The sequence below is a fragment of the Mesoplodon densirostris genome, chromosome 2 (assembly GCF_025265405.1).
Source record: "Mesoplodon densirostris isolate mMesDen1 chromosome 2, mMesDen1 primary haplotype, whole genome shotgun sequence".
NCBI classification, from domain to species: Eukaryota; Metazoa; Chordata; class Mammalia; order Artiodactyla; family Ziphiidae; genus Mesoplodon; species Mesoplodon densirostris.
The window spans coordinates 119527032-119591379 of record NC_082662.1 but is presented as its reverse complement, the minus strand read 5'-3'; the positions used below and the strand labels follow the sequence as shown (position 1 = coordinate 119591379).

General features: G+C 39.5%; 1 protein-coding gene across 1 annotated transcript; it reads left to right on the top strand.

Moving 5' to 3' along the window:
* The first annotated feature begins 6828 nt into the window (after positions 1 to 6828).
* Positions 6829 to 35170, top strand: SLAMF6 (SLAM family member 6). Its single transcript, XM_060088334.1, has 8 exons — positions 6829 to 6931; positions 26720 to 27043; positions 29810 to 30073; positions 30545 to 30661; positions 31007 to 31045; positions 32098 to 32177; positions 34693 to 34767; positions 35117 to 35170. The coding sequence occupies exons 1-8, from the start codon at positions 6829 to 6831 to the stop codon at positions 35168 to 35170; spliced, it is 1056 nt and encodes a 351-aa protein (XP_059944317.1).
* The last annotated feature ends 29178 nt before the right edge of the window (positions 35171 to 64348 follow it).

Below are 64348 nucleotides of genomic sequence, written 5' to 3'. Positions count from 1 at the left end.
TCCCTAATATGGGAAAGGAAATAGTCACTCAAGTCCAGGAAGCACAGAGAGTCCCATACAGGATAAATCCAAGGAGAAATACACCAAGAAACATATTAATCAAACTGTCCAAAATTAAATACAAAGAAAGCATATTAAAAGCAGCAAGGGAAAAACAACAAATAACACACAAGGAATCCCCATAAGGTTAACAGCTGATCTTTCAGCTGAAACTCTGCAAGCCAGAAGGGACTGACAGGACATATTTAAAGTGATGAAGGAGAAAAACCCACAGCCAAGATTACTCTACCCAGCAAAGATCTCATTCAGATTTGATGGAGAAATTAAAACCTTTACAGACAAGCAAAAGCTGAGAGAGTTCAGCACCACCAAACCAGCTTTACAACAAATGCTAAAGGAACTTCTCTAGGCAATAAACACAAGAGAAGGAAAAGACCTACAATAACGAACCCAAAACAATTAAGAAAATGGCATTAGGAACATACATATCGATAATTACCTTAAATGTAAATGGATTCAATGCTCCAACCAAAAGACACAGATGGGCTGAATGGATACAAAACAGGACCAGTATATATGCTGTCTACAAGACACTCACTTCAGACCTAGAGACACATACAGACTGAAGGTAAGGGGATAGTAAAATATATTCCATACAAATGGAAACCAAAAGAAAGCTGGAGTAGCAATTCTCATATCAGACAAAATAGACTTTAAAATAAAGACTATTAGAAGAGACAAAGAAGGACACTACATAATGATCAAGGGATTGATCCAAGAAGAAGATATAACAATTGTAAATATTTATGCACCCAACATAGGAGCACCTCAAAACATAAGGCAAATACTAACACCCATGAAAGGGGAAATCGACAATAACACATTCATAGTAGGAGACTTTAACACCCCACTTTCACCAATGGACAGATCATCCAAAATGAAAGTAAATAAGGAAACACAAGCTTTAAATGATACATTAAACAAGATGGACTTAATTGATATTTATAGGACATTCCATCCAAAAACAACAGAATACACATTTTTTTCAAGTGCTCATGGAACATTCTACAGAATAGATCATATCCTGGGTCACAAATCAAGCCTTGGTAAATCTAAGAAAATTGAAATTCTATCAAGTATCTTTTCCCACTACAGTGCTATGAGACCTGATATCACTTACAGGAAAAGATCTGTAAAAAATACAAACACATGCAGGCTAAACAATACACTACTAAATAGCGAAGTGATCACTGAAGAAATCAAAGAGGAAATTAAAAAATACCTAGAAACAAATGACAATGGAGACACGATGACCCAAAACCTATGGGACACAGCAAAAACAGTTCTAAGAGGGAATTTTATAGCAATACCATCCTACCTTAAGAAACAGGAAACATCTCGAATAAACAACCTAACCTTGCACCTATATCAATTAGAAAGAAGAAGAACACAAAAAAAAAACCCCAAAGTTAGCAGAAGGAAAGAAATCATAAAAATCAGATCAGAAATAAATGAAAAAGAAATGAAGGAAATGATAGCAAAGATCAATAAAGCTAAAAGCTGGTTCTTTGAGAAGATAAACAAAATTGATAAACCATTAGCCAAACTCATCAAGAAAAAAAGGGAGAAGACTCAAATCAATAGAATTAGAAATGAAAAAGGAGAAATAACAACTGACACTGCAGAAATACAAAAGATCATGAGAGATTACTACAAGCAACTCTATACCAATAAAAAGGATAACCTGGAAGAAATGGTCAAATTCTTAGAAATGCACAACCTGCCAAGACTAAAGCAGGAAGAAATAGAAAATATGAACAGACCAATCACAAGCACTGAAATTGAAACTGTGATTAAAAATCTTCCAACAGGGGCTTCCCTGCTGGTGCAGTGGTTGAGAGTCCGCCTGCCGATGCAGGGGACACGGGTTCGTGCCCCGGTCGGGAGGATCCCACATGCCGCAGAGCGGCTGGGCCCGTAAGCCATGGCCGCTGGGCCTGCACGTCCGGAGCCTGTGCTCCGCAACGGGAGAGGCCACAGCAGTGAGAGGCCCGCATACCACAAAAAAAAAAAAAAAAAAAATCTTCCAATGAACAAAAGCCCAGGACCAGATGGCTTCACAGGAGAATTCTATCAAACATTTAGAGAAGAGCTAACACCTATCCTTCTCAAACTCTTCCAAAATATAACAGAGGGAGGAACACTCTCAAACTCATTTTATGAAGCTACCATCACCCTGATAACAAAACCACACCAGGATGTCACAAAGAAAGAAAACTACAGGCCAATATCACTGATGAACATAGATGCAAAAATCCTTAACAAAATACTAGCAAACAGAATCCAACAGCACATTAAAAGGATCATACACCATCATCAAGTGGGGTTTATTCCAGGAATGCAAGGATTCTTCAATGTATGCAAATCAATCAATGTGATACACCATATTAACAAACTGAAAGAGAAAAACCACATGATCATCTCAATAGATTCAGAGAATGCTTTCGACAAAATTCAACACCCATTTATGATAAAAATCCTGCAGAAAATAGGCATAGAGGGAACTTTCCTTAATATAATAAAGGCCATATATGACAAACCCAGAGCCAACACTGTCCTCAATGGTGAAAAACTGAAAGCACTTCCACTAACATCAGGAACCAGACAAGGTTACCCACTATCACCACTCTTATTCAACATAGTTTTGGAAGTTTTAGCCACAGCAATCAGAGAAGAAAAGGAAATAAAAGGAATGCAAATCGGAAAAGAACAAGTAAAGCTGTCACTGTTTGCAAATGACATGATACTATACATAGAGTATCCTAAAGATGCTACCAGAAAACTACTAGAGCTAATCAATGAATTTGGTAAAGTAGCAGGATACAAAATTAATGCATCGAAGTCTCTGGCATTCATATACAATAATGATGAAAAATCTGAAAGTGAAATCAAGAAAACACTCTCATTTACCATTGCAACAAAAAGGATAAAATATCTAGGAATAAACCTATCTAAGGAGACAAAAGACCTGTATGCAGAAAATTATAAGACACTGAAGAAAGAAATTAAGGATGATACAAATAGATGGAGAGATATACCATGTTCTTGGGTTGGAAAAATCAACATTGTGAAAATGACTCTACTACCCAAAGCAATCTACTTATTCAATGCAATCCCTATCAAACTACCACTGGCATTTTTCACAGAACTAGAGCAAAACCTTTCACAATTTGTATGGAAACACAAAAGACCCCGAATAGCCAAAGCAATCTTGAGAATGAAAAACGGAGCTGGAGGAATAAGGCTCTGTGACTTCAGACTATACCACAAAGCTACAGTAATCAAGATAGTATGGTACTGGCACAAAAACAGAAAGATAGATCAATGGAACAGGATAGAAAGCCCAGAGATAAACCCACGCACATATGGCCACCTTATTTTTGATAAAGGAAGCAGGAATGTACAGTGGAGAAAGGACAGCCTCTTCAACAAGTGGTGTTGAGAAAACTAGACAGGTACATGTAAAAGTATGAGATTAGATCACTCCCTAACACCATACACAAAAATAAGCTCGAAATGGATTAAAGACCTAAATGTAAGGTGAGAAACTATTAAACTCTTAGAGGAAAACATAGGCAGAACACCTATGACATAAATCACAGCAAGATCCTTTTTGACCCACCTCCTAGAGAAATGGAAATAAAAACAAAATAAACAAATGGGACCTAATGAAACTTCAAAGCTTTTGCACAGCAAAGGAAACCATAAACAAGACAAAAAGACAACCCTCAGAATGGAAGAAAATATTTGCAAATGAAGCAAATGACAGAGGATTAATGTCCAAAATTTATTAGCAGCTCATGCAGCTCAATAACAAAAAAACAAACAACCCAATCCAAAAATGGGCAGAAGACCTAAATAGACATTTCTCCAAATAAGATATACAGACTGCCAACAAACACATGAAAGAATGCTCAACATCATTAATCATTAGAGAAATGCAAATCAAAACCACAGTGAGAAATCATCTCACACCAGTCAGAATGGCCATCATCAAAAATCTAGGAACAATAAATGCTGGAGAGGGTGTGGAGAAAAGGGAACACTCTTGCACTGTTTGTGGGAATGTGAATTGGTACAGCCACTATGGAGAACAGTATGGAGGTTCCTTAGAAAACTACAAACAGAACTACGATATGACCCAGCAATCCCACTACTGGGCATATACCCTGACAAAACCATAATTCAAAAAGAATCATGTACCAAAATGTTCATTGCAGCTCTATTTACAATAGCCAGGAGATGGAAACAACCTAAGTGTCCATCATCGGATGAATGGATAAAGAAGATGTGGCACATATATACAATGGAATATTACTCAAAAAAGAAATGAAATTGAGGTATTTGTAGTGAGGTGGATGGACCTAGAGTTTGTTATACAGAGTGAAGTAAGTCAGAAAGAGAAAGACAAATACCGTATGCTAACACATGTATATGGAATCAAAGAAAAAGAATGTCATGAAGAACCCAGGGGTAAGACGGGAATAAAGACACAGACCTACTAGAGAATGGACTTGAGGATATGGGGAGGGGGAAGGGTAAGCTGTGACAGAGTGAGAGAGTGGCATGGACATATATACACTACCAAACGTAAAATAGATAGCTAGTGGGAAGCAGCCACATAGCACAGGGAGATCAGCTCGGTGCTTTGTGACCACCTGGATGGATGGGATAGGAAGGGTGGGAGGGAGGGAGACGCAAGTGAGAGGAGATATGGGAACATATCTATATGTATAACTGATTCACTTTGTTATAAAGCAGAAACTAACACACCATTGTAAAGCAATTATACTCCAATAAAGATGTAAAAAGAAATCTTCATTACATTGGATTTGGCAACGATTTCTTGAATATGACACCAAAAGCATAGGCAACAAAAGAAAAAACAAATAAACCAGCCTTCATTAAAACGAAAAACTTTTGTGCATCAAATGATACTATCAGGGACTTCCCTGGTGGCACAGTGGTTAAGAATCTGCCTGCTGCATATGGTCACTTTATCTTTGATAAATGAGGCAAGAATATACAATGGAGAAAAGAGAGCCTCTTCAATAAGTGGTGCTGGGAAAACCAGACAGTTACATGTAAAAGAATGAAATTAGAACACTCCCTAACACCATACACAAAAATAAACTCAAAATGGATTAAAGACCTAAATGTCAGGCCAGACACTGTCAAAGGTTTAGAGGAAAACATAGGCAGAACACTCTGACATAAATCACAGCAAGATCCTTTTTGACCCACCGCCTAGAGAAATGGAAATAAAAACAAAAATAAACAAACGGGACCTAATGAAACTTAAGCTTTTGCACAGCAAAGGAAACCATGAACAAGACGAAAAGACAACCCTCAGAATTGGAAAAAAATATATGCAAATGAAACAACTGACAAGGGATTAATCTCCAAAATATACAAGCAGCTCATGCAGCTCAATATCAAAATAACAAACAACCCAATCCAAAAATGGGCAGAAGACCTGAATGGCCATTTCTCCAAAGAAGGTATACAGATTGCCAACAAACACATGAAAGGATGCTCAACATCATTAATCATTAGAGAAATGCAAATCAAAGCTATAATGTGCGGGCTTCCCTGGTGGCTCAGTGGTTAAGAGTCCGCCTGCCGATGCAGGGGACACGGGTTCATGCCCCAGTCTGGGAAGATCCCACATGCTGCGGAGCGGCTGGGCCCGTGAGCCATGGCCACTGAGCCTGCGTGTCCGGAGCCTGTGCTCCACAATGGGAGAGGCCACATCAGTGAGAGGCCCGCATACCCGAAAAAAAAAAAAAAAGCTATAATGTGGTATCACCTCACACCGGTCAGAATGGCCATCATCATTCAAAAATCTAGAAACAATATATGCCAGAGAGGGTGTGGAGAAAAGGGAATCCTCTTACGGTCTTGGTGGGAATGTAAATTGATACAGCCACTATGGAGAACAGTATGGAAGTTCCTTAAAAAACTAAAAATAGAATTACCATATGACCCAGCAATCCCACTACTGGGCATATACCCAGAGAAAACCATAATTCAAAAAGACACATGCACCCCAATGTTCATTGCAGCTTTATTTACAATAGCCAGGTCATGGAAGCAACCTAAATGTCCATTGATGGATGAATGGATAATGAAGATGTGATACATATATATAATGGAATATTAATCAGGCATAAAAAGGAACGAAATTTGGTCATTTGTAGAGACGTGTATGGATCTAGAGACTGTCATACAGAGTGAAGTAAGTCAGAAAGAGAAGAACAAATATTGTATATTAATGCATATATGTGGAACCTAGAAAAATGGTACAGATGAACCGGTTTACAGGGCAGAAATAGAGGCACAGTTGTAGGGAACAAATATATGGACACCAAGGGGAGAAAGTGGCAGGGGGTTGGGGGTGGGAGTGTGATGAATTGGGAGAGTGGGATTAACATATATACACTGATATGTGTAAAATGGATAACTAATAAGAACCTGCTATATATAAAAATAAAATAAAATTCAAAAAAAAAACCAGTAAATTTTAGGTTGCCTAACCACAATATGTAATTTAGGTTGTTTTACTACCATAAAAAAGAAAGAAAAAAGGGTATAGATAGTGAAAATTCCAATTCACATCACACACAAGATTTTTGCACTTTGCTCAGAAAAGAAGTAAAAAGAGTAATAAAATAAAACTGGGACTCTTTGTATGTGGGAAGAAGGCCTTGCCACGCCTCTGAGAGGAAGAAGGCAGTTTCAGTAGAAGCACTTTCAGTTTATGAGAGAATGTCAAGAACATTGCCTGCCTTGAGGTCTCCAGCACCATTCTCCACTGCTAAGAGCATGATCTGGCTGTTCCAGTCCACGCTTGTCTTCTGCCTTGGCCCAGGTAAATGCTGAAGCGGACCCATGTAGTCATGAGTCACTCCTGGTTTTGTGCAGCTTGCTCAATCTAAATCACCTATTTATAGGTGTCTGTCTGTCTTTCTGCCAAGGGATCTGGTGGGGCTCACAGTGGTGCCTGATAAATTGCCTCTCAACCTAAAAGCTTATGGCCTGAGATGGTTCAGAGTTAACAGCTTCAACTGTGTTTTCATTTAAGTGAATTATCTGCTGGGGCATGGGAAATGTGATTTTATGAGACAAGCATGATTTTATGACCAGCATGTTGTGGTATAAGGAGACCTAAAGTTAAGAAAAGAAGCCTTCTTACTTACTGTGGTATCACAGGTAGGTTACACGTTCCTCCTGAGCCTCACGATCTTCATTGGAAATATTGAAACTCTATGGTTCAGCTTAGCTGAAATTTCTGAACCCAACTAAAACACCAGAAATAGTCCTCTCAGTTTTTGCTTACTGTGATAAAAAGCGTTCTCCAGCTTTCTTTTCCTTTGAGGCAAATCAGGGGCTATCTAATCCAGCAGTACCTAATTTGGCAGACAGAAAGGAATTCTCTGATCCTGCCTGCTTCTCATTCCCTGCTGTCCATTCCATGGAAAGCATGAAGGTTCATGTCAGGTTTGGAGAATCACAAGTGGTCAACTGGCGCCAAAGTATAAGATGGGGCAGAAGACAAAACAGGAAAGCTAGCCCAGAACTAGCCCAGGGTAGCAGATAAAAATAGTTAATATTCATTGAGGGCTCATACTGTTCCAGGAACTGGGTCATATGCTGTACATACATCATATACATAAGGCTTATGACAGTTCTATGAGTCTATACTATTATTATCCCCTTTTTAAATAATTTGCCCAAATTTCATTAGCCAGTAGGTGGCAAGCTCTTGCAATATTTTTGAGGAACAGTGACAGTTGAATAAACATGGTAGCTGCACAAGAGAAAGAAGGACAGAAGCAAAAATCATCATAGATGTAGAATTAACTAGATTAACTGGCAATGGGAATTAGGGGGGAAGAGAATTCACTGTCGTCCAATAAATATTCATTGAGCACCTACTGGATGCCTGGCACTGTTCTAGTTCCTGGGGATACACCATGAACAAAGGAGGCAAAAATTCCTGCTCTCATGGAGTTAAATTTTTAGCAGGGGAGACAAACTATAAACAAGATAAATAAGTGAAATATTATATTTGATAGTGATAAATGATAAGAATGAAATAAATCAAGCAGGGAAAGGAAATATGAAATACTGGGGAGGGGGATGAAATTTCAGAGTAGCCAAAGAAGGTTACAAAGTTGTGGGGATGAGGGAGCAGCCATGAAGAGAAGGTGATTTCTATTTTGGAGCTATTAATTTTAAGATGTTAGTGTGATATCCATGAGAAGATTTCCTGAAAGCAGCTGGAAATTTAGGACTGGAGGTAGAGCTGAGGCTGGAAGCTTAGAAGTCACAGCATAGAAGTAATAAATGAAGTTAAGGAGAAAAGTGTAAGGAGGACAGAAACTTGGGAAATATGTATAAGATGTAGAAAGAGGGAAAATTCACTTACACATTCAAGAGCCACTCCCCAGCGTGGGAGCAGAGACCCATGTCTTTGCCTACTTGCAAAATTGAACCCATCTCTAGAATTAAATATTCTGAATGTCCTCAGGTTAAAATTCCCCTGCTTCTCCTCATTCCCATCAATACTTCTCATAGGGCCCTATGAAATATACACTATCCTCACTTTAAGGAAGAGGAAAGAAGGCATACAACACTTAAGTAACTTGCTTAATGTCACACTGTTATGGGGGAAGTGGGGATGGTGCAGAAAAGAAACATACTTGAATGTGTTTTGCAGGTGTTCTGAGGCCCAGGAGGAAAGCAGTGATCGCCAGGGTTAGAAATCAGGGAGCCTGGCTCCAGAGTCTGTGTTCATAACCACTTTACTCTGCTAGTTAGTTTATACACAGTTATGTATTCACATAAATGTATATACAATTATAAACTGTGATGCTAGGAAGAAAATAAGCAGGGTACTGATGCCGAAAACTTGGCTTCTGTACACTGGTGCTGAATTGAATCTCAGAGACAGAGTTTTGGGTGAAATAGAAAAGTGTAGCTTTATTGCTTTGCCAGACAAGGGAGACACAGCAGGCTCCTGTCCTCAAAAACTGTGTGTCCCAACCTGGGACAATTTGGTGAGGAGGTTTTTGGGGTTTTTTGTTTGTTTGCTTTTGTTTTTTTTGCAGTATGTGGGCCTCTCACTGCTGTGGCCTCTCCCGCCGCAGAGCACAAGCTCCGGATGTGCAGACTCAGCGGCCATGGCTCACGGGCCCAGCCGCTCCGCGGCATGTGGGATCTTCCCGGACTGGGGCACGAACCCGTGTCCCCTGCATTGGCAGGCGGACTCCCAACCACTGTGTCACCAGGGAAGCCCTGGTGAGGAGTTTTATAGCAATGGTTCAAGGTTGGGATTGCTGATAAGTTTAGGGTGTGTGCAGAACCTGCACTCCTTTAATTTGGTCTCAGGTAATCTGATGAGTTTCTATGGTTCCTTTAATCTGGCCTCGGGTGGACTTCTTGAAGAACTTCTCTGGTCCCTTAAATCTGGAATGAAGAATGCTGATATCTTCCATTTGGGGGGTTTTAGTTCTGTAGAAGAGCTCAAAGATATTGTTGTTTAACCCTTGAGGCAGAACCAGGACCCTGTCCCAAGGCTGTACTATTGTTTCTTGGCTGCTCCTCTCTCATCTCTGTATCCCCTCTCTTCCTTGATTAGCAACTGTTACAATCTGCCCTTTGGAACTCAGGGAAGGTCATGGAGGCTGGAGTCTATTCCCTACAAACAAGAAATGGGGGACATAAAGCCTTCCATGCCCAGGAGTCCCCACAGTGTCCTTCTTGGTTTCAGTACCACTGGAGAGAAAAACAAGAGGATCTGCGTTGGATGAGGTGATGTGGAATGGATTTTCTGGAAAGGTAGCATCTCCTCTGATATTTAAAGAGTATGAGAAGTCAAACAGGGGAGGAGTCTAATGAAGAAGCATTCAAAGCAGTGGGATTTACATATGCGAAGGCCCTGGTACAGGGAAGAGTTTGGAGTGATTAAGGAAGGGAAAGAAAACTACTGTGACAAGAGTATGGCACAAATAAAATCAATCTTGAAAACAAGCATGAAGGAAGATCACTCATGCCAGCCTACATTCTTTCAAGGGGCTGGATACCATAACTTGCTCCTTTTAAGAAATGTATCTGAAAAGATAAACCATGTTAAGAAATAATCCCAATTGGTATAACTGAAATCAGACATTATCATGCCCTGGAGAAAATGAATCTCATTTGCTTCTCTGTTTTATTCTTTATAGGTGGGAACTTACTTATCAAATGTCAATGTGCATACAAATTATTAGGGAATCTTATTATAATGCTGATTCTGGAATGGAGACTAAGATTCTGCATTTATAACAAGCTCCCAGGCAACCTCAATGCTGCTTCATGAACCACACTCATGAGACTTTAGTCACAGTGGGGTTGGAGGGATGGAGAAATAAGAACAAATTCTTCAAGTGTGTTTGCAAGAAGCAGATACAGGTATTCTGATGCTGAAGAGAGAACAGTGGTAGTAAATATATGTACAGCCAATACACATGGGCCAACCAAATGATTCTGATGTTTTGAGTCAAAAACTTACAGGCTCTTCTTCTAAGAGATTGTAATCCAATGACTCCCTTTCCCCTGAGCAGCATTATCTACTTCTTACTAACCATCCACAACTTCAAATGTTTATTGTTGCTCACCACAGGCAGAGAGTTGTTTATATTTTGTCACTATCCTCAAGGACAACTGTGTCTTTCCACCTCTCAGAATCTGTGGTCTGTGCCCACTGGACTGCCAGCCTTTCACACCTCCCAGTTTTCAGCCTCCCACTACAGATCTAGCCTTAGTTGTGTCTCCATGTGCACACAAAATTTTTGTCTTTCTTTTTTTCATTAAGGTGAAATTCACAAAACAAAATAATAATATTAAAATGTACAATTTAGTGACATTTAGTAAATTCACAATGTTGGGCTACCACCACTTCTATTGCGGCAAAACATTTAGTCACCCCAAAAGAAAACCTTGTACCCATTAAGCAATCACTTCTCATTTCTCCTTCCCCCTATCCCTCTTCAAACACCAATCTGATTTCTGGCTCAATGGATTTACCTATTTTGAATATTTCATATAAATGAAGTCATGCAACATGTGACTTTTTATGTCTGACTTCTTTCACTTAGTACAATGTTTTCAATGTTTATTCATATTGTATCACGTATCAGTACTTCATTCCTCTTCATTGCTGAATAATATTCCATTGTATGTGTGTACCATATTTATTTATCCACTCATCTACTGATGGACATTTGTGTTGTTTCCACCTTTTGGCTTTTGCAAATAGTGCTATTATGAAGACTTTTGTACAAGTATTGTTTTCAATTCTTCTGAGTATATACCCAGGAATGAAATTGCTGGATCATATGGTAATGTTGTACTTAATTTTTTGAGGGATCACTAAATAGTTTTTCCACAGTGGCTATACCAGTTTACAATCCCACCAGCAATGTATAAGGGTTCTAATTTCTCCAAATCCTTACCAAAACTTATTTTCCAATTATTTACTATTATTATTGTTGTTATTATTATTAATCACCATCTTAGTACATGTAAAGTGTCTTGTGGTTTTGATTTGCATTTCCCTAACAAAAAATGATATTGAGCACCTTTTCATGTGCTTATAGGCCGTTTGTATATTTTCTCTGGAGAAATGTCTATTCAAGTCCTTTGTCCCTTTTTGATTGGATTATTTGTCTTTTTTTTTTGAGCTATAAGAGCTCTTTAACTACATTGAATATTAGACCCTTATCAGATATATGATTAATAAATATTTTCTCCTATTCTGTAAGTTTTCTTTTCATTACTTGATAATGTTCTTTGATGCACAAAAGTTTTTAATTTTGATGAAGTCTAATTTAACTATTTTTTCTTCTCCTGCTCACACTTTTGTTGTCATATCTAAGAATTCATTGCCAAGTCCAAGATCATGTAAATTTACCCCTATGTTTTCTTCTAAGAGTTTCATAATGTTTTGCTTTCATATTTAGGTCATTGAAACATTTTGAGTTGATTTTTGTATAGGTGTGAGGTAGGTGTTCAACTTCATTCTTTTGTTTATAGACATCCGGTTTTCCCAGCACTATTTGTTGAAGCAACCATTCTTTCCCCATTGAACGATCTTGGCATTCTTGTCAAAAATTAATTGTCCATAAATGTATGGGTTTATTTATGGACTCTCAATTCAATTCCATATAGACATCTATATGTCTATCCTGATAGCAGCAATGCACTGGCATGTGATTAATGTAGCTGTGAAAATTTTTAAAGTGGGAAGCGCGAGTTCTCCAATTTGTTTTTATTTTTCAATATAGTTTTGGCTAGTTGGGGTCCCTTACAATTCCATATGAATTTGAAGAATGGCTTTTCTATTTATGAAAAAAAAGTCACAAAAGTCATTGGAATTTTGATACAGATTGAACTGAATCTGTAACTTGCTTTGGGTAGTATTGCCAAATACTTAATCTTAAATCCTACAATCCATGAACATAGGATGTCTTTCCATTTATTTAGGTATTCTTTAATTTCTTTCAAAATGTTTCATAGTTTTCAGTGTATAAGTCTTGAATCTCCTTGGCTAAATTATTCATAGATATTTAATTATTTTGGATGTTATTATATATGGAATTGTTCTCCTAATTTCCTTTTCAGATTGTTCTTTTCAGATTTGTGTACAAATACACAAAATACAATGTGTATTTGTAAAATACAAATTAAAAATATACAATTGTAAATTTACAATTTTAAAAATATGTGTTGTAATTGTAAAGTTTTGTAAATTGATCTTCTATGCTACAACTTTGCTTAATTCATGTATTAGCTCTGATAGTTTTTTGTGGATTTTTTTTTTACTTTTTATTTTATATTGGAGTGTAGCTGATTAACAGTGTTGTGATAGGTTCAGGTGCACAGCAAATGGACTCAGTCATCCATACATATACATGTAACCATTCTCAACCAAACTCCCCTCCCATCCAGGCTGCCACATAACATTGAGCAGAGTTCCCTGTGTAATACAGTAGGTCCTTGTTGGTTATCCATTTTAAATATAGCAGTGTGAACATGTCAATCCCAAACTCCCTGACTATCCCTTTCCCCAATCCTTCCCCCCAGTAACCATAAGTTCATTCTCTAAGTCTGTGAGTCTGTTTCTGTTTTGTAAATAAGTTCATTTGTATCATTTCTTTTTAGATTCTGCATATAAGGGATATCATACAATATTTTTCTTCCTCTGTCTGTCTTACTTCACTCTGTATGACAATCTCTAGGTCCATCCATTTTGCTGCAAATGGCATTATTTCATTCTTTTTAATGGCTGAGTAATATTCCATCATATATACATATACCACATCTTCTTTATCCATTGCTCTGTTGATGGATATTTAGGTTTCTTCCATGTCTTAGCTATTGTAAGCAGTGCCTCAATGAACATTGGGGTGCATGTATCCTTTCAGACCATGTTTTTCTCTGGATATATGCCCAGGAGTGGGATTGCAGTGTCATATGGTAGCTGTATTTTTAGTTTTTAAAGGAACTTCCATACTGTTCTTTATAGTGGCTGTATCAATTTACATTCCCAGCAACAGTGTAAGAGGGTTCCCTTCTCTACAAACCCTCTCCAGCATTTATTGTTCGTGGATTTTTTGATGATAGCCATTTTGACTGGTATGAGGTGATATCTCATTGTAGTTTTGATTTGCATTTCTCTAATAATTAGTGATGTTGAGCATCTTTTCAGGTGCCTGTTGGCCATCTGTCTGTCTTCTTTGGAGAAATGTCTGTTTAGGTCTTCTGCCCATTTTTTTAATTGGGTTGTTTGTTTTGATGATATTAAGCCTCATGAGCTGTTTGTAAATTTTGGAGGCTAATCCCTTGTTGGTCACATCATTTGTGAATATTTTCTCCCAATCTGTGGGTTGTCTTTTCATTTTGTTTATGGTTCCCTTTGCTGTGCAAAATCTTTTAAGTTTAATTAGGTCCCATTCATTTATTTTTGTTTTTATTTCCATTATTCTGAGAGATGGATCAAAAAAGATATTGCTGCGATTTATGTCAGAGAGTGTTCTGCCTATGTTTTCCTCTAGGAGTTTTATAGGTTAGGTCTTTAATCTATTTTGAGTTTATTTTTGTGTATAGTGTTAAAGAATGATCTGATTTCATTTTTTCACATGTAGCTGTCCAGTTTTCCCAACACCATTTGTTGAAGAGACTGTCTTTCCACCATTGTGTAGTCTTGCCTCCTTTGTCATAGACTAATTGACCATAGGCGTGTGGGTTTATTTCTGGGCTTTCCATCCTGTTCCATTGATCTGTATTTCTATTTTTGTGCCAGCAGCATACTCTTTTGATGACTGTAGCTTTGTAGTATAGTCTGAAGTCAAAGAGCCTGATTCTTCCAGCTCCATTTTTCTTTCTCAAGATTGTTTTGGATATTTGGGGTCTTTTGTGTTTCCATACAAATTAAGATTTTCTTTGTTCCAGTTCTGTGAAACTTGCCATTGGTAATTTGATAGGAATTCCATTGAATCTGTAGATTGCCTTGGGTAGTATTTTCATTTTAACAGTACTGATTCTTCCAATTCAAGAACATGGTATATCTTTCCATCTGTTTGTGTCATCTTCGATTTCTTTCATCAGTATCTTACAGTTTTCATAGTACAGGTCTTTTCTCTCCTTAAGTAGGTATATTCCCAGGTATTTTATTCTTTTTCATGTGGTGGTAAATGGGATTGTTTCTTAAGTTCCTCTTTCTGAATTTCATTGTTAGTATATAGAAATGCAACAAGTTTCTGTGTATTAATTTTACATTGTGCAACTTTACAGAATTCATTGATTATCTCTAGTAGTTTTCTGGTAACATATTTACAATTCTCTATGTATATTATCATGTCATCTGCAGACAGAGACAGTTTTACTTCTTCTTTGCCAATTTGAATTCGTTTTATTTCTTTTTCTTCTCTGATTGCCATGGCTAGGACTTCCAAAACTATGCTGAATGAAAGTGGTGAGAGTGGACATCCTTGTCTTTTTCCTGATCTTAGAGGAAATGCTTTCAGCTTTTCACCATTGAGTATGATGTTAGCTATAGTTTTGTCATATATGGCCTTTATTATGTTGTGGTATGTTCCCTCTTTGCCTACTTTCTGGGGAATTTTTATCATAAATGGTGCTGAATTTGTCAAAAGATTTTTCTGCATCTATTGAGATGATCACATGTTTTTTTTTTCTTCAATTTGTTGATGTGATGTATCACACTGGTTGATTTGTGGATATTGAAAAATCCTTGCATTCCTGGGATAAATCCCACTTGATCATGGTGTATGATCCTTTTAATGTACTGTTGGATTCAGATTGCTAGTATTTTATTGAGGATTTTTGAGTCTATGTTCATCAGTGATATTGGCCTGTAATTTTCCTTTCTTCTGGTATCTTTGTCTTGTGTCAGGGTGATGGTGGCCTCATAGAATGAGTTTGGGAATTTTCCTTCCTCTGCAATTTTTCGGAACAGTTTCAGAAGGATAGGTGTGAGTTCTTCCCTCAATGTTTGATAGAATTCACCTGTGAAGCCATCAGGTCCTGGACTTTTGTTCTTTGGGAGTATTTTAATCACAGTTTCCATTTCAGTACTTGTGATTGGTCTGTCATATTTTCTATTTCTTCCTGGTTCATTCTTGGGTGACTATATCTTTCTAAGAATTTGTCCATTTCTTCCATGTTGTCCATTTTATTGGCATACAGTTGCTTGTAGTAGTCTCTTATGATCCTTTGTATTTCTGTGGTGTCATTTGTAACTCCTCCTTTTCATTTCCAATATTATTATTTTTTTGTGTGTGTGTGTGTGGTATGCGGGCCTCTCACTGTTGTGGCCTCTCCCGTTGTGGAGCACAGGCTCCGGATGCACAGGCTCAGTGGCCATGGCTCACGGGCCCAGCCACTCCACGGCATGTGGGGTCCTCCCAGACCGGGGCACGAAACCATGTCCCCTGCATTGGCAGGTGGACTCTCAACCACTGCGCCACCAGGGAAGCCCTTCATTTCTAATATTATTGGTTTGAATCCTCTCCCTTTTCTTCTTGATGAGCCTGGCTAAACGTTATCAATTATGTTTATCTTTTCAAAGAACCAGCTTTTAGTTTCATTGATCTTTGCTCCTGTTTTCCTTGTCTCTATTTGATTTATTTCAGCTCTGATCTTTATGATTTCTTTCCTCCTACTAACTTTGGGGAGGGGTTGTTGTTGTTATTCTTCTTCTTTCTCTAATAGCTTTAGGTGTAAGGTTAGGTTGTTCATTTGAGATTTTTATTGTTTCCTGAGGTAAGATTGTATTGCTATAAACTCCCCTTTTAAAACTGCTTTTGAGGCATCCCATAGGTTTTGAATCATTGTGCTTTCATTTTCATTTGTCTCTAGGTATTTTTTAATTTCCTCTTTAATTTCTTTAATGATCCGTTTTTTCTTTAGTAGCATATTTTTTAGCCTCCACATGTTTGTGTTTTTTATAGTTTTTTTCCTGTGGTTTATTTTTAATCTCATAATGTTGTGATCAGAAAAGATGTTTAATATGATTTCAATTTTCTTAAATTTACTGAGGCTTGCCTTGTGGCCCAGCATGTGGTCAATCCTGGAGAATGTTCCATGTACACTTGAGAAGAATATTTATTCTGCTGCTTTTGGATGGAATGCTCTATAAATATAAATTAAGTCCATTTGGTCTAATGTGTCATTTAAGGCCTGCATTTCCTTATTGATTTTCTGTCTGGATGATCTGTTCATTGATGAAAGTGGGGTGTTAAAGTCCCCCATTATTATCATGTTACTGTTGATTTCTCCCTTTATGGCTGTTAGTACTTGCCTTATATATTGAGGTGCTCCTATGTTGGGTGCATATATATTTACAATTGTTATATCTTCTTCTTGGACTGATCCCTTGGTCATTATGTAGTGTCCTTCTTTATCTCTTATAACAGTCTTTATTTTAAAGTCTATTTTTTCTGATATAAGTATTGCTACTCCAGCTTTATTTTGGTTTCCATTAGCATGGAATAACTTCTTCCATCCCCTCACTTTCAGTCTGTATGTGTTCCTAGGTCTGAGGTGGGTCCCTTGTAGACAGCATATATACAAGTCTTGTTTTTGTATCCACTCAGCCAGTCTATGTCTTTTGGTTGGCACATTTAATGCATTTACATTTAAATAATTATCAATATGTGCATTCGTATTGCCATTTTCTTAGTTGTTTTGGGTTTGTTTTTGTTGGTATTTTTTCTTCCCTTCCTCTTTTGTTCTTTTCTCTTGTGATTTGATGACTGTATTTAGTGTTGTGTTTGGGTTGCTTTTTCTTTTGTGTGTGGGTATCTGTTGCAGTTTTTGGGTTTGCTGTTCCCATGAGGTTTTGATATATCAGTCTATATATGTGCAAGGTTTTTTTGTAGTTATTGTTTTTGTTTGTTTCTTTGTTTGTAAGTTGCTAGTCTCTTTCCTGTGTAGAGGAATTTCTTTAACATTTGTTGCAAGGCTGGTCTGGTGGTGCTGAATTCTCTTAGCTTTTGCTTGTCTGTAAAGGTTTTGACTTCTCGTTCAAATCTGAATGAGAGTCTTGCTGGGTAGAGTATTCTTGGTTGCAGGTTCTTCCCTTCCATCATTTTAAATATATCATGCCAGAGAGACCTTCAAGATGGTTGAGGAGTAAGACATGGAGATCACCTTCCTCCCCACAAATACATCAGAAATACATCTATATGTGGAACAACTCCTACAAAACACCTACTGAATGCTGGCAGAAGACCTCAGACTTCCCAAAAGGCAAGAAACTCCTCACGTACCTGGGTAGGGCAAAAGAAAAAAGAAAAAACAGAGATAAAAGAATAGGGAAGGGACCTGCACCTCTGCGAGGGAGCTGTGAAGGAGGAAAAGTTTCCACACACTAGGAAGCTCCTTCACTGGTGGAGATGGGGGATGGGTGGGGGGAAGCTTCAGAGCCATGGAGGAGAGTGCAGCAATAGGGGTGTGGAGGGCAAAGTGGAGAGATTCCCACACAGAATCGGTGCCGACCAGCACTCACCAGCCTGGGTGGGTGGAGACTGGGAGCTGAGGTTCGGGCTTTGGAGGTCAAGTCCCAGGGAGAGGACTGGGGTTGGCTGCATGAACACAGCCTGAAGGGGGCTAGTGCCCCACAGCTAGCAGGGAAGGAGTCTGGGAAAATGTCTGGACCTGACTAAGAAGCAAGAGACCATTGTTTAGTGGTACATGAGGAGAGGGGATTCACAGCACCGCCTAAACGAGCTCCAGAGACAGGTGCGAGCTATCAACACAGACACCAGAGACAGGCATGAGATGCTAAGGCTGCTGCTGCAGCCACCAAGAAGCCTGTGTGCAAGCAGGTCACTATCCACACCTCCCTTCCCGGGAGTCTGTGCAGCCCGCCACAGCCAGGGTCCCGTGATCCAGGGACAAGTTCCCCAGAAGAACACACAGCATGTCTCAGGCTGTTGCAACGTCACAGTGGCCTCTGTTGCCACAGGCTCACCTGGCATTCCGTACCCCTCCCTCCCCCTGGCCTGGGTGAGCCAGAGCCCCCTAATCAGCTGCTACTGTAACCCTATCCTGTCTGAGCAAAGAACAGACGCCCTCATGTGACCTACACACAGAGGCGGGGCCAAATCCAAAGCTGAACCCTAGGAGCTGTGCGAACAAAGAAGAGAAAGGGAAATTTCTTCCAGCAGCCTCAGGAGCAGTGGATTATATCTCCACAGTCAACTTGATGTACCCTGCATCTGTGGAATACCTGAGTAGACAATAAATCATCCCCAAATTGAGGCAGTGGATTTGGGGAGCAACTGTAGATTTGGGGTTTACTTTCTGCGTCTAATTTGATCCTGGCTTTGTGTTTATCTTAGTTTAGTATTTAGAGTTTATTATCATTGGAAGATTTGTTTATTGATTTGGTTGCTCTCTTCCTCCTTTTATAGATAGATAGATAGATAGATAGATTTTTTCCTTTTTCTCTTTTTGTGAATACATATGTGTATGCTTCTTTGTGTGACTTCGGCTGTATAGTTTTGCTTTTACCATTTGTCCTAGGGTTCTGTCTGTCTGTTATTTTGTTGTTGTTGTTGTTTTGTAGTATAATTTTTAGCACTTGTTATCATTGGTGGATTTGTTTTTTGTTTTGGTTGCTCTCTTCTTTCTTTCTTTCTTTTTTTTCTTTACTTTTTTATTTTTAATAATTATTTTTAATTTTAATAACTTTTATTTTATTTATTTATTTTTTCTTTCTTTCTTTCTTTGCCCTTTTCTTCAGAGCCATGTGGCTGGCAGGGTCTTGGTGCTCTGGCCATGTGTCAGGCCTGTGCCTCTGAGGTGGGAGAGCTGAGTTCAGGACATTGGTCCACCAGAGACCTCCCAGCTCCATGTAATATCAAATGGCAAAAGCTCTCCCAGAGATCTCCATCTCGACACTAAGACCCAGCTCCACTCAATGACAAGCAAGATACAGTGCTGGACACCCTATGCCAAACAACTAGCAAGACAGGAACACAACCCAATCCATTAGGACAGAGGCTGCCTAAAATCATAATAAGGCCACAGACACGCCAAAGCACACTACCAGATGTGGACCTGCCCACCAGAAAGACAGGATCCAGCCTCATCCACCAGAACACAGGCACTAGTCCCCTCCACCAGGAAGCCTACACAACCCACTGAACCAACCTTAGCCACTGGGGGCAGACACCAAAAACAACAGGAACTACGAACTTGCAGCCTGTGAAAAGGAGACCCCAAACACAGTAAGTGAAGCAAAATGAGAAGACAGAGAAACACACAGAAGATGAAGGAGCAAGGTAAAAACCACCAGACCAAACAAGTGAAGAGGAAATAGGTAGTCTACCTGAAAAAGAATTCAGAATAATGATAGTTCTTCTGCCTCAGTTATTCTTCTGTTGATTCCTTCTAGTGTAGTTTACACTTCAGTTGTTGTATTGTTCATCTCTGTTCTTTAGTTCTTCTTGGTCTTTGTTAAACATTTCTTGCATCTTCTCAATCTTTGCCTCCATTCTTTTTCCAGGATCCTTGATCATCTTCACTATCATTATTTTGAATTCTTTTTCTGGGAGGTTGCCTAGCTCCACTTCATCTTGTTTTTCTGGGATTTTATCTTGTTCCTTCATCTGGGACATAGTCCTCTGCCTTTTCATTTTGTCTATCTTTCTGTGACTATGGTTTTTGTTCTGCAAGCTGTAGGATTGCTTCTTGCTTCTGCTGTCTGCCTTCTGATGGATGAGACTATCCAAGAGGTTTGTGCAAGCTTCCTGATAGGAGGGACTGGAGGTGGGTAGAACTGGGTCTTGCTCTGGTGGGCAGAGCCTGTGCTCAGTAAAACTTTAATCCATTTGTCTGTTGATGGGTGGGGCTGTGTTTACCCTCCCTGTTAGTTGTTTGGCCTTATGTGACCCAGCACTGGAGCCTACAGGCTATATGGTGGGGCTAGTGGTGGCCTCTGGGAGGGCTCACACCAGTGGGTACTTCCCAGAACTGCTGCTGCCAGTGACCTTGTCCCTGTAGTGAGCCACAGCTGCCCCCGTCTCTGCAGGAGACCCTACAACACTAGCAGGTAGGTTTGGTTCAGTCTCCTATGGGGTCACTGCTCTTTTAGCCAGGTCCTCATGCACACAAGACTTTGTGTGTGACCTCCAAGAGTGGAGTCTCTGTTTCCCCCAGTCCTTTGGAAGTCCTGTAATCAAATCCCGCTGACCTTCACAAAGTCAGATTCCCTGGGGATTCCTAGTCCCACTGACAGACCCCTAGGTTTGGAAGTCTGACATTGGGCTCAGAACCTTCACTCCAGTGGGAGAACTTCTGTGGTATAATTGTTCTCCAGTTTGTGGATTGCCCAACTGGCAGGTATGGGATTTGATTTTATCATGATTGTGCCCTTCCCACTGTCTCAGTGCAGCTTCTCCTTTGTCTTTGGATATGGGATTTTTTTTTTTGGTGGGTTCCAGTGTCTTCCTGTCAATGCTGTTCAGCAGTTAGTTGTGATTTTGGTGCTCTCGCAAGAGGAGGTGAGACCATGTCCTTCTACTCCACTGTTTTGAACCAATCTATTTTTGTGGACTCTTTAGGATTTTCTATATATAAGGTCATGTCATCTGTGAATAGGAATAGTTTCACTTCTTCCTTTCCAATTAAGATACCTTTTATTCTTTTTCTTGTCTAATTGCTGTAACTAGAACTTCCAGTACAATATTAAATAGAAGTGATGGAAGTAGGCATTGTTATCTTGTTCCTGGCCTTACGTGGAAGGCTTTCCATCTTTCATTAAAAAAAAAAAAAAAAAAATCTATTTATTTATTTATTTATTTTGGGCTGCATTGGGTCTTTGTTTTTGTGGGTGGGTTCTTTCTAGTTGCAGTGAGCTGGGGTTACTCTTCATTGCAGTAGGCAGGCTTCTCATTGTAGTGGCTTCTCTTGTTGTGGAGCACAAGCTCTAGGCATGCAGGCTTCAGTAGTTGTGGCACACGGGCTCAGTAGTTGTGGCTCACGGGCTCTAGAACACAGGCTCAGTAGTTGTGGTGCATGGGCTTTGTTTTCCACGGCATTTGGGATCTTCTGAGATCAGGGATCAAACCCGTGTACCCTGCAATGGCAGGTGGATTCTTAACCACTGCGCCACCAGGGAAGTCCCTTCCATTCTTGAATAGAATGTTAGATGTGGGTTTCTCAAATGCCTTTTATCAAGGTGAGGAATGTCCCTTCTATTCTTAGATTCTTATGTGTGAAACAGTGTTGGATTTTGTTAAATGCTTTTTCTGTATTAATTGAGATGATCATGTGTCTTTTTTCCTTAATTCTATTAATGTAGTATATTTCATTGATTGATTTTCATATGTTGAATCACTCTTACATTCCTGAAATAAATTCCAATTAGTCGTGGTGTATAATCCTTTTAATATGTAGCTGGATTCAGTTTGTTAATATTTTGTTGAGGGTTTTTACATCAATGCTTATAAGGGATAGTGGTCCATAGTTTGTGCGTGTGTGCATGTGTGTGTGTGTATGATATCTTTGGCTTTGGTAAAGGTAATGCTGGCCTCATAGGATGAATTAGAAAGTGTTTTCTTCTCTTTTTTGGGGAAGTGTTTGAGAAGTATTGACGTTAATTATTCTTTAAATACTTGGTAGCATTCACCAGTGAAACCATCTGGTCCTGGACTTTTCTTTGCCAGAAGGTTTTTGATTACTGATTCAATCTCTTTACTTGTTAAAGGTCCTCTTAGATTTTTTTATTTCTTCTTAAGTCAGTCTTGGTAATCTGTTTGTTTATAGAAATTTGTCTACTTCATCTAAGCTATCTAATTTGTTGCCATACAGTTATTCATAATATTCTCTTATAATCGTTTTTATTTCTATAAGATCTGCAATAATGTCCACTCTTTCATTTCTAATTTTAGTAATTTGAGCCTTGTCTATTGTTCTCTCAATTAATCTAGCTAAAAGTATGTCAATCTTCCTGATCTTTTCAAAGAAAAAATTTTCCCTCTGAGCACTGTGTTCGCTGCACCCTGTAAGTTTTGGTATGTTGTATTTTCATTTTCACTTGTCTTACTCAAGATCCTGCCTTATATATCTCTTCCCTTCTCTATTAAACCTCTTGAGAAATCAGCCCCTACCCTCCTTCTGAACTTGTTTCATGCTGAGCTGAAACAACCCACTATATCTCTTTTTCCTATAGATAGGCCTAAGCCAGTCCTAGGCCTAAGCCATTCCCCTAGGTTAGATATCCCAAAGTTTCTCTGACTTTTCTCTTTTTCAGAATCAGTTCAACCTTACCTGCTTTCTTTATTTCTTCGCATTTCTCAAAAATACTCCATGTTCCTTAATACATTAAAAAAAAATCATTCAAGACACTTTACATTCTAATCTCAACATATTTAGTATTCCAAGTTCCCTGGGCCAGATTCTGGGGGCATAAAGAGCTGACCGATACATTACTCATGTTTCCAGAGTGAGTGAAACATGTCAACAAACATATCCCAAATTTCTGCTGACTGAACATCCACACCAGGGTATGGGCCTCAGCACCACCCCCATGCTCCAAGTGGCTCCCAGTGATGTTTAAGGGATGCTTCACATAGGCCCACAAAGCAGCCTTCTGTTAAGGTCATAAGGCATTCTCCCAATTCTTACTCTTTTCTGGTTCTAGTCCTCCAAATCTGCTGCCAGCTGAACCACTTACAGAAGACCTCAATGCTCTGCAGAGAACATAGATATTCATGCCAAACATGCTGACCCAGGACATTCCCAAAGCATCAGTGCTGATCCCAGACAGAGTAGAGAAAAAGGCCTTCTTGTGCCTTCTGGGCCACACCACATCATCTGGGTCCCAAAGCAGCTCTCCTTCAGTCCAAAGTCTTTCAGAGGAGCCTTTGAACTTTTTCAGTAACTTCTTACCTTCACCTTCATTAAGCACAGTGACTCTTATCTTCTTTTTTTTCTTAGATTTGCAGGGAATTACTTCTACCAACCCCTTCTCCTCCTTCTATAACTTCTCCTCTTCTCCCACCACAAACTCCTTTATCCTCCCCTGTACCAATGCAAACCCCACAAATATAAGCAAAGGCAAACAGATATTTGAACTTATCCTTGAAGGATAAATAGGAGCTCACCAGATGGGAAAATGTGAGCAAGGTATTTCAGGCAAAGGGAACAATAGAGCAAAGAAACAGCTGGGTATTCTTGAAATAATCAAGCAATGGAGAACTTCTTGTTTTTATTCAAAACTCTACTACAATGTTACCTTCTCTGCGAAGTGTTCTCTGACAACCCCCAGCCCTTTCTACCCCATCATTTTCACTATTTGTTCTCTTATAGAGCATTTATCTCTATCAATTTAACATTTATTGAGCTCAAAATTGTGCTAAATGCTAGGAATACAGAGATAATAAGCATAATCCCTACCCTCAAGATTATGAAAAATAGAGGAAAAGAACATTTTAACTATATCTAAGAGAAAGATATTGAGTGTTCAGGGTGCAATTAGTGGTGTGAGGGCAATGCAGAAGCAAACCCTATCCTAGGTTAATGCCTAACTCACCACACCATAGCTACATGTTTACCTGTCAGACTCCTCTACCACACGGTGAGTCCAGAGAACGGATAATGTCTTATTCATTTCTATATTCAGTCTTCAGTCCAGAAACTGGTACATAAAAGGAGTCTAATAAATATGGTCTGAATGCCATGATTTCTAAGGCTTTTACTCACTGAATTTGCATAGAGCTGAGCAAATAGTACAATGAATGGCCTGTTAAATAAATGAATGATTTCAATCTATAAAAACAAAGGAAACTTAAAGGTCTGTGCTAGAGAAGGAAGAACAGTTCCTGGAGAGTCTTTGGGCCACAGGGTATGCCAAGACCCCTTACAAAGAGAAACTGGTCCTAAACATCCTGGGCAGAGAACCTCCAAAACAAGGGATGGAGCTATGCTCATTCACTCAGCAATATTCATTGGGTGCCTACTATGTGCAAAGCACTGTTCAAGAATGTCCAGCACCGTGAACAAGACAGAAAAAATCCTTGCTTTCATGGAGCTTACATTCTTATAGAAGGGGAAAAGAACAACAACAACAAAAAAAACACACACAAATATTCAAATTACAAAGTGTGGTAGAAAGTAAGTATTACAGAGAAAAACAAATTCAAAGGCAGTGAGTACACAGGAGTGAGGGCTTGTGGTGAGGAAAACATGGTCACAGAAGGCCTCCTTGAGAGGTGATGTTTACATTAAAGACCTTATGGAGATGAAAGAGTGAGCCTTGTGGACACCTGGGGGAAGAGCCTTCTAGGCAGAGGGAATTACAAGTATACAACTCTGGCCTGTTCAAGGAATAACCAGGCCAGCATAGTGTGAGAAAAGGGAACAAGGGGGAGAGTTATAGGAAATTAGGCTAAAAAGAGAAGAATGACCAGATCATTCTGGCCCTCATAGGCCATTGTAATTGCTTTGGTTTTTTTTTCTTGTTGTTTTAACCTCTTTTACTGAAATATAGCATACAAAGAGAAAATTACAAATCCTTTGTGTCAGCTCAATGAATAATCATAAAATGAATAAATCTGTGTATCCAGACACAGGTTAAGGAATGGCACATTACCAGCAGCCCAGAAAACCCCCTTTATGCTCCCTCCTACTTGCTATCCCTCCCTTCTCCTCAAAAGTAACCCTATCCTGACTTCTAAAATAATAGATTTGTTTTGCCTGTTTTTTAACTTTAAATAAATGTAAGCATGCCACTGTATTCTACTTGTATTTGTATTTTCTTTTTTCACTCAAGATTTTGCTTGTGATATTCACCCATGTGATTCCGAGAGGGAAGAATGGTCAAATGACAAACAACAGCATGTTAAAGTGCTGATGGGAAAGATGTAGTAAAGAGGGGGAATTGATGGCAGTGTTCATGTGACAGGCATGCATGTGACAATTTGAGAGAAAGAGAGGAAGTGTGAGGTCACCCAGGAGCTGAGTGCAAAGATCCCAAGAGATATTTCCTCCCCTACTCAGATCCTCTCCTGAGAAGTAAGAGGTCTTGAGAAGGTTGAGGTTGTGGTAATGGTTACTTATTCATTGATTCACTCAAACATTTCCAGATCCTACTTTGTGTCAGGCACAGTGCTGAGATATAAAGATAATTAAGGCATGGTCAGCTGGACAAACAAGTAAACAGAGGGCTAAAAAATGGTATGATAAATGCTAGGAATTTGGCAAAGGATGGTAAAGAAACATCTTCTTTAAGAATGATTGTGACTATTTCACCATTTTTGCTTGAATATTAATGGCTCTGAGATAGGCTTATGAGAGTATAGTCATTATATGTTACTTTGAGGTTATATGTATTACTTTTATGCTTATCAGTTTTTATCTCCTCAACTACTAGACAATAATCTTTTGGGAGAAGAAAAGATATCTTCTGGTATCATGGAAAGAGCACAAAGTAGTTAGAGTCAAAGGAGTTGGGTCTGAATCCTGACTCTGTTATTCCTTAGCTAGATAACCCTGGGAAAACTAGGTAACCTCTCTGTGCCTCAGATCCTTGTCTATAAATGGAGATGGTAATATTCATCCTACTGCCTCACAGAATTGTTGTCAGCGTTGAATGAAATAATGTATAAGAACTGTAAATTCCTATTATTAGTCCTCTAAAGCTCACAAGCCTATTATGCTGAACACAGTAGGTATTTGATAAATGTCAAGCTTTGATTATATTTCATCATCAAAGACTTGTGTGTTTTGAAGTCTGTGCCAGAGAGTTGATATAGTTGTCCCTCTCTATCTCATGCCCAGATAAGTCAGAAGCTGGGGTCAGATAGTGTGGCCATAACCCAGGAGTGACCAGCTAGTGTGGGAGGGTAGACTGGCCAGGATCATCTGGACCAAGTACTCATTAAACAAGAGTGCCAGACATTTTGCTGGGGTGGAGCCTCTGTGATTGCCCATTTCAACACTCCTCCTAACCCTTTCCCTTTTCATCACATTTCTGGGCTTCAGTATCAGAGAGCTCTAACTGACTGGCAGAGGATGGAGAAAGGGTGTGGGGAGCAGGGGGAGGGCAGGGAGAGTTATAGCAGTTTCCTTTCTGTGTTCACAGGGAACACAGTTTCACAAACCAGCTCAACCCCATTGATTGTGAACGGGGTCATGGGGGACTCTGTAACACTTACCCTGAAGTTTCCTGTGGAAGAGAAGATCATGTCCATCACCTGGCTTCATGGTGGAAAATCTATCATCTTCATAGATCCAAATGAAACACTAAAGAGGGTGACTGACCCAAAGCGGAAAAATCGATTGAATGTCACCGAGTCCTACTCCTTGCAGCTCAGCAACCTGACGATGGCAGACACAGGACCTTACAGCGCCCAGATAACCACACTGACCTCTTCACTGTTTACCAGTTATTATCTGAGGATCTTCAGTGAGTCAAAGCATGGGGTTTAATTGTGTATGGACTGAAAAATAGTACATATTTCAATTCTATGTGACTGCAAGTGTGCACTATAGCTTAGTGGTAAAAAGCATGGCATTTGGAGCTAGACTGAGGTCCAGCAACAAAACAATTCAATGGCATTGCACAGCAGTTAGTGACAGAGCTGAGATTAGAACCTAAATCTTGTGACTTCTAGACCCTGTACTAGGCTCCATTACACTTGTTGAGACAAGTTTCTTCTGCCACTATTTAGAAGACCAAGCACAACTTCTTCTGCAACAACCACACTCCTGAGGCTGAATGCCAATGGCTTCTCAGGACCTTTTGGAGTACCTCTCCTTCAAAGGCACATACACAGAGAGATGTGTAAGCTACACCAACATGTTTTACAATTGTGCAAAGGAATTTTAAGATATAAATTATATAGGTTTTTTTTCAAAAAAAAAAAAACCTGGCCAATTGTTCTGTATGTACTAGGCTAGGGATGGCAAAGATTTGATCTTATGGGCCAATATCAATTAACTGGGAGTAACTGTCTAGGGTTCAGTGTTAAGAAAGATATCAGAGTCATGTTGTTTATTCACTGAGTCAACAATATTTGTTAACCAGGGATAATATACGAGACACTGTTTTAGGCCCTTGAAATACATCAGCAAACAAAACAAAGGTCCCTGCCCTCATGGAACTGACATTCTGGGAAGGGAATATGGGAGCAATAATAAATAGTACACATAATATATAAACAAATGACACAGTAAGCTGCGAGTGCTATGGAGAAAGAGAGATTAGAACAGAATAAGGAGCATCAGAAGTGCCAGAGAGCAGTGGTCAATTTTAAATGGAGTGGTCATAATAGGCCTCATTGAGAAGATGACATTACAGCCAAGACATGTTGGAGGTAAAAGAGTGAGCCATGTAGATATCTGGAGGAAGAGCCATCCCACACAAGCACTCCCTGTGTTTGGCAGCTCAAGGAATATAAAGAAGGTCAAACATCAAGGAGCAGAGTAAGAGAGAGCAATAGGAAATGAGGTCAGTAAGGAAGTAGGGGGCCATATCTTCCAAGGCTATGAGAGCCATCATAAGGACTTTGGCTTCTATTTGGGGGGAATGGCCAACTATTGGAGGGTTTTGCAGAGAAGTAATATAATTTAACTTATTTAAAGGATCTCTTTGGACAAGGGTGGAAGCCACTGAACCAATTAGGAAACCATTGCAACTATCTAAGCAAGAGGTAATACTGGCTTGGACCAGAGTGGGAGCAGTGGAGGTAGTGAGAAGTGGTTGGATTCTGGATATATTTTAGAGGTAAAGCCACCAGGATTTTGTGATGTGGGAGTATGAGAGGAAAAGATGAGTCAGGGATGACTCCAGGGCTTTTGGCTTGGATGACTGGAAGGATGCAGTTGTTGTCAACTAAGATGGGGAAAGTTGCAGACTGAGAAGGTTTTGGAGAGAAAAACAGGAGTCTTTTTGAACATGTTGAGTTGGAGATATACATTATACCCAGGTGGAAATGTCAAGTCAGTAGTTATATATTCATCAAGTGGAGAAAGATATCAAGATAGGTTTTTGAGGTCAGCAACAGACATTGGCTGAAGGAGATGTAATATTCATGCCAAATATTTTCCATTTCTGTGCTACATGCTATCTCATTTAATCCTCATAGTTACCCAAGAAGTAAGTATTATTGCCCAGTTTTATAGATGAGGAAACTTAGGCATGAAGAGACTAAAATTTGTCCATGTAGCCAGTAAATGACAAAGCCGTGATTCTAACCTAGGTCTTCCTAACTCCAAATCCAACACTCTTGCCATGACATGAAAAATCTGTTCTAGCAAGTTGTGTTCCACCATCCCTACTCAGTTAGCTAAGCTTAAAGCATTACTTAATCTCTTCTAATCAGACAGTTGGAGTCATTCTGTTTCTATTGGGTCACCTTTATTCCAACCCTTGGGCGGAGTCTAGGTCAGAGAGCTTTTCTGTACTGCTTTCATGTCCCCATTGATTCACAGCCACTGACACCTTACTAGGTGATATTTTCTGGGCTCTGTTCTCAGATATTTCTGCAACATATGTAGTCCCAAATATATTGCACTTCTTTCTTCCTCAGAATTTCTTGTTTTCTCTCTGTTTCTTCACTTTTTCCTTTCCTAATTCTTTAGTTCTCAACATTTCCCTTTCTGACCTGGTGACACTCTACATCAAGGTCTCTTTGTCATCATTTGAGCCAGCATCAGCTCCAGTGAGAACCAATATTCCCACAAATTTGTGGGAAATACAGTTCTCCAAGAGTGTTAAGCTTTTATCTTCCATCCCATCTAGGGAATTCTGACAATGGAGAAGTGTGCCTGGTCTTCTGGTTTTGGACCTGGCTAAGGTAGGGCTGGCCCTTAGCTTAGTCTCCAAATTATTTTTACATGAGGGGCAGTGAACAAGGGTTAGAAGGACCCCCAGGAATAAACTGGAGCTCCAAAAATTAAAGTGATCAGCTCAAAATCACCAGACTAGTTGGCAACAACCCCAGCCTTTCCCTTCCCTCTCTCCCACTGCCTACTCTCTCTCATACTGATGTCCCTTATCATTTGATCACCCCAGACCTTGATGTCATCAATTAGGCAGTACATGCAGAGTTATTTACAGAGTACACAGCAGTGTCAGGTGGAATACAGAAATGTCGAGGTGAGAGATATTTTTCACAGAGGGCTGAGTCAAGCCATTTGTCCTTAATCCAAGCCTCTTCTCTGCACACAGGACGACTAAGGAACTTACAAGTTGTCCCTCACACCAAATGGTCTAAAAATAGGACCTGTGAGATCCACTTAACCTGCTCTGTGGAGGATCCAAATGATAACATCTTATTCAGGTGGCAGGTCTCAGGAAACACACTTCAAAGTGAAGCAAACCTCACTATCTCCTGGGACCCCAAGAGTTTCGATGAAGAGACTTACACCTGCGTAGCTGAGAATCCTGTCAGCAATTCATCCTTCTCTGTCTCTGTCCAGAGTCTCTGCAAAAGTAAGTCTGTCTCAGGTTTCTCTGAGATCCTTGAGTGGCTGTGGGGTGAGGGGTGTCTCTTGTGCTCTTTATGATTCCTAAAACAGCAGTCCAGTAGGAGACAGCCAAGTGACACTGGGATGGGACAGACATCCCCTGGGGCTCCATGCCTCTCACTCCCCCAAAGGTCTCTCCTTCCTCCCTCCCCCTCCACCAACCCTTTCTCCAGCCCACTCAGAGCCCAAGAGCAAAGTCCTTGGGAAGGCATGATTGCTTACTCCCACTGGCTCTACCAGGCTCCACCATGCCCTGTCTGCCTAAATGGGACTCCCACTCCCAGAAAGCCTGCTCAGACCACCAGAGCCTCTGGGTATAGAAGAACCCACCCAACCCCCAAAGATGGTCTAGAAGAGATGCAGTAGAGGCTCTAAAAAACCACTCTGGCCCTCACTCGATGTGTCTCAAGTGCAACTTCTTTTTTTTTCTCTTTAGGTGTTACTAATGAAAAAAATGAACACCTGGATACCATGTGGATTGTAGTGGCAGTTTCTTCAATGTGTATAGTCGTAGTCATCATCGTGTCGTTATTTGTTTGCAGGAAAAAAATAGGTTTCCTTTCTTCCTACTTACTGTCTCTTCTCCAAAGTTCCAGAGACTTAGTGTTTGGGGCCTCCACAAGACTCTGTCTTGTAGAAGACAGATAAAGGGAAGGAGGATGCAAACCCTGGTTCAGCTGGTCCACTGGGATGACACCTGGGTTGTGAATACACATGTGTTAATCTCCTAGAAAAGTGTCTTACTGGAAAATGCAGGACCCCGTCTCAGGGCCTGCCTGCCCTTCCCTTTCGGGTCCCCTTCCAACACACCCTCTAGAGAGATACATCTAGGGGTAGGGGGTGGAAGGCTTCTCTCACTATAGTCACAGATTTCAATTTCCCTGATTTTATTTTTCAGGTTTCTTTCAATTCTCTACTCAGCAAACCCAGTGTCCTGGTGAGCATCCAGACTCTTAACTCCCAATCATAAAGCAGATGGGAAGAACCAAGTGAAAAGGAAAGAGGGGCGGTCAGAGGGCCGGATAATGAGAGAGGAGGGAGTCAGAATGTCATTACCCAGATGGACCAGATGGTGCAAGGGGATAACACCTGGAACTGTGAAAGTTTGTCCCCTGTGTGACTTACAGGGTCCCTTACAAACATGCAAACCGGTCACTCATGCAATTTCTTGGGGTAGATTAGGGTCATTCCCCGCTCTGACAATGGAGAGACTAAGCGCCAGTGAAAGGACTCATGACCTGTCCATTATCAACAGGAGGAGCAGGGTAAAGACAGGATTATGGCATCAAATGCCCAAAGACAAATTGCCTGACCCCATCACGCTCTTCAGCCAGGGTTTGGGCACTGAGTGGACACAGTCAAAAGAGAAAGTATGATATAGAGACAGAAACACAGGCTCTGAACTCAGATTGGCATTGAGTCTCATTTCATGGGTGAGAGATACATGACTTCATGCACGGAGGACCTGGCATGAGGTTTGGAGTCACAAGGCATGCATTCAAATTCTTGTCTGATCACTTCCTGTGTGAGTTTGCACCAAGTCTGTAAAACTTTCTGAGCCTCCAGTTCCTCATCTCTAATATAATCAAATCCACTCTAAGGAGCTCTAAAAAGTTTAATAGTATTATATATGTGAAATAATCTGGCTCCATTATGCTCACCAGTGAGGTTCTCTAGCTCCTGTGTAGGCAGTGCTATTTGGTCCCAGAAGCTTCCCTTCCTGTGAAGTCAGAGGGAGACTCTGAGGCTTTAGGATAGCTCAAGGCCATGTGTCCCTAAGGAGATGAGGTCAGAAATAGATCACATGACTGAGAATGTTCTGGTTCAACCCAGAACTCCAAAGACTATCAAAAATGAATGAACCCTAAGGAAGGGCCATGCTTTGAACAATTGCCTCTCTGGGGTCAGAGAATGGCCTGGGGTAGACAAGGTCCTGGGAGAGCAGACCAGAGTCCTTCAGCTACTGACTGTGCCTTCCTGTGTTAACAGCAGAGACTGTGAGGAACTTAGAGTATGCTTCCTTCTCTCCAGGGAGCACTGTGTATGCTCAGGTCACCCATTCAAACAGGGTGAGTACTTTCAGGTTTATACTCCTTCATGGTCATTATTTTTACAGTCATTATACATGACCTTGTCACCAAACTTTTCTAAATTCAAATGACATACACCATTGAGGAGAGGCAAAGGCAGCGACAAGAACTGCAGAGTTATGTGAGGGACCTTTCTAGACCTCAATGTTCACACCTCAGTAGAATGTTGACTCATATCCTGCTTTACATTGCTTAATCTAACTGCTTAATGCATCAGTAAGTCTTGTCCCTTCAGCTTAATTACAAGCTGCCTGGAAGTGAAAATTATGTCTTCCTCTCTCTTCCCCTATGTCTTAGCATGATGCTCAGTAAATACTTGCTGGATGGATCAGAGTTCATTTAAGTTTGAGAGCCCTCGGAGGGCACGATTCTGTATCAGGGGCTTTCTCATCCTGGATGTAGGGGAAATAGGGGAGCTCAGAAGAATCTCTCAAGAGGGAAAGAGGGGCAAGAATTTGCAATCCCTCAACAGTATAGGACACTAAAGGCATGAGCAGTCCTCAATCGTCCCCTGCCCTCTAGCAACATAACAGGATGGCCTTGGTCAGGCATCAGGAACTCCTCGCCATGCATCAGTAATTCCCCATCAACCCCAAAATAAAGCACCCGCAGGTGGTACATTTCTAAATAACACTACACATCCTGAGAGGCCAATTTCCATGTCTTCTGAAAAACAAGCCAAGAGAGCCATCATTCTTCAGTTGATGGAAACAATGGTCTGCCTAGAAATCTTGGATTCCACAAGCAAATCTCCCTTCACAAAGCCCCTCACAGGTATTTGCAAAGTAGCCTCTGAAGCTAGCCAACAATAAGAAGTGCTCTCACTTCAGATATTTCAATTGCCTTTCCAATTTCCTCTTGAAGACAAGATGAATTACTCTCAACAAACCAAGAAACTCTCCAGCAAGTTTGTTATCTTTTGCTTAGCAAAACATGGTACTTTGAAGAGTTTCAGAGGTTTTGATAACACCCAAAATATGCCTTAATTAATTTAAAATGCCAAAAACTATGAGCATGGGGGACTTCTGTTACTGCCGGACTTTTTATTCCAAGCAGAGCCATTCTTAAGACAAGATATTCCTGCTCTACCAGTTCCCCATGCTTGAGGAGAACCCCAATGACATGATGACCAGGCAAATAGAAACACAGGGGTAAAATGAAGCAGGCAATAACTCCAGTTATAGGTAGTAAAGATCTGAGACAAAAGATATAATACAATAACCATCTAGTGTGTAGGTTAGTTCCTAAAAATAGAGGAAGGAGAGTAGATTTGGATGCAGGACAAGAATGCTTTCTTTCCTTCACACCACCTGCCAACAAGGTCGCCCTTCTGTCTCTCTCTGGTTCTTGAGACCACCGGTTTGCTGGAGTGTTGTGCTTCTGTTTAGGGCTCAGGGAAGGTGACTAATCCTTCACAGGTTTAAGAGCTAGTGGTGCTTTGTTTCCAGCTTCTCTTGCTAAACACTCCCCAGAATTCCTCCTAAAGAACTTTGACATCATCCCTCTTTTGTCACACTGCCTTTCCCAAGAATATACAGTAAGTCCCTTACATATGAATGAGTTCTGTTCTGAGAGCATGCTCATAAGTCCAATTTGTTCTTAAGTCCAACAAAAGTAGCCTAGATACCCAACTAACACAATCAGCTATATAGTACTGTACTGTAATAGTTTTATAATATCTTTCACAAAAATAATACATACAAAACAAAAAACACAAAAAATAAAGAAAACATTTTTAATTTTACAGTACAGTACCTTGAAAAGTACAGTAATATGGTACAAGAGCTAGCATACAGGGGCTGGCATCGAGTGAACAGGCAAGAAGAGTTACTGACTGGCAGAGGAAGAGGACATGGGAGATGGCAGAGCTGAAGGATCTCCTGCAATAGGAGGTGGAGGGCAAGCTGCAATTTCACCCATACCTGACACTGATGGTACAGGTTCTGGCTCCTTGCTGCATTCAATTTTATCTATTCTCTTGAAGAAATGATCCTGTGATGTCTGGGTAGTAGCTTTTTTTTCTCACCATAGATGACACGGTAGCACTGGATCACATTCTGAACGGCTGTTGCAAACTTCATATACTGTTCTATATTTGGGTCCTGTGCCTCAAAAACTAACAGTGCCTCCTCAAATAAAGAAAATCCCTTTGCCATTTCCTATATCATGAATCTATTCAGTTCTTCAATTACTTCTTCTTCCTCTTGTCTCTCTTTTTTCTTTGAGCCTCCAATTCTATCAGGTCTTCATTAGTAAGCTACACAAAGTAAGTACACAAAAGCTTATGTACTTACTTTGTTGTCAAGTACACAACCACTTGACATGACAATGTACACCAGACACGTGAACTAACTTACGTGATTGGACATGTGAACACACGTTCACATCTTTGATATATCACAACTTGAAGTCTCATAGGTAGGGGACTTACTGTATCTGTGTATGTGTGCATTTCTCTTTATGTGAGCCAAATTGGTATGATTGTGTTTTACAGGAAATGGAAATCCCAAAACCTGTGAAAAACAATGACTCCACCACAATTTACTCTGAAATTCAACAGTCCCAACAGGTAAGCCTATGACTGACACTTCTTTTTACATTCTTACCTCTCTTCTCAGACCTATGACTTTGCAAATATAGTAAAAGTAAAGGGACCATTTTACAGATGCACAAATACCAGCAGGATACAGAAAGTCTCAGGACAGCTCCAAAACACATCCAAGAAGCTATCTTGTATTAGGATCACCACACATAACTGAGTTTTTAAGCTACTTGTTTTTTAAATTTAATCCTGCTTATGCTGTCAATATCCCTTTCTGCCTGTTAGTACTCTCCAAACCACCTCTATATCCATGAGGAGTGGCCTGATGCTGTAGTCCCTATTGACCTACTTTATTTTTCTCTTTTTTCCATTACAGAAAGCCCATCTATTCCAGGACAACTGCCCTTCACAATGTCATGTAAGTTGCTGAAAATCTTCAATGGAATTCAGGAACGACACATCTTCTCCTAATCCTATGAGAGAGAACAGAGCTTGGTTTCTGGCTGACAACAGAATTTGAATATCTAGGATTATCAGACTTGAATCTGCTTACCTAGGTCAAACATTTAAGGAATAACATCATCTTCAGCATATGACCCAAATAACAATTTCTAATCAGCTCCAAGTGAAAACATACATCAGATACCATGCTTGAAAAAAATCCTCAACAAAATACTAGCAATCCGAATCCAAAAATACATTAAAAGGCTCATACACCATTATCAATATCAATTGAGCAATTTCAATATCTGCAAATCAATCGGTGTGATACACCACATCAACAAATTGAAGAATAAAAACCATATGATAAGGGGTGGAGTCAAGATGGCATTCTAGGAGAATGTGGAATTCACATCTCCTCACAACTAGGGCACCTACCGGGCACTGGTAGGGGACCATGAACACCTAAGTGGACAGGAGGAACCCCCAGCAACCAGATAGGGCGTGGGGGGAGTGTAGGGGTAGAAGAAGTGGAGGTCAGAGGGGACTGGTGCCCCTGAGGGGTGGCTGGAGGAGGGGAAGGGATTCCACGCTCGAAGGGGGAAATTGGGGAACCACTGGGAGGGCAGAGGATCAACAGGGAGTGTGGCTAGGTTTCTCCTGTCCACTTGGGCCCCCTGGAACCTGCTGAGATCCTGGGCCTGATCCTCTGCCCACCTAGGGATCCTCCAGCCACACGGGTCTGAGGGAGAAGGAGAGAGGGAAGGGGGAGCAAAAGTAAAGGCCAGACCTCCAGGACTGGCACCCCTGAGGGGTGGCTGGGGGAGGGGAGGAGTTCCTACACCTAGCGGGACCCATCCATGGTTAGGGGTCCAGTGGCTACAGGGGAGACCCTGGAGGTGACAGTGGGGGAGGGGCACAAAGGAATGGAAGGGAATGTGGCCAGTGCTTTCCCTGTCCACTTAGGCACTGGAGAGCCTGTTGGGCTCCCTGGCCTAATCCTCTGCCCTTGGAGTCTCCCTCCTTACCTGCAGAGCCCAAGCCCTGTTCCTACACCCCCACCCAGGGCTCTACCTCTACTCTCGGAGACCCCTCTGAGACGCCCTCCAATGCGGGGCCTAAACACCACGCACACACCCTCACTCAGGGCCCTACCTCCAAACTCCAGAACTCCACACTCCAGAGGCCCTCCTTTCTACGTGCTGCCTCTTCCTTTCCATGCAGGTCCTAAACAGAGGCCCCGCCCCATGCTTGAACATCACCCAGCCTAGGCCCCGCCCCCAGGGCCTTTTCTGGCTATGTGGTCCTGAGTCTAGGCCCTGGCCCACACGCAAACATCATGCTCCCACCTGCCTAGGTCCCGCCCCACCCTAAACTCCGTCCCTGCCTAAGTTCCACCACCACCTAAACTCCACCCCCATAGCCAAGGCTGTTTTTTTTTTTTTTCTTTTTTCCTCTTTTAGATTGGGGTTCTGTTTTACCTTGTTGATTCATTGTTGTTGATTCTTTTATATTTTCATTTTTCCTAATAAATCTTTTATTTTTCTAATTTTATTTTATTCTTTATACTTTGTTATTGTTCTCTACTTTTGGCTTGTTCCCCACCACCACCTTTTTTTTTTTCTTTTTTTTTTTTCCTTTTTCTGTTTTGGTTTTATTTTGCCTTGTTGCAGTTGTTTCAATTAAACTTTTATTTTTCCTAATATATTTTTTATCTTTCTAATTTTACTTTGGTTTTTAACTTTGATATTGTACTGCTCCTTTTTATCTTTCTTTCTTTCTTTCTTTCTTTCTTTCTTTTCTTTTACTGTGTCATGAAGCTTGTGGAATCTTGGTTTCAAGGCCAGAGGTTGGGCCTGAGCTCCTGTGGTGGGAGCTCTAAGACCAAATCCCTGGACTAACAGAGAATGTCAAACCCCAGGGAATATCAGTAGGAGTGAGAACTTCTGGAGGTCCTCATCTCAGCACCAAGACCCGGCTCTATCCAGCTGTCTGTAAAATCCAGTACTGGACATCTCAGGCCATACAACCAGTAAGACAGGAATACAGCACCACCCAGCAAAAAAAAAAAAAAAAGAAATGACAAAAAATTATGTTACAAACGAAGGAGCCAGGTAAAAACCAATAAGCCCACATAAATGAAGATGAAATAGGTAACCGACCTGAAAAAGAACTCAGAGTAATGATAGTAAACATAATCCAAAATCTCATAAACAGAATGGAGAAAATACAAGAAATATTTAAAAAGGATCTAGAAGATCCAAAGAGCAAACAAACTGTGATGAACAACACAATTACTGACATTAAAAATACTCTAGAAGGAATCAATAGCAGAATAACTGAGGCATAAGAACGGATAAGTAACCTGGAAGATAAAAGGGTGGAATTAACTGCCAGGAAGCGGTATAAAGAAAAAAAGAATGAAAAGAATTGAAGACAGTCTCAGAGACCTCTGGGACAACAATAAATGCACCAATTCAAATTATAGGGGTCCCAGAAAAAGAAGACAAAAAGAAAAGGTCTGAGAAAATATTTGAAGAGATTATAGTCAAAAACTTCCCCAATATGGGAAAGGAAATAGTTAATCAAATCCATACAGGAGAGAGTACCATACAGGATAAACCCAAAGAGAAACAAGCCAAGACACATACTAAGCAAACTATCAAAAATTAAACACAAAGAAAAAATATTAAAAACAGGAAGAGAAAAGCAACAAATAACATACACGGGAATCCCCATAAGGTTAACAGCTGATTTTTCAGCAGAAATTCTTCAAACCAGAAGGGAGTGGTAGGACATATTTAAAGTGATGAAAGGGAAAAACCTACAACAAAGATTACTCTACCAGCAAGGATCTCATTCACATTCAATGGAGAAAATAAATCCTTTACAGACAAGCAAAAGTTAAGAGAATTCAGCACCACCAAACCAGCTTTACAACAAATGCTAAAGGAACTACTCTAGGCAGGAAACACAAGAGAAGGAAAAGACCTAAAAAAACAAACCCAAAACTATTAAGTAAATGGTAATAGGAACATACATAATGATAATTACTTTAAATGTAAATGGATTAAATGCTCCAACACACATAGACTGGCTGAAGGGATACAAAAACAAGACCCATACATATGTTGTCTACAAGGGACCCACTTCAGACCTAGGGACAAAACAGACTGAAAGTGAGGGGATGAAAAAGATATTGCATGCAAATGGAAATCAAAAGAAAGCTGGAGTAGCAATTCTCATATCAGACAAAATAGAATATTACAAGAGACAAAGAAGGATGCTATATAATGATCAAAGGATTAATCCAAGAAGAAGATATAACAATTGTAAATATTTATGCACCCAACAGAGGAGCACTTCTATACATAAGACAAATGCTAACAGCCATAAAAGGGGAAATCGACAGTACAACAATCATAGTAGGGGACTTTAACACCCCACTTTCACCAATGGACAAATCAACCAAAATGAAAATAAAGAAGGAAATAAAAGCTTTAAATGACACATTAAACAAGATGGACTTAATTGATATTTATAGGACATTCCATCCAAAAACAACACAATATATTTTCTTCTCAAGTGCTTATGGAACATTCTCCAGGATAGACCATATCTTGGGTCACATATCAAGCCTTGGTAAATTTAAGAAAATTGATGTATCATTTATCTTTACTGACCACAGTGCTATGAGAAGATATCAATAACAAGGAAAAAACTGTAAAAAAAAAAAAAAAGAACACATGTAGGCTAAACAATACACTACTAAATAATGAAGAGATCATTGGAGAAATCAACACAGAAATCAAAAAATACCTAGAAACAAATGACAATGAATACACAACCACCCAAAACCTATGGGATGTAGCAAAAGCAGTTCAAACAGGGAAGTTTATACCAATACAAGCCTACCTCAAGAAACAAGAAATATCTCAAATGAATAACCTAACCTTACACCAAAAACAATTAGAGAAAGAAGAACAAGAATAAAAACAAAAAGAAAAAATCCCAAAGTTAGCAGAAGGAAAGAAATCATAAAGATCAGGTCAGAAATAGATGAAAAGAAATGAAGGAAACAGTAGCAAAGATCAATAAAACTAAAAGCTGGTTCTTTGAGAAGATAAACAAAATTGATAAGTTATTAGCCAGACTCATCAGAAAAAAAAGGGAGAAGACTCAAATCAACAGAATTAGAAATGAAAAAGAAGTAACAACAAACACTGCAGAAACACAAAGCATCATGAGAGATTACTACAAGAAATTATATGCCAATAAAATGGACAACCTGGAAGAAATGGACAAATTCTTAGAAAAGCACAACCTTTTGAGACTGAACCAGGTAGAAATAGAAAATATAGACGGACCAATCACAAGCACTGAAATTGAAACTGTGATTAAAAATCTTCCAAGAAACAAAAGCCCAGGACCAGATGGCTTCACAGGCGAATTCTATTAAACATTGAGAGAAAAGTTAACACCTATCCTTCTCAAACTCTTCCAAAATACAGCAGACGGAGGAACACTGCTGAACTCATTCTACAAGGCCACCATCACCCTGATACAAAAACCAAACAAATATGTCACACACACACAAAAAAAAAACATGTCACAAAAAAATAAAACTACTGGCCAATATCTCTGATAAACATAGCTGCAAAAATCCTCAACAAAATACTAACAAACAGAATCCAACAGCACATTAAAAGGATCATACACCATCATCAAGTGGGGTTTATCCCAGGGATGCAAGGATTATTCAGTATATGCAAATCAATTAATGTGATACACCATACTAACAAATTGAAGGATAAAAACCACATGATAATCTCAGTAGATGCAGAAAAAGCTTTTGGCAAAATTCAACACCCATTTATGTTAAAAACTCTACAGAGAGCAGACATAGAGGGAACCTACCTCGACATAATAAAGGCCATATATGACAAACCCACAGCCAACATTGTTCTCAATGGTGAAAACCTGAAACCTATTCCATTAAGATCAGGAACATGACAAGGTTGCCCACTCTCACCACTAGTATTCAACATAGTTTTGGAAGTTTTATCCACAGCAATAAGGAAAGAAAAAAAATAAAAGGAATCCAAATCAGAAAAGAAGAAGTAAAGCTGTCACTGTTTGCAGATAACATGATACTATACATAGAGAATCCTAAAGATGCTACCAGAAAACTACTAGAGCTAATCAATGAATTTGGTAGAGTAGCAGGGTACAGAATTAATGCACAGAAATCTCTTGCATTCTTATACACTAATGATGAAAAAAATCTGAAAGAGAAATTAAGGAAACACTCCCATATACCATTGCAGCAAAAACAATAAAATACCTAGGAATAAACCTACCTAAGGAGACAAAAGACCTGTATGCAGAAAACTATAAGACACTGATGAAAGAAATTAAAGATGATACAAACAGATGGAGAGATATACCATGTTCTTAGATTGGAAGAATCAATACTGTGAAAATGACTATACTATCTAAAACAATCTACAGATTCAGTGCAATCCCTATCAAACTACCACTGGCATTTTTCACAGAACTAGTACAAAAAATTGCACAATTTGTATGGAAACATGAAAGATCCCGAATAGCAAAAGCAATCTAGAGAAAGAAAAACAGAGCTGGACCTGGACTTCAGACTATACTACAAAGCTACAGTAATCAAGACAGTATGGTACTGACACAAAAACAGAAATATAGATCAATGGAACACGTTAGAAAGTCCAGAGATAAACCCACGCACATATGGTCACCTTATTTTTGATAAAGGAGGCAAGAATATACAATGGAGAAAAGACAACCTCTTCAATAAGTGGTGCTAGGGAAACTGGACAGCTACATGTAAAAGAATGCAATTAGAACACTCCCTAACACCATATACAGAAATAAACTCAAAATGGATTAAAGACCTAAATGTAAGGCCAGAAACTATAAAACTCTTAGGGGAAAACATAGGCAGAACACTCTATTACATAAATCACAGCAAGATCCTTTTGACCCTCCTCCTATAGAAATGGAAATAAAAACAAAAGTAAACAAATGGGACCTAATGAAACTTAAAAGCTTTTGCACAGCAAAGGAAACCATAAAAACAATGAAAAGACAACCTTCACAATGGGAGAAAATATTTGCAAGTGAAGCAACTGACAAAGGATTAATCTCCAAAATATACAAGCAGCTCATGCACCTCAATATCAAAAAAAAAAAAATAACCCAATCCAAAAATGGGCAGTAGACATTCCTCCAAGGAAGATATACAGATTGCCAACAAACACATGAAAGAATGCTCAACATCATTAATCATTAGAGAAATGCAAATCAAAACTACAATGAGATATCATCGCACACGGGTCAGAATGGTCATCATCAAAAAATCTAGAAACAATAAATGCTGGAGAGGGTGTGGAGAAAAGGGAACACTCTTGCACTGTTGGTGGGAACGTGAATTGGTACAGCCACTATGGAGAACAGTATGGAGGTTCCTTAAAAAATGAAAAATAGAACCACCATATGACCCAGCAATCCCACTACTGGGCAAATACTGAGAAAATCATAATTCAAAAAGAGTCATGTATATGGAAAGCTGATTCACTTTGTTATAAAGCAGAAATTAACACACCACTGTAAAGAAATTATACTCCAATAAAGATGTTAAAAATAAAATAAAATAAAATAAACAAAAAGAGTCATGTACCACAATGTTCACTGCAGCACTCTTTACAATAGCCAGGATATGGAAGCAACCTAAGTGTTCATCGACAGATGAATTGTTAAAGAAGATGTGGCACATATGCACAATGGAATATTGCTCAGCCATAAAAAGAAACGAAATTGAGTTATTTGTAGTGAGGTGGATGGACCTAGAGTCTGTCATACAGAGTGAAATAAGTCAGAAAGAGAAATACAAATACCATATGCTAACACATATATAGGGAATATAAAAAAAAAATCCTAAACAAAGAACCTAGGGGAAGGACAGGAATAAAGATGCAAACATAGAGTGTGGACTTGAGGACACGTGGAGTGGGAAGTGTAAGCTGGGAAGAAGTGAGAGAGTGGCATGCACTTATATATACTATGAAATGTAAAATAGCTTGCAGGAAGCAGCCTCATAGCACAGGGAGATCAGCTCCATGATTTGTGACCACCTAGAGGGGATGGATGGTGGGAGGGAGATGCATGAGGGAGGAGATATGGGGTTGTATGTATGTGTATAGCTGATTCACTTTGTTATACAGCAGAAACTAACACTCCATTTTAAAATAATTATACTCCAATAAAGATGTTTTAAAAAAAGAGAAAAATTCCACATATAAGCAAAAAAAAAGAAATTAAATTATTCTTTAACACCATATACAAAAATAAACTCCAAATGGATTAAAGACCTAAATATAAGACCAGATACTATAAAACTCATAGTGGAAAACATAGGTAGTACCCTCTTTGACATAAATTGCAGCAATATCTTTTTCGATCTGACTCCCAGTGTAATGGAAATAAAAACAAAAATAAACAAATAGGACCTAATTAAACTCAAAAGCTTTTGCACATCAAAGGGAACCATAAGCAAAACAAAGACAACCAACACAATGGGAGAAAATATTTTCAAATAATGTGACAGACGAGATCAGTCTCCAAAATTTACAAACAGCTCATGCAGCTCAATATCAAAAAAAAAAAAAACACAACTCAATCCAAAAATGGGCAGAAGACCTAAATAGACATTTCTCCAAAGAAGGCATACAGATGGCCAACATCGCTAATTATTAGAGAAATGCAAATCAAAAATACAGTGAGATGTCCCCTCACACCAGTCAGAATGGTCATCATTAAAAATCCACAAATGGGCTTCCCTGGTGGTGCAGTCATTAAGAATCCGCCTGCCAATGCTGGAGGTATGGCTTCAAGCCCTGCTCCAGGAAGATACCACATGCCACGGAGCAACTAAGCCTGTGAGCCACAACTACTGAGCCCACGTGCCACAACTACTGAAGCCCATGCACCTAGAGCCCATGTTCCTCAACAAGAGAAGCCACAGCAATAAGCCCACGCACCACAGTGAAGAGTAGCCCCCACTCGCCACAACTAGAGAAAAGCCCGCATGCAGCAATGAAGACCCAATGCAGACAAAAATCAACAAAATTAAATAAATAAATAAATAAAGTTTTAAATATAAAAATAAAAAATAAAGTCTTTTTAAAAATCCACAAACAGGGCTTCCTTGGTGGCGCAGTGGTTGAGAGTCCACCTGCCAATGCAGGGGACGCGGGTTCATGCCCCGGTCCAGGAAGATCCCACATGCCGCGGAGCAGCTGGGCCCGTGAGCCATGGCCGCTGAGCCTGCGCGTCCGGAGCCTGTGCTCCACAACAGGAGAGGCCACAGCAGTGAGAGGCCCGCGTACCGCCAAAAAAAAAAAAAAAAAAAATCCACAAACAATAAATACTGGAGAGTGTGTGGAGAAAAGGGAACCCTCCTACACTGTTGGTGGGAATGTAAATTGATACAGCCACTATGGAGAACAGTAAGGAGGTTCCTTTAAAAACTAAAAATAGGGACTGCCCTGGTGGCACAGTGGTAAAGAATCTGCCTGCCAACGCAGGGGACACGGGTTTGAGCCCTGGTCCGGGAAGATCCCACATGTCATGGAGCAACTACTGAAACTGTGCACCACAACTACTGATCCTTTACTCTAGAGCCCACAAGCCACAACTACTGAGACTGCCTGCCACAACTACTGAAGCCCGTGCACCCAGAGCCCGTGCTCCACAATGAAGAGTAGTCCCTGCTCTCTGCAACTAGAGAAAGCCTGTGCACAGCAATGAAGACACAACACAGTTGAAAATAATAAATAAATAAATGTAAATAAATTTAAAAGATTAAAAAAAACAACAACAACTAAAAATAGAGCTACCATGTGATCCAGAAATCCCACTCCTGGGCATATATCTGGAGAAAAACATGGTCCAAAAGGATACATGCACCCCAATGTTCATTGCAGCACTGTTTTCAATAACCAAGACATGGAAGCAACATAAATGTCCATCAGCAGATGAATTGATAAAGAAGATGTGGTACATATACAATGGAATATTACTCAACCATTAAAAAGAATGAGATATGCCATTTGCAGCAACATGGATGGACCTGGAAATTATCATACTAAGTGAAGAAAGTCAGACAGAGAAAGACAAGTATCATATGAACTTGTTTATATGCAGAATCTAAAAAAATGATACAAAGGAACTTATTTACAAAGCAGAAACAGACTTACAGTCTTAGAGAATGAACTTATGGTTACCAGCGGGGAAGGGTAAAAAAAAAAAAGTCTGGATATTCACTTTCTGTTTGGTAACTAAGCAAATGGAGTTATGGTTGGCAGAGAGATTATAATTCAGAAGACAACCACTTCTCTCCTTTTAAAGAGCAGCAGGATTGTGACTCACTAGGAGGCAGTAGAGTTATATTGGTTATATGTGTTGTCTCTGGAGTTGAACAGGCCCATGTTCAAATCGTCATACATTATTTACTAGATATACCTCCTGGGACATGTTACCTAACCTCTTGGAGCTTTGGTCTCCTAGACTGAAAAAGGAGGCTAGCAGTACCTCAGCCCTCTTATTCAAACCAGGAACCTGAGTTATCGCTGGCTTCAGCTTCTCTATCACCAGGCCCTTTGGACTCTACCTCCAACTAGTGGACCTATCTACTTTTCTCAAAATCTTCAACCACCATCCTATATACAACCATCATCCTCTCAGCCTGGAATACTGCAATAAACTCTGAGCAACTCTCCCCAACATTTGCCCTTGGCTCCCTCCAATCCATTCTCCATGACACAACAAAAGTATTACTGTTAATATAAATCAGAGCCTTCACTTGTCTGCTTAAAATCCTGCAAGACTTCCCAGTAACATAGTTTTGGATAGTCTGGCCCATCCCAGCCTCAGCTAGCATCATTCTCCCTCCACTGTCTTTATTTAGCTTCCTTGATCTTCTTTCAGCTCCCCTATTAGAGGAAAGAGTACTCTATGTTAGAGTTATTTACATCTGCCTCAAGGCCCTTCCTCTGCCTGCCTGGATCCTCCTTATTTTTAGATGTCAGCTTACATATGTCACCTTCTAAGAGAGACCTTCTCAGGTCCCTCTATCTGAAGTAGATCTCCCTATTATTCAGTCACACCTTTCATGTCATTTATCGTGTGTCATTAAATATTTATTTTTATTTGTTTAATGTCTGTTTTTCCTTCTATACCATAAGCTCTTCAGGAATAGGGACCATGACAATTTTGTTTATCACTGTATCCCTAGCACCTAGCAGAGTATCTAGCACAATGTTCAATAAATATCTTTAATAAATAAATAAATAAAATATGTAATAGAGTTTTGTGAGAATTAAGTAAACAATGCACCTGAAACCCTTACCATAATGGTTAACACATAAAAGAACTCAATAAATGTCAGCCAGTCATCATTATTGTTGTGTTGCTGTTGTTGTTATTATTATTATTAAATTACATTCTCCTGCACTGACAGAATCTTCTTACATGCCTTCAGCACAATAAGAAAGGAAAAAGGATAATTGTCTGTGTATGCCACTTCCACATTATTTCCTACCTTTCCTCTGCTCAAATTTTCTAATTCCATTCTTTTACCTCATATGAGAAATAACCCTCCTTTTCCTCTGGGGTGAATTCTCTTTAAAAAAAACACAAAACTTTATTGAGGAATGACCGACATACAAAAAGCTGCACATACTTAATGCAAACAACTTAGTGAGTTTGAAGATAAGTATACATTCATGAAACCATCATCACAATTAATACTATAAACATATCCATCATAACCAAAAGTTTCCTCCACCTTCTTTATTTTTTTAATTTTTAATTTTTTGTGTGTGATAAGAACACATAACATAAGATCTACCCTCTTAAATTTTTAAATGTATAGTACAATGTTGTTAACTATAGACACTATGCTATGCAGTAGATCTCTGGGACTTATTCCTCTTGCATAATTGAAACTTTATATCCTTGACCAACACCGAACATTGTAGCTTAGCCTAGCCTACCTTAAATGTGCACAGGACACTTATGTTATCCTACAGGTAGGCAAAATCATCTAACACAAAGCTTATTTTATAATAACATGTTGACTACCTCCTGTAAGTTATTGAATACTGTACTGAAAGTGAAAAACAAAATGGCTATATGGGTACAGAATGGTTGTAAGTGTATCAGTTATTAACTTCATGATCATGTGGATGAGAGGAAGCTGTGGCTCACTGCCCTTCCCAGCATCACAAGAGAGTATCTTACCACATATTGCTAACTGGGAAAAGATCAAAATTCAAAGTATGGCTTCTACTGAATGCATATCACTTTCACACCATTGTAAAGTCAAAAAATTGTAAGTTAAACCATCATAAGCCAAGGACTGTCTGTGCTTACCTTTACCAATGGGATTTATATTTTCATATGCTTTGGTGTTGCTGTTTAGCATCCTTTCATTTCAATATGAATAACTTCCCTTAGCACTTCTTGTAAGGCAGGTCTAGTGACGATGGACTCCCTCAGTTTTTATTTGTCTGGGAAAGTCTTTATCTCTCTTTCATTTCTAAAGGAGAGTTTTGCCAGATATAATATTCTTGTTGGCAGTTGTCTTCTTTCATGACTTTGAATATATCATTCCACTCCCTCCTGACCTGCAAAGTTTCTTCTGAGAAACCTCTGACAGTTTTATGGGGATTCCCTTGTATTTGACAAGTCATTTTCCTCTTGCTGCTTTCAAAATTCTCTGTTTTTGACTTTTGACAATTTAATTACAATGTGTCTTGGTGTAGACCTTTTTGGATTCAACTTTTTTGGAACCCTTTAGCCTTTATGAATCTGTGCATCTATTTCTTTCCCCCAGATTCAGGAAGTTTTCAGCTATTATTTCTTTAAACAAGCTTTCTGCCCCCTTCCTCATTCTCATATTTTTTGTTCCACTATGGTGCTAGAACCTCTCAACTGGACTCTGGAGCTCTCATAAAGGTATTTTTGTCCATGAATGGTTGTTAAGTTGGTGTTTCTGTGGGAGGACGAGGGCTAGGACCTCTTATTCCACCATCTACCTGATGTCATCCTAATATATCTTTTCTTTAGTGTGTACTTTTCTGATCACAAAATAATAAATATATGCTCATTGTAAATTCAAACATTCCATAAGCAAAAATCCCCTACAATCTCTAAGATAACCATCATTAATGATTCCATATTAAAAGAACAAATTTTTCACCAGAATGAAATTTTTTTAGAATTTGTTTGGGTTTTTTTTGCTTAAGAATATTTCTTAAACAACTTTCAAATGTCAAAATATGTAGCTCTACTACATTCTTTTTGCTTTTGGTTAAATTTTATCAGTTTTACCTACAGATAGTTAAAATTAAAATAGTGCTTTAAAATGCATAAAACAACTAATTACAGTCTCTTATTTTATATTCCCCTCTCCAATACTTCCCCTTCTCCACACATCTACACACAAAAAATATTATGTATTGACTTTTTACGTGTTTAAATTCATTCTTTCCCTGCCTGATTCTCCTAATACAAAGACAGCTCAATTTTGGTTAAATACATATTCAAATGTTTTCATCATTATCACCATGTAAAATATTCTTGGCTGCTGAGCCAAGAAGTGACTACAATTCCATTTACCCCCTTGTACAACTCTCAGTTTTTCTTAGAGTGAATTGCCTCATTTTCCACTTTGCTTTGTTTTCATTGAACATCTGACTGTCTTCCCACACTCTCCACTAGTTCTGTAAAAAGTGATTTCAATATAATTCTCTATCCAGTTAAGTCTGTTAAATAATTTATCAGCTTCATGCTCTTCTAGAGACTTAATTCTGACTTTTGGAGCATCTGACCTCATATTCAACCCTGAACTGGTGTTTTCTATGCCTGAGGCAAAGCAGTTGTTTTGGAACTTCCCTTTGTCATCATCTTAGACAACCATTTTACCTACTTTCTCTGTGAGAGACCCTAATTTTTGTATCTCATGATTTTCTCTATATACCTCTGAATTGTTTAAATAGTTACAGTAAGGGTGTATTGTTTGGGGGATTTTAAACCAGTCAAATTCTTCTAAAATTTTTAATTAAGTTTTTTAATTAACTATAAAATTTTAAACAACACAGGACTGTTGGAGAGAGCCCATGTGCTGGAGACTGTGTAATGAAGACCAGCTCTCAAGACCTCAAGACTTAATGGGAAGGGGTGGAATAGTTGAGTAGGGAAGAACTGAAATAATGATGGGAACAATATATGAGCAAAACAAAATTCACCAAAGTTAAATTAATCTCAAATACTGGTTACTAATTACATTATCAGTCAGTGGAATAGGACAGGACTGAGAAATTTGATCAGGAAGAAGGAAGGACTTCCAGGGATAGAGTCATGGAGGCATCAAAGAAAAAAAGAAGAGAGTTACTGCTATGCTCATGCAAGATGGCCTAAAGTTTGGGGGAAATCTCTTTAGGTAGACAAGAGAATGCCTTGTTCTCAAGGGGACCAAGAAAAAAAATAAGATTTCCAAGGTCTTTCAGAGGGTAAAAATGAATAATCTGGAAGTCAGGGCAGGTAGAGAAATGTTTTCAACATCTAGGATGCCCAAAACCAGCAAAATAATAATAATAATAATAATGACCATGGCATGGAAGGGACTGCTAAACGGTCAAGATCAGGAAATCTACCAGAATTCACCTTGAGTCTGGGCAGCACTGAGGAAGATCACTACTAAAACAAGAACTAGGAATTTGAGTTGCTTCTCAGTCTTCTTCTGAACCTCTTTCTCCTCTGTAGGACCAGTAAGGACTGGAGATAAGGCTCAGACATGGGACCCTTTTACTTCTCTATCTACATCTTATTATATGATGTCAACCATTCCCATTGCTTTAATACAATTTATATGCTAATGGTTCCCAAATTTATATCTTTAGCCCTGGCCTCCTGGCTTACCTCACAAACTGCCTACTTGGAATCTTTGATATGTCTAATTCACATATCAAACTTAATATGTCAAAAAGAAGAAAAAAAAGAAAACTCTGAATTTCCTCTCCAAGTCTTTTCTTCTACTATTCTTTCTCATAAGAGTAAATAGCACCACTGCTGTAGGACACTCTCAGTCAGAGCTCCTTTATAGGCCTGAAGACCACTCAACTCTCACCATGTAATTAATTACTTTTTCCTTTCTTATGGGAAATAAAAGAAATTAACCAACCATAACTAATCTATTGCTCTGTAGGTAAACACATGAAGAACTGGATGCTCCATTCCCAAAAGATAAATTATGCATTTTGCCATCAGGGAAGAAAATATGCAATGCTTACAAAATTTCAACCCAGAAAAAAACCTTTCTATGTCCAGAAAGTAAGCTTGTTCTTTAATAGAATGGAGGAAATGATATCACCATTAAACTGCTTTGATTGAGATAAGATGATTGTGATTCGCTGTCCTGGGAAGGTAATAAAAGGGAAGAAAAGTCCTTTTCCCTTTTAAGCAGACCCCAGTCACACCAACTGGCAGTTCCAAACCTTTGGCATGACCTCCAAGACCCCTACTACATCGTCACTCCTTTCGCAGTATCCCAACCACACTGGTCTTCATTCAGCTCCTAGAGTTATCCAAATTCTCTTGCTTCTGTGCCTTTACATATTCAGTTTCCTCTGCAATGCCTTCTATACATAGATACATACACACACACACACACACACACACACACACACACACACAGAAGCAGGCTGGCTAATTCTTATTTAGTCTTCAGGACATAGCTTCTACATCATTTCTCCAGAGAAGTCTTCTTTGACATATTTATCCTTACCTCTAGTTAAGTCAGCTACGCCTGTTATATTGTCTCATAGCTCCCTGTATTTCTTTATAAAAACTGTAATTTTATAAGCATTTATGTAATTTTATGTTTGGTATATCTATATATCTAGACATATATCTCCACTGGCCTCGAAATTCCAAGAGGATAGAAAATTCCCCAGAACCTCACATGTTACCTTGTTCATCAAGTAGACACTCAGTAAATACTTGTTGAATGAATGGATAAACGATAGATAGAAAGTCAATGAGGGGGTTCCTTCAAACGGAGGGACAGCTCTTCAATGGAGTCACACCAGGATGACAAAACCCGAACTTTCTCAACACAATGGCCTGATCTGCCTCTGAAATCTCAAATTTGCAATTACCCTTATTCCTCTTCCTTACACTTCGCCTATACTCACTGGTGTTTCCTCTCTCCTTCATGCATTTTAAGTCATCCAGGTCCTTAGTCCCTATCTAAGTATCTTTCATTCCCTTTCCACAGATCAATAAAGTCATCATTAATACTCTGTGTGCCCTCTTCCTTAGTTTTCCAGTTTGCTGGGTCAGTATCCAGTCCAAAGGATCCTCTATCCTCCATCTCAATTTCCCAGTGACTACACTTAACCTGCAAAGTCCGTAGAAGAAAATCAGTGAAGCATGCAACACACCACAGATCCATTTAATTTCTCTTTGGGTCTTTGCTCCATTCAATGATACTTTTACTCTCCTAGCCATTCCAAACTCTCACCCTTCACATATTCTCAATAATATCCTCCATATAACCTATTAAGGCTGCTCTTTAGAACCACTTGAGGAGTTTTTTAAACTACAGTGCCCAGAAATACTGAGTTAATTGGTCTAAGATGGGACTCAGTCATCAGTATAGATTTTTAACTTTTGAGTGATTCCAGTCTACTTAATAGGAGAAACATTCACTTTTGCATGTAGATTACATGGGGTGGTCTTCAAGAAAAAATTAACCTTCTCAGTGAGGTTATGAGTTTATCTTCAGGTATTATAGGAGAAAACTGATAGCATCCTTGTGGATGTGAGAAACCAAACTGGAGTTGAAAAAGCTACAATCTTTTCCCCATTCCTACCTATAGGGTATTGCCCATCCTTCTACTTCCCTCAGAGCTAACAGATAAGGATGGATGAGAAAATAATCCAAATTCAGTGAGTGCCTGAGGAAAGGGGGACCAGGACTCCATGATGGAAGTGTTGTAGGGGTGGGGAGTGACCAGTAAGAATTAAGGAAAGAGGAAAGTATTCCCTTGTCATACTTCCTTAAGTTCTAAACCAGAAATCACAAACTGGGAATTCCCTGACAGTCAGTGGTTAGAATTCTGCACTCTCACTGCCAAGGGCCGGGATTCAATCCCTGGTCGGGGAACTAAGATCCCGCAAGCCACAGGGCCACCAAAAAAAAAAAAAAAAATCACAAACTGGCAGCTGGAGATCAGGATCCTATCTACAGATGTTCACCCCCACTGTGCTTTTTTATAAATGAGAAATTGGGACAATTCACTTAAAGATCCTGATTTTTTAAAATGTTTTCCAGATATCTGACCACAGTGGAACCACATTTCTACAGGGCAACAACTATCTGGTGCTGAGTAGCATTCATCCTATTCTAAACGGAGCTTGCACTCTACACTTCATCCCTGGCCTGCCTTGCCTACTTCATTCATTTATTATACCTGCCTGATACCTATAAATGTTTAAGTTTCCAACTGTTAGCCTAAGCCGTGAAGCTTTGCCCCACCTCATGCTGGTCAAAGGAGCAAATTAGCCAGACCTAAAATAACAATGCCTGATCTCCCTTGTCCACTACCCAACCCACCCTCAAAACAACACTTGGACCCTGTGTGGCTTTAGAATATTCACCTGAAGCTTTCAGTAAAGAACCACTTAACCCCTCCCTCAGGGTCCAGTGTATATGTTGCTATAGGAAGATTGCTGCTGATGGTTGCAGAACCGAGAGACAAGAACCCTGTTCAAGAATCACTAGGGAGACATTTCATCCTGAATTTCAAAGTGATGAGAAGAATAGGCTGAGAAGTGACTTCTCAACTAGAGAGGAAGGGAGTATGACCTCCTGACTTTCCTCTTCCCAGAGGTGAGCTAAAGACACTTCCTGTGTGAAGGAAGGATGGGGGCATTATAACTGACCTTATACTACCAAACCTCTAGAATGAATGGCTCATGTCCAAAGCTTTCACTTCCTCTCATCTAGCCCCACTACTCTTCTGAAGCTTCATTCTTTTTTTTTTTTTTTTTCTTTTTGCGGTATGCGGGCCTCTCACTGTTGTGGCCTCTCCCGTTGCGGAGCACAGGCTCCGGACGCGCAGGCCCAGCGGCCATGGCTCACGGGCCCAGCCGCTCCGCGGCATATGGGATCCTCCCAGATCGGGGCACGAACCCGTATCCCCTGCATCGGCAGGCGGACTCTCAACCACTGCGCCACCAGGGAGGCCCTGAAGCTTCAGTCTTAAAAGGTACAAATGTCCAGACGCAAGGGTCTTTACTCTGTATTCTGGTGCTTGCTGCAGCATTTGACATTACAGAATCCTCCCTACCCTTAAGTTTCCCCCTTTTCAGCTCTCATTAAGTTGCACCATCCTAGTCTTCTTCTCCATCTTCTGGCTCTTCCTTACCTCTTCTTAACTTGGCTTCTCTTACAATTCCTGTTCCATAAACAGACTGGTCTCCCTAGACTCTGCTGAATGGACACCTGAATGTCCCATAATCACCTTAAATTTTACTTTTCTCTCTCCCTTCATTCATTTCTATAGACTGAATATGATTAATGCTTCTAGTGACCCAAGGAATGGAGAATATCTCTATCAAAGCCCCTCTCAGGGTCTGATAAAAATCCAAATCATAGAGTGAATTCATGACAATTGAAGATAAAGGGAAAAGAAACTTTAATATCAAACATCTTAGAACAGATATTTTCAAGGGAGGAAGGGTACAGGAAAAGAGCCTACTTATGATATGATAGAATATGTTGTTTGAAAGAGCATAGTCAAAATTGTAATTTTATATTTAGAAAACAAAAAAAGTACCTCTTCAACAGCTAATACTACAAATAAAATTTTTTATTAAATAGTTGTTATTTATTTATTCATTCAGTAAACATTAAACTACTCACAGTGTGCCAGGTGCTAAGTATGAAACTTTAACAAGATAAACACAGCCTTGGTCCTCAGGAACCATGGGAATAAAAGACAATAAGCAAATATATAATAGATCCAACTAGGTAAGCACAAATAAACATATGATTACAGCCTGGGATAAGTGCTTTGAAGAAGGCTTTCAGAGATATTGACAGCATCTTTGAACATGCCAAGCACGTATACATCAGGGTCTTTACAATTTCTGCTCTCTGTGGAGATCTCTTCCCCGAGGTCCTTGTGTGGCTAGCTTCTTCTCATCATTCATATCTATACTAAAACCTCATCTTCTCAAAGAGGCTTTCCCTGATTTTCCTACCTAAAATTGCTCCCAGCCTCCCCACCACCATTTATTCTGTTCTGTTATCTTTTATTTTCCCGTAGGATGGATCACTATTGGAAAATACATTATGTATTTCCATACAGGTTTCTTGATTGGCTCCCCCACTAGACTCTAAGTTCAATGAAGATATGGATTTTGTCTCTTTTCTTCGCTATATTCCTATCACTCTGAATAGTGCCTGACACAAAATAGGTACTCTAAGTATTTGGTAAATCAATGAAGGAACAATAAGAATAATAGGGAAAATCCTACCTAGGTAAGGTGATCAAGGAAGGTTTCTCTGAGGTAGTGAGTTTTTCATTTTTGTTTTTGTTTTTTAATTTGCAAATATCAAAATGCAACAAAAACTTCTTATCTGGTGTGGACACACACACACACACACACAATAGAAGAATTCTCAACCTAGAATATGCCTGCTTTGGGGAAGCCCCATGCCTCATAACTGATATGTCAGTGTAATGAGTTGACTTTCAACATCCATTCCATCTTCCTTCTATGTGCCTCTCTGTGCTATAGAAACAGAGCATCTGATAAACTATATTTTCTAGACTTCCATGAGACTGGGGCAATGCCTTTTGTGGGGGGTTTTTTTCACCAAATTTTTGTTATATAGATATAGGTTTGAAGGAGTCAAAGAGCTGGATTTAATCAGTGCTGACAATTCAGAAATAGAATTCATAGTAGAGAAATGGAATTCATGACTTGACTACATTTGGGAGATGAGGAAGAGGAATTGGACTATGATGAGTCAAATATATCTTAGTGATTAAAATTCAAAAATGAAGAGATCGAAGTTTGGGGAAGAAGATAATTAATTCACTCTTGAATGAATTTAAGCTGTCTGAAGCACATCCAAATGCTATTCAGTGGGCAATCAGAAATACAGGACTAGAGCAAGGGAGCATAGTTGTGGCTGGAGCTAGAGATTTGAGAACCACATGAATTTGGGCGGCAGCTAAAGCCATGAGATTGGTGAGATCACCCAGGGAGTATGCATATAGTGAGGAGAGAAAATGACATGTAGGGAGCTGTGGGTAACACCGCTGAGAAGGAGAACCTAAGAGATGACAACAAACGGTATTGACAGAGAGGTAGGAGAACCAACAGATCTCAAGATCAAACAATTTCAAGAAAAGAGAAGTTCAAGAAAGTGGAAGTGATGACAAATTATGCAGAAAACTTAAGATAAAATTTTTGGTAAGTAGGATGTCATGCATGACCACAAGATGAGCAATTTTGCTTTGAATCTCATTTTTTAAGAGTATAACATCACTATTCCTGTTACGGTAATCTTCCCCAAATTCCCTGAAGAGTTTAGCTTCTGGCTAACTTATATTCTTCAACACTACTAATTTCATAATTCTATCCAAGTAGATGGTCCTTGCATCAGCCTAGTTTTTTAGATTCTTGACTTCCTCTCCTCCAATGAATTTGTCTTCCACTCCTTTAATTCCTTTAGCCTTTCAGGTGCACCATCCTAGTATACTCCTTTGTCTTTCCAGCCCCTCCTTACTTCTCCTTGTCTTGGTTTCTCTTATGACTCCTGTACCATAAAGAGACTTGTGTCCCTAGATTCTGCTGACTGGATATCTCCTATAGTCATGCCCTAGTACCAAAAGCTACAATTCTTCTATAATTTAATTCCAAGAGAGTGTCACAAAAATTCAAGGAAAGGGATATTTGCAAGAAATAGGATATGTGTAAATAAATTCTGCAGTAGACTTACATAATATATGAGTCTGATAAGTAGGGAGTCATCAGGGACCTTAGCAAAGACAGTTCACTGACATGGTAGTGTTGAAGCTGGTAAACAATGAGTTGAGAAATGGCTGGAAGGTATGAAAGTAGAGACTGAAATTGGATATTACTATTTTTTTGATATTTGTTTATTTATTTAGCTGCACTGGGTCTTGGTTGTGGAATGCAGGATCTTCGTTGCCATGTGTAGGATCTTCATTGCAGCGTTCAGGAATTTTAGTTGTGGCATGTGGGATCTAGTTCCCTGACCAGGGATGGAACCCAGGCCTCCTGCATTGGGACTGCCTGGCTATTAATATTTTGAGAAGCTCAGTTCAATAGAAAAAGAGAAGATTTAGATGTTAGCTAGGACGTGGATGGAGGTAAATGAGAAGGAAGGTTTTTGTTCTCATCTCTAAGCTCTACTTGTCTCTGCTTGACTTCATTCTATCCCAAATCTCTCCAAGTATATATGGCAGGACAACCTCTGGCAGCTTGACTTTTATATATTCTTTAGAGCTCATGACCCCATAGCCTGACCCTGACCATTTCTCTCATTGTATACATATCAATCCCTAACAAAGATTGCTTGGACAGCCTGAGTCAGGTGCCCACACCTATGGTGAGGTGGTTAGAACACATGATCAACAGCCCTACCAATACCATGTGGAAGGGAAGAAGAGCAGTTCCCAAAAGATATAGGATTCAGCATACAGAAAAGCAATAGGTCAACTATGGTAGAAAATCAAAGTGAGGCCATAGAGAAGATAAGTAAGTTGAGAAAAAATGAGTCCGTCATTGGACTAGAGATATTGATGAGGCTTATAATTTGTGCAGAGACATGACACAAAAGCTAGAAGGATTAAAAGTTGTGGTCAAAAGGTAGAATATAGAAGTTTAATATTTCAGACAGGTGGAACAGTTCTAGATGGCAATTGGCAAGATCTAGTTTGTGGATATAGAAGAGGGTGGTAAAAATAAAGATCTGAATCAAGAAGATTAAAGTACTAGATCAAGATTATCAAGGATAGATTTAAGGCCTTAAACTAGCAAAAGAGTAAACTAGGAAAACCATTTATGGTATCTGAATTAGTTATCTAACAAAAATCTGTGAGCACACATTAAAACATGTAAAGCACACAAGGAAGCAATTCATTATAAGTTAAAGTCTGCATATAAAAAAGGAAAATTAAAATTAGAGCCCTCAATCATGTAAAATGACAGATTGACAATGTGAAGTAGAATTTAAATTATTAATGCTTAAAATTATTAAAGACATAAAGTAAAACAAAAAGCAAATTTAATTTAATTTAAATTTTAATTTAAAATTAAAATTTAAAGCAAATTTAATTTTAATTTAAAATTAAATTTTATAAAATTTAATTTCTAGAAATGAAGCATATAATCACTGAAACTGAAAGCTCAATAGATATTCCAACTTGAAAAAGAAGGAAATCCTGTTACATGCTTCAACATGGATGAACCTTGAAGACATTATGCTGAGTGAAATAAGCCAGACACAAAAGAACAATTACTGTGTGATTCCACTTACAAGAGATATCTAGAGTCATCAAAATCATGCAGACAAAAGTAGAATGATGGTTGCCAGGTGTTGGAGAGGGGAAAATTGGGAGTTGTACAATGGGTATAGTTTCAGATTTGCAAGATTAAAAAATTCTAGAGATCTGTTATACAACAATGTGAATATAGTTAACACTACTGAACTGTAACTTAAAGAGAGTTGAGGATAAATTTTATGTGCCTTTTACCACAATTTTAAAATTTTTAAAAATTTTAATTCAATAGATATTTCCATCAAGATGAAATAGATATATTTTTTCTATTCTTCCCACTAAATACAATGAAAAACCCTAGACATTATATGTAAAACAAACATAAGAAGACTCTGAAAAGTGAACAGAAGACAGACAGGCTAGGGAACTCAGGACCCAAAGAATGACTCAGTCGTGAGTTCCCTGTGTTTTGTTTTTGCTTCATATATCCCAAGCTTGGAGCTGAAGAAGTCAGCAACCCAGTAAAACCAGTGGGCATAGACAACTTATACCTGGGAATCATCAACATATAAGTAATATTTCAAGGCATGAGTCTAAATAAGGTCACCTAGAGAGTGAGTATAGATTGAAAAGAGAAGAGGCAAAGTCAGATAGATTGCTGCCTCTGGAAGAGGAAGATACAACAAAGTAGTCTGACAAGGAGTGGTGAGAGAGGTGAGAGAGAAGCCACTGTTATGTGTCAGGCCCCATACTAATATTGTATACAAACTACCTCATTTAATCCTCACAACAGCTCTATGGTTTAGCCACTGTTATTATTTGTTTTATAGATGAAGAAATTGAAGCTTAGAAGCTTAGTTACTTGCCCAAGTTCCCACAAGAGAAAGAGGTAGAGCTAGGACTAAAATCCAAGACTAAAAGCAACTTCCACACTTTGAATCAATACACCACAGAAAGAAATGGGTTTCAAAAGCCTAATGTGATGACAGCCAGTTTACAGTATAGTATGGAGAAAGAGCCAAGAAAACCAGAAACCATTACATTTGGAGAGCTATGGAATAACTTGGGTGTTAAATGATAAGGGTTAACCAGGAGAATAAAAATGGAGGGACAGCAACATCACCAAGGAAACATTGACAGAACTTTAAAACTGATTGCACATGGGAAATAGTTATTCAAAGATGAATCCTAAGCCTCACACTTGATGATTGTGATACAAAAATAGAAACTTGAGAATGTAGAGAAGTCAGCTTGGAAGATGAGCTGGAAAACACTCCTGTGTTTCTACTTTACTCTCATAATACTACCACACTCACATTTCTGACACCAAATGTGTGGTGTCAAGCAAGCAATTCTCCATACCAACTGGCTGTCCTACAATTCAATTCAGTTCTGAGGCTATCTACCTGGAGTTAGCGTCAGATCCCACAGGTTAATGTTTCAGTCCCACAAAACTCTACCCCACGCCCACTTCAGATGCCAATCACAAGTCCTCAATTGCTATCTACACTTCTGCACAATCAGCTATAAATCTGGTTTCCCACAACTCCTTCCTTGGGTTCAATAATTTGCTTAAATTGTTCTCAGAACCCAGAAAACACTTATATTTATTCATTATAAAAGGATATGATAAAGGATACAGATGAACATGAAGATGGAAGAGATGTATAGGGAAAGGTATGGGGAAAGGGGCATGGAATGTCCATGCTATCACTAGGCATGCCCCCTTTCCAGTACCTCCATGTGTTCAGCAACCCAGAAGTTCTCCAAACCCCAATACTTTGGGGATTTTTATGGAGTCTTCATCACGTACAGATGATATATCATCAATTCAATCTCCAGCCCTCTCTTCTTCCTGGAGGATGGGAGATGCAGCTGAAAGTTCCAAGCTTCTAATCATGAGCTGGTCTTTCTTGTGACCAGCCCCCATCCTGAACTATCCAGGATCCCACCAAGAGTCTTCAGGACAAAAGACACTTCTGCCACCTAATTTCTTGAATTCCAAGGTATTTGGTTGCTGTGTCAGAAACTGGGATCAAAGACCAAATATTAGAACAAAAGATGCTCCTAGTGCCCTTAAGACTTAGGAAATTACCAGGGTTTTAGGAGCTCTGTGCCAGGAACTGGGGGAAGAGACCAATATATATTTTTTGTTATTTCATAGGAAAATTTATGTGTTTGGTTGTCAATAAATTGAGAATGAGATGAAAGCAGAACATCAGATGGAAAAGTGTAGCAAGAGGCATAATTTAGACTTCTTGTTATTATTCAACAACTCTGACAAATTAGGAAAGTGGTTACAGATTTTTTTAAAAAACTCAAATGTAGGGACTTCCCTGGCAGTCCAGTGGTTAAGACTCTGTTCTTCCACTGCAGGGGCCATGGGTTCGATGCCTGGTCAGGAAACTAAGATCCCATGTGCCACACAGTGCAGCAAAAAATAAATTAATAAAAAATCAAACGTAAAAATTATATAGTAAATCTGCATTTAACCAGGATGCTTAAGGAACAAAGTGATTTGTATTAATGCATTTTTTTCAGGTAACTGAAGTTTACCCCTTCAAGTAACTTCTTTATATTGTAAACATTTTTTATGGAAATCTGTCTAGAAGAGTTAATTAGCACCCTCCTTCTTAAATAGTTGATAGTAACTATTATTTTACCATTTCTTGATTAATCATGTGTGTTATTAGAACTATTAATTACTGTACTCTATTTTCTAAAATCTCCTACTATGTCAGGAGAACAATAGTTACTTCCTTTGTCATAGAACCTGTCTCTTATAACTCAGTACCTTTTAACCTGATGTTTCATTTTTGCTGTGGTCAGAGAAATACAGTGCCACTGGTTCTATATGAATTAAGATTTGGTGGACTCTGAAAGATGACCCAAGGACCTCTCCTACAAAGCTGTAGACAAAGGCATGGTGGCAGCCATTTTAGCAGTCCAGCAGCCCAGATCTTCTTTATAAACTGTTTCTCCTGGTCAGGTAATCTGAACGTCTAAAGTTTCCAGAAGTCTGGGGCAATTTTTATAATAATTTTGCTGACACAACTTTTGAAACTTGCTTTTAGTACTGTCAAATGAGAAAACTAAAATGATTAGGTAATGAGTTTGATGAATTTTATTCAAGGGAAATAAGTCTATGGATTGGGAGAGTACAGTTCCTCACAAGAAGTGGAGCACTCTTCCCATGGGATTTTGGGCAAAAGCGAGTTTTATAGGACATTAGAAGAGGCAACATGGGAACAGAACATGATTGGCTAGGAGGTTAGGGATTTCCTTATAAGGCTACCAGGTCCTAGTTTCTAGGGTAAGGTGAGCTAGGCAAAGTTGAGTTGGAGGATTGTGACTGGTGGATGTTAGGTTCCTTGACAGGTGCTTCCCATAAGTGCAGGTTGACTTAGGCTTAGATTTGTGATGTGGAGCAGGCCACTGGGGCAGCCTCCATTTTGTGAGTCCCATTACGTAAATTAACTTTATTAGCATTCAATACATTTTGCCATGCCATCCTTATCGTCAAGACAAAAGTGGAAATGGAAAAAATGACCGCTATTAATTACAAAAACTCTTCATTTATCTAATATCCAAAGGAAATAATGAAGCCTTATCTCTTTGTGTCATTCTTATTCATTTAAACCTTTTCTTTAAATTTATTTATTTATTTTTTTGGGGGGGTGGGGTGTTGGGTCTTCGTTTCTGTGTGAGGGTTTCCTCTAGTTGCGGTGAGCAGGGGCCACTCTTCATCACGGTGCACGGGCCTCTCACTGTCGCAACCTCTCTTTTTGTGGAGCACAGCCTCCAGATGTGCAGGCTCAGTAGTTGTGGCTCACGGGCCTAGTTGCTCCGTGACATGTGGGATCTTCCCAGACCAGGGCTCGAACCCGTGTCCCCTTCATTGGCAGGCAGACTCTCAACCACTGTGCCACCAGGGAAGTCCAAGCCAAATGTTTTTAATTCTTCTAGACTTCTAGGGTCACCCTTTCCTTTAACACCCAGATAAAACACCTCAAGCCCCATCCCACACTCAGAAATTCCTGTTCCAGGGGATTGCTGTATGGGTGGGACAGAAGCAGTGCTTATACTCACCTGGTAACCTCACTCCAAATTGCTACACCTATAGAGTTTCCATTTCCTATTGTCCTTTCACCTTCTACAGCTGTGTTCTCTCCATACTATTTCATCACTAGTGTTGACTGAAAAAAAATACATGTCAGAGCTTTTTTTTTTTTTTTTTTTTTTTTTTTTTTTGCGGTATGCGGGCCTCTCACTGCTGTGGCCTCCCCCGTTGCGGAGCACAGGCTCCGGACGCGCAGGCTCAGCGGCCACGGCTCACGGGCCCAGCCGCTCCGCGGCACATGGGATCCTCCCAGACCGGGGCACGAACCCGTATCCCCTGCATCGGCAGGCGGACTCTCAACCACTTGCGCCACCAGGGAGGCCCTGTCAGAGCTTTGAGTTGAATTTTATTCAGGGTCTTACTGAGCACTATAGCCAGGGAAACAGCCTCTCAGGTAGCTCTGGCTAACTGCTCTGAAGAGGTAGGAGGACCAGCCTATATATATACACACACATCTCAGTAAAATGTAACTGCTAGTCACGAGGAACAGGTATCTCTGTTAATGATCTAAGTGCTTTTTAAAATATATATGTGGGAAAACACAAGAATTTGGGTTCATTAAAATTCTTTCTGGGATATCTAACTAAATAAGGGGCTTGTTTTTCCAAAGCACAGGGTGCCTTATGCTGTTTTTCATCTGGTATTCTTTTCAGGGCATACTGTCAGTCAGCAACTGCAGTGGCTAATGACTTAATCCTCACAGACAGCCCAAGGATGGTGGGCAACATTCTTTGTTTTACATTTGCATGGACCCTGACCCTGAAAGTACCACCAAACACTAGTCTGTGTGTCTATCACACTTTCACTTGTTCAAATAACTTTCTGGGCCCAAGATGGAGCTCTGCCTCCCCCAGATGTCATGTCATCAAACCAAAACTTTGACAACTTTCATGTCCTAGTAAATGCTCTTGTCAGGAAGGAAGAAATTTTCCTTGTAGGTTCTTCTGGCTGACCCAAGAATTAAATTGACATGAGACAGATGAACAGGGGAAAATAAAACGAAAATTTAATAGCATGTACAAGTGGGAGAGATCCTGGAAAACTGAGTAACTTACAAAAATGGTCAAAACCCTCACCTTAAATATCATCTTCAGCTAAAGACAAAAGAGGATGGTGAGTGTAGTGGTTTGAGACCTCAAAGGGGAGGAAAGTAACTCACATGGAGATTGAAAAGGAAATGTTTGGTAAACAAATGTTTGCTGGGCCACCTGAGACAATAGTTCACAGAGTGGACTCTTATCAATAGGCCCTGCTGAGTTTCCCCACCACCCCTAGTCCATATTCTTTGCAGATTATCTCTGGTGACAGCCCTATTCCACGAACAGTCTATCTAAATTATTTCAGGCAAATAGGGGGAAGGTAGAAATTTCTTCCTGAGTCTTTTAAGACTTCATTGTTTTCAGCTCAAAATAATCCTCATGTGAAAGAGACGTTTTGGGGTGGCAAGTTTTACTCACCTACATTCTGCTTGACCAGAAACACGGTATATCCAGTCAGCCAATTCCTAAACACCAAGACAACTCTGGGCTCTATACTTACTTGCTTTTGCCTTAGTCTTTACCCTGTAAAAGCTGCTGCCAAGAAGAATCTGAAATATATATATATATGAATCAATTTGCTGTACACCTGAAACTAACACAACATTGTAAATCAATGATACTTCAAGAAAAAAAGAAAAAGAAAGAAAAAAAGAAAAGCTCCTGCCCTCCACCCCATTTTGCAGTTCTCCAAATGGAGACATTCCTCTTCATAACATGGTAGGTAAAGATTGTTTGTATCACCTAAACTGTCTTCTTTAATCATTATTTAACACACTTAAAGATTTGAGGAAAAAGGCTGGAATAAAAAACAAATTAAAATTGAGTTATTTAAATCACTGTCTTCAAAGTCCATTGGTCATCTCTGCACAGAGAGTTTCTCATTGGGTATCGCTTTGTTGTTGTTGTTCTGGCATGCACCCTTCCTGAGAGACCATTCTCATTCTTTCTCCTCTTAAAGTTTCAGGCTCCCAAAGCTAGTGGTATGCCATAGCTGCATACAGGTACACATAAGTCCATTGTTAAAATTTCAGGAATTTCACAAGCCTGTTGTTAAACACAGCCATTATTAAAAACTAAATTATATAAGCTTACATTTAAATAAATCATATTTTTAAAAGATAGTAAGTATTCACTTCCTAATTATGTTACTACACTTTAGTATTCGATGCTCTTGAGACTATTTACATCTATTTTACCTGTTGAGTGGATATACTGTATAATGGTACACATTTTTATGCAAATGCTACCACAGAATGGACAAGTGCTATAAATCAGGGTTTTGTGGGTTTTCTGTTCATCTGCAGTTTTTATTAGAGAAGTGGTTTTTTTTTTTAAACCCACATTTGTTTATTTATTTATTTTTGGCTGTGTTGAGTCTTCGTTTCTGTGCGAGGGCTTTCTCTAATTGTGGCAAGAGGGGGCCACTCTTCATCACGGTGCGTGGGCCTCTCACTATCGCGGCCTCTCTTGTTGCAGAGCACAGGCTCCAGACGTGCAGGCTCAGTAGTTGTGGCTCACGGGCCTAGTTGCTCCGCGGCATGTGGGATCTTCCCAGACCAGGGCTCGAACCCATGTCCCCTGCATTAGCAGGTAGATTCTCAACCACTGCTCCACCAGGGAAGCCCAGAGAAGTGGTTTTTAAACATTTGCTAACACACCACTTGCCTTCCCCCAAGGGGAAAACTGAAACACACCTATTACTTTATTATGCAGACCAATTTGAACTCTGTCACAGTTGTTCCCTTTTCAGAACATGATCAGAACAGGATCTGAACCAAACAGGCCTGTTGAGGAGCTTTTCTAAATCCATCACTTCCTTGAATGATTTTACCAGACTTATAAAATTTGCAGCTGCTGCTGTGCTTTTTTATAAGCAATGCATTTACAAATCTTTGATCAATCCTGTTTTCTTCAGTAGCAAATACTCAACACAAGTATTCAGTATGGTTGAAAGAAGTCAGAGTGAAAGAAGAGGCCAGGGAAGTTTGTCGTGACTTCTTCAGAAAAACTGAGTTTGCCTCATAGGAGGGAGTTAAGAGAGTTTGAGTTGTTGAGGGAAAAATCCTAAAAACAAAGATAATGGAAATACTTCTTTCTGTGAGAGGAATGATCAAGGTAAAGGGAGTGCCCCCTTCTATGGTTTATGAGTCATTTCCTGTTTTAATTCTTCCTGTTTATCCTTGGTTTTTCCACAAGTAACAGTTGAGTCTGTACCCTTCACCCTTACCTCCCCTCCCAGGTCATGATTACCGGAGCCCTGGTGTTGAGTGAATACACTGGGGAGTCTGAAGCACTTTGATGTTGAAAGCTGCTAGGGAGTCAGAAATAACTTCTAAATTTGCAAACTTTCCATTCACTGTGAGCCT

Bases quoted from the DNA above. Each gene is read 5' to 3' on its own strand.
- SLAMF6 (XM_060088334.1), top strand. From the start codon at position 6,829: ATGTCAAGAACATTGCCTGCCTTGAGGTCTCCAGCACCATTCTCCACT. The intron at 30,662-31,006 runs GTTTCCTTTCTT...TTTATTTTTCAG, and splicing joins TGTTTGCAGGAAAAAAATAG to GTTTCTTTCAATTCTCTACT. The intron at 34,768-35,116 runs GTAAGCCTATGA...TTTCCATTACAG, and splicing joins AAATTCAACAGTCCCAACAG to AAAGCCCATCTATTCCAGGA.